Raw genomic sequence first — 72,089 nt, forward strand, 5'->3', positions numbered from 1 at the left:
GCTTGGATTGGAATAGATGTTTGATTTGTGGTTTATATTTTGTTGAATAATCTCTTGTGGGTATGTTGGCTTTCATGATATTGATGATTTTGAATGTATAGTTTTGATTAGGAAAAATTGACATTTGCTACCAGCGAAAACACCTTGTGTCACATTTGCTACCCGTTTAAAATAATATTTTACTTTACTACCACCAAAAATTCTCTAATTGTATTTTTCACTACCACTTAACTTTAGCCGTTACTGTTTCCGTCATTGGGGCCCATCTTAACGGCTAGTTCATACTTCTCCCCATATAATACGTTCATGAAGCTTTCCTCAAGTGTTTGCTCTGCTAAATCTTTCTCATCACAATTGCATCAAACAAAAACACAATTTCATTACAACAATCTACTGCAGATCCATTGAGTAAGTTAATTGGAAATAGGTGGACAAAAACACAATTTCATTACAACAATCTACTGCGGATCCATTGAGTAAGTTAATTGGAAATAGGTGGGTTGATTTGCGAAGGAATGTCAAGCTGGAGTAAGGTAATTGGAAATAGGTGGGTTGATTTGCGAAGGAATATCAAGCTGGAAAATGGTAAGTTCGTTGTTCAATTGGAACAAAATTCGAACCATTTATCAAAGTAATCTTCAATTAACGCTGTAACGAGTCTGAATTTAGTGTTTAATAATGATGTTTTCGCTAGAATCATATTTAAATTGGAGTAATTTGTACTTAATTCCAGTAAGGAGAATTTAGGGTTTGTTGGGAAAATTGTAATTGGATTTTTTTTGTTGGGTGTGGTAATCATGAAATTGATACTGTAGGGTGTTAATTAATGTACTAGGTACTATAATTTTTCATTAATTTGGTTGAAATGCGGGGAAGTAAGTACGTCTTTGATTATGAATTCACCCTCCAAATACAAGTAATGTGATTGTGGCATACCTATGGCAAGGCTGACCTCATGGACTAGAGAGAACCCTAGAAGAAATAAGTTAGAGAGAGTAAGAAATTGAGGAACTAAGAGAGAGAGAAAGAGATTCGTGGGTAAAAGGGGTTAAAAAATCTTCAATGAGGTCAATAATGGAGGATGAGAGTATTGAATGGGAGGAGATAGAGAGAGACAGGGATAGTTACGGGGAGAGAAGGTTGGTAGTTAATAAAGTGGTCCCCACTAACGGCACATTGACGGAAACCGTCAAGTGGTAGTGAAAATTACAGTTAGTGAATTTGGGTGGTAGTAAAGTAAAATATTATTTTAAACGGGTAGCAAATGTGACACAAGGTGCTTTCGCTGGTAGCAAATGTCAATTTTTCCTTTTGATTAATCATTATTGACTTAATTGTATGATTTAGTCTCTTATAAGAAGAATATTATTACAAATATTATGTGTTGCATGAAAGTCATTATATATGTTTTGACTTATTTTAATTTACTTATCATTATTAGTGTCCTTGAATATAGAGAAGGAACATGTAAGTAATTTTTTTTATTTTTTTTTTATTTTTTTATTTTTTTTTTTGTTTTACATTGTTGATAAAAGAAACTTGAATAGTGATACTTGTTAAAAAGCATGTAGAATGTTGACAATATATAATTTAAGTAACTTTAAATTTTAGGAATTAATTAAGTCACAAGTAAATATCTGTGGAACGATATTATTATGAATTCAGTTTTTGGCTAAAATAATTTGACTTAGTCAGCAATTGCTAGTGAATATTATGTATTTGGTTTGCATGGCATACTTGAGACTAAGGGCCTGTTCACATTTACTTAATTTCAGTTCAGTTCAGCTCCTCATTTCCCTTTCTTATAAAATATTCATTTCAGCTAAATTCAGTTCAGCTCAGTTCAGTTCAGCTCTAATCAGTTCAGTTTGGTTCAGTTCAGTAAATGTGAACAAGCCCTAATAAGTAATTAGGAAGCCATTAGTGAATACATAAAATAAATCTATTTGGTAAAGTTTTTATTATTTTGTTCATGAGTTCATAGTTGTATGGAATATAAATTATTGGAATGAGTGTGTAAGATTTAATTATTTCATATCGAAATATATTAATGTTAGCAATTATTTATTTCACAAAAAATTGATAAGCATTGACACTTATGTTGATATAGAGTACAAAAAATTAGAAAAGCTAATATCATTGCTTGGATTGGATCACATGTTTGAGCTTTGTCTTGCTTTGTGTTAAATATTTTTCGGTCAGGGGTTACTCGAGTTGTTGGGGTTACTCAAGTTACTTGGTCAGGGGTTACTTGACAGAGTAACCCTTGACTAAGTAACTCGAGTAACCCTTGACCGAATAACCTCTCAAGTAATCTTTTACCAAGTGAACCCCTTGATTAACCCCTGTTTGAACCCCTCAAGTAACCCTTGATCGACTGAACCCCTAGAGTAACCATTGTCCCAAACCCTCAAGTAACCCCTGACTGAATAACTCGGGTAACCCCTAACAAAAATGAAAACTCTGGTAACCTTTGCCACAGTCTGTTTCATAATAATTTAAACACTACTTTCTTTGGTAAAAGTCCACAATTATTTTTTTATTTCTATTTGATTAACCCAATGTACACTTTTTTATTATTATTATTATTTCTTAATCCTACGAACAAATAAATATATCCCACTAACTATACTTCTATTATAAAATCACAAATTTTTGTATGCAGCCTGTTATATCGTGCATCAAGGGTTACTCGAGTTTCTCAAAATGAGATTACTCCAAGTTATTTGGCTAGGGGTTACTTGAGTTAGTCCTTATCGAGTAACCCCTTAAGTAACCCTTGACCTAGTAACCTCTCGAGTAATCCATGACTGAACCCCTCGAGTAACCCTACCCCCTTAAGTAAACTTTGATTGAGTAACCCTTGATTAAACCCTCAAGTAACCCTTGACCAAACTCCTGAAATAACCCTTGACTAAGTAACCACTGACCGAGTTGCTCAAGTAACTCATGATCAAGAACCCTTGACTGAGTAACTCAAGTAACCCCTGACCTGGGAACCTCTCAAGTAACCCTTGACCAAGTGAACCCCTTGAGTAACCCCTGTCCGAACCCCTCAAATTACCCTTGATCGAGTAACCCCTCAAATAACCCTTGACCGACTGAACCCCTCTAGTAAACCTTGTCCCAAACCCTCAAGTAACCCCTGGCCGAGTAACTCGAGTAACTAACCCCTAACTGAATAACTCGGGTAAACCCAAACAAAATAACTTAAGTAACCCCTGCCACACACTACAAGAAAAGATCCTATTTTCGATGGCTTAAATCCATCGGAAATTGCTCAAAAACCGTCGGAAAACTGATTTCCGATGGCTTTCCATCGGAAAATGGTTATCGAAAATCCCTTCGTCGGAAATATGCGTTATTCCGATGGAAAAGCCATCGGAAATTAGTTTTCCGATGGTTTTTGATGGTCATCGAAAAAATTTTGGCTTTCGATGGCAAAAATTTCATCGGAAACTTCCGATGGCCAAACCGTCGGAATATTCCGATATTTAGATAAGCCGTCGGAAATAATTGCAGAAAAAATTAAAAAAAAAGGTCGCCCCTCCCCCTCCCCCTCCACCCTAAACCGCCCCTTCAATCGCCATAATCCAACCCCAAATTTGCAATCCACGACCCAAACCCGCCTAAACCCACACCGTAAAACACCACGTTAACCCTTAAAAAATTACATTAGAATTAACCATAGATAGGTTTTTAAAAAAACGCATAAAAAAAAAACAACCAGCCACCCACACCACCACCGCACTACCACAGAAACCCTTAACTGCCACCCTAATCACATAAACACTAACCCACCTTAAATCTAACCCCTTTCGCCCACCCTCACACATATTAAACCGACCAAACACAACAACCACCACAAATTCATTATCCACAACACAAAAAATTTCAAAAATAAAGGAAAAGGAATTCGAAAACAACATTAGAAAAAAGAAATTTACAAAAAATAAAAGCATACCTTTAAATCGACCATAGATTCATCCCCAAATTTACCTTAAATTAGGTCACACCTTCGAATTTAACCTCGAATTTAGTTTTATGAGGCCAAATTCGACCATGAAATCTCTAGATCTAGAGGTTTCATGGTCGAATTTGGCCTTAAAAACCTTGAATTTGTTATAATTCATAAAAATCGCTAGACCTTAATAATATGGACGTTGGACGGAAATTAACGAACCTACGGCAGTGCGAGGAACGATTAAGGTATGAAAGAGGATGAGAGAAGAGAATGAAAGAGGATGAGAGGAAGGAGAAGGAGGGGAAATGAGATGAAAAAAATACAGAGAGATTGAGAAGTAGAAAAGAATAGAGAAGAGGAAGAGAGAGAATAGAGAAGGGGAAATGAGAAACAAAATAAAGTGTTAGGAAACGGCTGGGATAAGGGGCATATAGGTTTAGGGTTTCTCCACCTTTTGTTTTTATAAAATTAATTTCCGATGGTTTATTTCATAAAGCCATCGGAAATTTCCAATGGCTTTTAAAACCATATATTTTTTTAGGCCATCGGAAATTTCCTATGGCTTTTAAATCCATCGAAAATTTCCTATGGCTTTTAAAACCATAGGAAATATTATATTTTCTGATGGTTTTAATAACCATCGGAAATTAAAGCCATCGGAAATACGATTTCCGATGCTTTTTAAAGCCATCGGAAATTTCCAATGGCTTGATCCATCGGAATTTTTTAGGACCCGTCGGAAATTTCCGACGGGTTCAAATACCATCGAAAATTATGTAATTTCCGACGGTTTTAGGTGGCCATCAGAATGAAACCATCGGAAATAGCGCGTTTTCTTGTAGTGACGGTCTGTTTCATAATAATTTCAACACTACTTTCTTTGGTAAGAGTCCACAAATATTTTATTATTTCTATCTGACCAACCCCATTTACACTTTTTTTTTTTTATTATTATATTTTATTCCTACGAACAAATAAATATATACCACTAACTTCAATTTATATTACAAAAACACAAATTTTTGTATGCAGCCTGTTGTACCGTGCAACAAGGGTTACTCGAGTTTCTCGGTATGGGATTACTCCAAGTTGTCGGGGTTACTCGAGTTTCTCGGTCAGGGGTTACTCGAGTTGCTAGGGTTACTCAAGTTATTTGGTCAGGGGTTACTTGAGTTAGTACTTATCGAGTAACCCCTTAAGTAACCCTTGACCCAGTAACCCCTCGAATAATTCTTGACTAAACCCCTCGAGCAACCCTTAACCGAGTAACCCTTCACCCTCAAATAATCCCTGATTGAGTAACCCTTGATTAAACCCTCAAGTAACCCTTAACCAAACTCCTAAAATAACCCTTGGCTGAGTAACCACTGACTTAGTTGGTCGAGTAACTCATGATCAAGTAACCCTTGATTGAGTAACTCGATTAACCCCTGACTGAGTAACCTGTCAAGTAACCCTTAACCAAGTGAACCCCTTGAGTAATTCTTTTCCCACAGTCAATTGATTTTTGTAACATAGTCAGCCTTAAAACATTTTATTCAACTGTTTTTGGGGTTCTAGGGACTTAAAGCTTGTGATGGGCCGGGGTTGAGTTTGAAAAATTGAAAGATCATCTAATGTGCTGGCCCTGAGATTCATACCTTTTTCACTTTGATTACATTATCTTCTCAATCCCTTCTCTATACCATGCATGTTGCTATAATTACGAAGTACAAGCAATACATATATCAACATACTGATATATTGCTTCATCCTCAATTACGAAGTACAAGAGCAATACATATACTGTATTTGATAAATACACAAAACAAAACATATAAAAGTAACACACCTAAAAACAAAGTCATAATATGGGTCCAAAAAAAAAAAAGTCATAATAATATGCCTTAACAAATCAAACTGAGCGCACATCCCACTGCTTAACACATCTAGCTCTATGTATCCATCAAACCATGTAGAATGGAATTTTCGATAAACACCCAAATTTTAATCAAGATATCGGCGAATTATAACCAATGATGCATATGTATAATTGAACAAGAAGCTGATGTTGAGTAATTATCTCCACCTGTGGTTCAGGAGATGGAGAAATCAAATTAAATATTGTTGTATTGAAAAGTTATTTCCATGCTATTTTGAAAAAGTGGCATGCTGGTCTGGTTATATAGATAAAGATAATGTCAAAAACAAATTGAATAGATTATACCGTGCTGAATTACTAACCTTGCAATATCAACGTGTGGAATGTGCTCAATTTTTGGCTGGTCCATGCTTAGTTCTTCACAACTTTGTTCGAGGTATGGGCAACCTGCTATATCAAGTCTCTGAAGGGACGTGAGGTTTCGCATCGAGTCAGGAAGTGATTTGAGGGATTCACAGTATTTGATGGACAGGGATTGAAGAGAAGATAAGCAACCTATCCATTTTGGTAAGGCTTTAAGGTTATCACACCAATAAAGTTGGAGGTTTTCGAGGGAGGTTAAGTACTGCATCCCATTTGGTAAGCTCGTCATACTTCCGATGGATTGATATGTAAGAGAACGAAGACTTTGATCAAGAGATTTCCAAGGCATTCCATCCTCATCATCTTTGTCTTCACAGATGCTCATTTGTTTGTTGCTGGATATTTGTAGTGACTCCAAACAAGTGAAATTCTCAATCCCGGAAAGTCTCCTGAGATTTTCGCATCCCTCAATAGTCAACCTTCGCAAGGAAGAGAATCTAGCATTGCCATTTTCTTCCTTATCTATCATGTTTACCATCATTTCCAACCATTCACTGCTACCGCGCAACTCTAACTTTTCTAGCCTTGGACAAGGAGGAAACGACATCAAATTATGGCACCACTCGATTTTCAGTGAAGAGAGACAAGGAAATATCGATTTCCTACACAAGTTACGATGATTATCATCACCAACGATCAACTCCTCCGCCCTCCACCATCCTTTGAAGCATCTAAGATGACTTATTTGAAGATATTTAAGTGAGGGGAAAAATGTTGTTAAATCTTCTTTGTCGTGGCTAGTGATGTTTCTTGTATCCTCCATATACTCCAACTTATCTAAACTGAAAAGTACCAGTGATCTAAGATAAGGCAGCTTGCTGAACGAAGGTATCCACTCCAAATTCGAACATACTGTAAGCTCAATCTTGACAAGACTTGGGAGGTAGATTGACCAATTATGCTCTGCTCTTGCCCACCATGGAATGGATGTACCCATATAGCCGCTCAGCTTTAACCCCTTGAGATTTGAATGCGGCTCAAGCACTTTCATCACAACTTCTGGCTCAAGAGATCCATGAAATATTCCCTCAAACTCAATTTCAATTTGTAAGAGATGCTTCGTGTTCATCAAATACTGTACTCCCTCATCACTAACACATTTCGGATTTATATAGTTGTCACCAAATTTGATATGGAGGCCGCCTTTTAAGTTCTCGAGGGTTTCTAAATCCTTCAACTCCCAATTAAATTGTTCCTCTCTTGGATATCTCTCTCCCTTTCCCACCACAAACAATGGAAGTATTGTAAGTCTAGTCAACTTATTCATGCCAAAAGGCATACCAGTTAACATGTTACAATATCTTAAATCTAAATGCCTAAGGTTTACAAGTTTGCTAAATTTTTTTGGCAACTCCCTTAAATTTTTGCACCCACCTAAAACTAATGTCTGCAGATTATATAGTTTTACAATTGAATCTGGAAGTACCTCAAATTCGTTTTCAAACAGATTAAGATACCTTAAATGCAGCAACAAGCCTAATGACTCAAGTGAACTTTCAACCCCTAAATGTTGCAACTCCAACACCCTTAAGCATCTCCAATTGACTTTTTTAACCACAAAATTACGATATTCATTGAGATGAATAAAAGAGCGCATTTTGGGTATAGCTAAAGAGTTCTCCATGTATTCCTCCCCAACAAAAGACACATGACGTGTTTTATCCCCGAAGTTGCTCTTAATAGAACTCGCCACAACACAAAATTCATTCCCTCCCACCTCTTGAGCGACATCATGCATCAAGTCGTGTATCTTCACTGACCGGACATGACCATACTGATCTTTTGCTAAATCTTGAAAAAAACATCTCCGCAACAAGATGAAGAAATGTTCTTCTGCAGCATCTTCTATACTTTGACCTCCATCTAATGGCATTATATACCCTTGTGCTAACCAGAGGCTAATCAATGTCACCTTATTTATCATAAAATCCTTGGGAAACACTGCACAGTAGCTAAAACAACTTTTCAATGAAGGACTGAGATTGTGGTAACTAAGCTTCAGAATAGACATGATTTCATTTTCACCATTTCTGATTTCACTTAATCCACTCTGTTCAAAAGAGTGCCACATACCAATATCTTGACCATATAACAGACTTCCGACCACTTTTATAGCAAGAGGAATGTTATGACATTTTTCGACAATCTTCTTCCCAATCTCAGCTAAATTTTGAAAATTTTCATGCTCACATCCTCCATTTAATGCAGACATCTCAAATAAGCGCCAAGAATTTTCGTGGGACAAGCCTTCTAACCTATAGACATGTTTATCCCCAATGACTGTAGCTGTCATCTCCGAACGTGTGGTGACCATAACCCTACTTCCTAGTTGCCCCAACGTCAAGAATTTTTTCAAATCAAGCCACTTGTTGCGGTTCTCGTTCCATACATCATCAAGCACAATAAAGTACTTCTGCCCTCTTAATCTCTCTTGAAATTGATTTTGAACGAATTCCATTGAAGAAGTAGCGTCAAATTTTTGACCAGTAACTAATTCTAATATCTTACATAAGATTGCTTTCACATCAAATTCCTCACCGTCTTGATCGGATACACAAACCCACAACCTCAAAGTCGGAAACTCTTTCTTAATCTTTTCATCATTATACACAAGTTGAGCGAGAGCTGTTTTTCCCAACCCTCCAACTCCCACTATCGTCAAGAAACAACATTCTTCATCATCATTTGTATGATCCAGTAAATTATCTATTATCGTTTTCTTATCATCATCCCTCCCAATAATATCCTTTGCATCAATATAAGAACATGTTTCCTCCCTTCTCCTACTAATAGGTTTGTAATCAACATTAAACCCGAACTTTTTATGGTCACTAGCAATAGCATCCAACCTTTTCTTAATCTCTTTGACCTGGCGAGACATCCTATACGCTTGACCCACATGGTTTTTAGACGAAAAGAAGGAACGTACCTTGTTAGAAAACTTGGCACCCTTGCTTTCTGGCCTAAGCAACTTGAGCTCCGCAAGAGTGCGAAACTCATCAAACAGATCATCAGCATCGTAAACAGCAGCCTTGAGGTCCTCAATATAAACTTGTGACACCTTAGATAGCTCGCGCTTGGACTCCGCATCAAGGAACACATTCTTAATGGTGGAGACAGTTCGATGGAGGTCTTCGAGTTGAGATTTGTAGCCCCAAATGTCACATATTTCTTGTATGATTTCACTCCCGATCACTTGAATGAGCTTCTCAACTGTTGAAATTCCTAGATCAGCCATTAAATTAGGTTTTAAGTTTTCAGAAAAGTGAATTATTCTTTGTGGTGACTTAACTAACAACAAAGTGTGCGTTTGGCCAACTCTGATTAATTCATGTACGATTAAGTTGCTCTAATTATGACAACCAACTAGTGTTGTTACTTTAATACTACTTCTATCGTTACAATTAAATAAATAGTAATTCATATGGTGGACCACTATATTACTTGCGTTCACGTTGAGTTAAGGTTACCAAGGAAAGTTCCTAACAGAGAATATACCTTGCCTAACAGAAACAAATAATGAAATAATGGAGTAAAGTTGACAAGGTCATAGTCATCGTATAACTATGTTTTTCTACGAATTTATTAACGTCATTGAAACAAAAAACCAAAATGTCAGCCAAACAATGGAACATGGTCACATGAGTGTTCTAAAGAAATTAAGTAAAGGCAACATAATAACCTTTATTACTACGTACGGGTCTGTTCTGATTTAGTGAACTGAGATGAATTGAATTATTTATGAGAAAAAGCAACATCGCAATAATACACCCCTATTAATAACCTTTTGAAAGCCACCAAGGCACCAAATCACCCCTACTCACAGAAATCTTTTTATTCTATTGATTGATTGTGCTTAATTTGGGAACTGTGTTGACTAATTGTTGAGTTTAAAGTGATTAATGGAAGTTTGCATGTGTGTGTTTAATTTAGGAGTGATCAACCTAGTTACTCACACTAGATTGCATAGTAAGTGCACATTGATACGGACAATTGATTTGTGGCTTGCATTTGTCGATTGAGTTGGTTTGTGAAGTTCCTAGCTAGAGTCTTTCGTAGTTGACGCTAGTTTGATCTCTAGGAGAATAGCTTGTTGACTCTTTTGATTGAGCTTGTCATTAGTCTTCACAACCATTGATTTACATGTATTTCCGAGTTGGTACAATTGTCATGATTACTTGTTGATCCCATTCCCTAGTACTCTATTTATTTGGTTTCTTCGTTTTAGTAGTTGTTAGTGTCACCTTCTATCCCTAGCTTAGGCACTAATTGAGAGCACTTGAACATAACCGTTCCTAGTGGTTCGACCCTTGACTTACCTCTATACTTGTATTTAGGTTTGTTGAGTGATACAAATTTTGTTTGGCTTAGGGAGGATTAGTCTAACGACCTAGTTCCACCCCTTGTCACCAATAACAGTGCCGTCATCCAAATACCAAGCCTGAAGACATGCATCAAACATTATTATTATTATTATTATTATTATTATTATTATTATTATTATTATTATTATTATTATTATTATTATTATTATTATTATTTTTTGAAGCATATTATTATTATTATTTATTATTATTATTATTATTATTATTATTATTATTATTATTATATCTCAAAAACATACAAAGTTATACAACCTACTAAAAATTAGTGGGAAGTCAAGATACAATATTGGCCCCTACTCCTCTAGCTATAGAAAAGTCGATCCTAGTAAAGATATGAGCTACAGCACGCGACCTAATATCCTGAGTCTTCGAGAAAATCTGGATCCGCTTCAGCAATGCAACAACCTCCTTTTCTAACTCCCCAAGAGAAGAGAAAGAGAAAGGAAGGAAGACATATCCAATTGCTAGACAACTGGATTCGTACTTGACCCGCTTTTGATTGGCCGCATCAGTCACTACCCGTCCAGGAACAAAGTCAGAAAGGCCAGATCGTGTCTAAGGAGAAGACCCTGTCAAGTCAACATAGACATCACGAGCATGATACCATGAATAAAGTAACACATCTGCAGGTCTGAGAGCCCCATCGTTCCTTCTAGAAAACCCATTGTCCACCTCCTTTCTAGCTGAAATCCTTAACCGATAGCAAACATCAACAAGGATATTCCGAACAACATTATGTCGATGTTTGATGCCCACAATACCAGCACAAGACACCGCGTGATCACCGATATTATTATTGTTATTGTTATTGTTATTGTTATTGTTATTGTTATTTTTATTGTTATTATTATTATTATTATTATTATTATTATTATTATTATTATTATTATTATATCCCATTTAGGTTGTAAGGAGGGACCTTTGACTAATTTTCGGCGATTGACTTCATTTTTCGACTTGTAAATATCACGTGATTTTAAAAAAAAACTTTTGTTTTGTCTTTTTCTCCCTTTTCCCTCCAATTCCAACTTACCCCCCCCCCCCCCCCCTAATTCTTTCCTCCTTATTTCCTCCTTCAACCCTCTAATTTGTTGATGTTATTAAGATACTTCGTGAAAACTAAGGCTCACTAATTAGAGAGAGAAAGGAGAAATGGGGGGGGGGGGAGAATTAGGTTTAGTTGGAATTGGAGAGAAAAGAGAAAAAAAATGGAGAAAAAGACAAAACAAGACCGAAAAATAAAAGGTCAATTGTCGGAATATCGATCAAAGGTCCCTCCTTACAACCGAAATGGAATTGAATACAAGGACTTTTTTTGCCACATTTTTTATTTATTTTCATTTTTTAGTTTTATAAAGACCTTTCTTACAAAGACAACCACTTAATAGGACCTTTCTCACAATTTTTTTAATTAAAATTTTTATCGGTTCAACAGGTAACAAGTCATATCGGACTGTTTGAGAAAGCATAGGTATAATTTTTACCGGTTCAACTGGTAACAAGTCATATCGGACTTTTTTGAAAAAGCATAGGTATAGTTGGGTCTGTCTAAAGTTAATTAATAGGTTGGCCATTTTAAAGAAGACCGGTAATAGTTGACGCCTTTCTTGTTAATTTTTCCTTTTATTATATTTGACATCTGTTTTTTTTTTTTTTTTTTTTTTTCAATAACGAAGTGATCTTTTTCAGCTGAACCCATACTAGATCCCCCGCGTCAATAGCCACTCACCGATTAATTATGGTTTAACCCCTATAACAATGATAAAGTAACTTTTATAACCATAACCGAGTAATCTCATATTATTGTGTGGCCAACTCATATATATCAAAGTTAGTGTTTAGTATTTAACAATTTTTTTTGTGTGAAAAAAATAGAAATAAAAGTCAGCGGGAGTATTAAACCAAAACAGTTAAATATTGATATGAGGTTTAGAATCTATTCTAAGTAGAATTGAAATCTGACGGGGTGCTTGTTTCCCGATGATACAATATGGTAATATTGAAATCTTAGCTGCATATGCATTTGAGAATATACATAAATTTTCTTGTCAATTAAATTCTTGTTATTAGCCCTATAAATTAAACCTGTGTATTTGTAGTAAGGTTCTTTGAGATGCAGCCAATTGAGAAGCACGGGCCATTTGGCTCTAATAGTCCACCAAATTGGAATGTAACTCTTGAAGAAAGGGCACGTATCAAAGAAATTATTATTCACTACGGTTTCATTGTTGATTCAATTGGGTTCTTACTTGAAGATAGTAATGGGATAACCACTGCTAAATTGTTTGGCGGCAGAGGCGGAGCCTGTTGCAAGGTAAGTACAATAATATACGCATGATACAGAATAATGAAATACTTTCTAACGTATATTAGTAATGGGATGATTTCCTTCAATTACTACACTATTAGTAATTAAACTTTGATTGGTAAGGAGAATAATTTTGTTGGATATCTAAATTTCTCGATTATGACAGGTAAATTAGTCTCAAGTTTTCATCAATTGACTTTGCTTAGCTTATATAAATCCATTCATTATTGTTATATGATGTGCAGATTACTCTGAAGCCTAATGAATATATAACACAAATAAGCGGCAGATGTGGGATTTATGTGCACAACCATGATCATGTAATCGCGTCGTTAAAAATACACACCAACTTATGTGAGGGTGGATATGGACCATACGGACAAGAACGAGATGTTAGACATAGTTGCAGTTTTTCAACTCCAGATTCCGGAGGGGACGATGCTACTATCGTTGAAATTTATGGAAGACATGATGGCCACTATCTTCAATCAATAGGTGTTTGTTATAAAAAGGTTGGACCATTTTCCAACTTCTTAAAGTAATCTTAGTTTGTCTTCTTTATTTGTATCACTTTTGTTATCATGGACTGCTAGACAATTTTTGGAGTAAAGAGAGTACAGATGGCAGTGGCTCTGGACCCGACCCGGATGCGTGTATTCAGATTCGTTTGGGTCTTCAAATTTAGGACTCGACGGATCCGGGTGCTGGTGGAAAAAAAAAATCCGGATTCGGGTTTGGCCCAAGACCCGGATCCAGATCCGTTTACCCATTATTTAATTTTCGTATAAAAAAAAAACTAAAATTATTTGTTATCTTTATTAAAAATGTTGATGAGTTTAGTAGTGATAAAGATAGCTCATTAGATGAAATTTAGATGCTCATATTGAATACATTATCGTTGTTTTTTCACTTGCTCATTTGTAACACTGTACTTTTTGTTGTTGTTGTTTATACTACCTCCGTTACATATTATTTTCAACGATTAGACATTTTTCCTCTCTACTTTATGTCAAATCGTTGCAAATAACATGTAACAGAGGTAGTAACTTTTATTTAGGTTGAACTTAATAACCCCCAACAGAAATTTGAAATGCATTTTTTAACCCAAACATTACATTTATTACAAAAAATCAAAAAGTATTGGACCCGGATCTATTGGACCCGTCGGATCTGGATCCAGGTGTCCATTTTCCAGACCCGACGGATCTGGGTCGGATTTGGATCTTAGATACATAAATGGATCTGGTTCTTGGTCTATTCAAATCCGGTCCAGATCCGATCCGTTGCCATCCTTAAAAGAGAGGTTATAAGAGAAAAAATAATGGGGCCAAGTGATAGGAGAGATTAGAATAATTTTTATTCCCTTTGTCCTCATTTTTTTGCCCTATTTGACTGTACACGATCTCCAGGACGCATCTTAAAACGTCTATAACTTCATTTTTATAAAAGTAAAAATTATAAAAAATATGATATTAATAAAATATACAATGAGACGAATTTAACAAGACCACTCATGACTATATAATCTTTTATAGATTAACGGTAACATATAAAAACTTTGACCCAAATTTTGGCTATATAGCAAAAATAAAGGGACGGAGGGAGTACTTACAAAGTTAAGTAATGCATCTAATTTAAAACTTTTTATTTAGGAAAGTAATGTAACTAAAAAAATTGGAGGAAGTAATAATCATGTATGGCTCTTGTATTGTCTTGGTAAGGGTTTGGTTTCATATTTCAAAGGTCATCTGATCAAATCCCATAGATATTTGACAGCAAAGATCCCTTTTATTTTTCTCCCGAGTAAAGCATAAATACAGTCCCTGAACTTTCGTATTAGTGTCGTTTTAGTCCCTCTTTAACTTTTTTAGCCATTTTAGTCCCTCAACCACCCACTTTAGTGTTTGTCAGCCAAAACTTTAGGGACTTTGCTGACTAAGCAATACTTTAGGGACCTTGTCTCATCAAGAAACTTTAGGGATGTTGAATCATCAATAGTTTAGGGGCTTGGTGTCAGATTTGTGTATTTTTATATTTATTTCAAGAAGCTTCTTATGCAAGCTTTATTTTTTTACCGAGTTGATGAAGGAAAGTTTAGGGATGAGTATTAGCCACGTGGCCCAATGGACGGGTTAATTATCAAAACGATGCATTTTGCACTGCAATCCTCAAGGGAATGTACAATCATTAGAAATCCCAGGATGGAAGTGGGATTGCATTTCAATGGACTTTGTGACCTGCCTTCCTAAATCCAAGAGCGGCAATGACACCATTTGGGTAGTGGTGGATAGACTAACAAAATCAGCAGTGTTTATACCAATGAAGGAAACTTGGAAAATGGAACAACTTGCGAAAGCTTACATCAAACACGTTGTGAGATTACATGGGGTTCCAAAAGATATCGTATCTAACAGAGACTACAGGTTCCTCTCAAAATTTTGGAAGAGTGTACAAGAAAATTTTGGTACAACACTTAAAATGAGTACAACATTTTACCCTGCCACAGATGGGCAAACTGAAAGAACCATTCAAACCTTGGAAGATATGTTGAGAGCCTGTGTTATAGACTTCCACGGAGGATGGGAGGATAGCTTGGATTTAATTGAATTCTCTTATAATAATAGTTACCATGCAAGCATTGGAATGACTCCATTTGAGGCCTTGTATGGGAGAAAGTGTCGTAGCCCAATTTGTTGGAACGACATTAGTGAAACTATGATCCTTGGGCCTCAAATGATTGAAGACACAGTCAAGCAAGTAAGGGAAATTCAAGCTAAAATCCAAGCAGCTCAAGATCGCCAAAAGAGTTATGCAGACTTAAAGCGAAGAGAAGAAGAATTTGAAATCGGCGATAAAGTGTTACTAAAAGTGTCACCAATGAAAGGAGTGATGAGATTTGGGAAGAAAGGAAAGCTCAGTCCAAAATACATCGGTCCATATGAAATACTGCAAAGAATAGGCAAAGTAGCTTATAAGTTAGCATTACCTATGGAGCTTAGTAAAGTACATGACGTATTTCATGTGTCCCAATTGAGAAGGTACATCCCCGATAAATCCCATGTGCTATCTACAACCCGAAACCATCGAGATAGATCAAAGTTTAACCTATGAAGAGAGACCTGTTAAAATTCTTGACAGTAAAGTGCGTAGTACACGCAACAAGAATGTTAAGATTGTAAAAGTACTTTGGTCTAACCAAGAATATGAGGAAGCCACTTGGGGGGCAGAAGATGAAATGAAAAAGAAATACCCAGAGTTGTTTCAGGTATGTAGAGTTACGGGGGCGTAACTCGTTTTCTTTAAGGGGGGTAGAATGCGGTAGAATTTCGCGCTTTTTCCCTAGATTTCAGTTATTTTTGTGCTCTTTGCATGAATTTAAACAAGTATTCCGAGTATTTATGCTCTCAAAGAGACATAAAACAGTAAAGGAGTGACAAAAAGTACAGCAATATTATACATAATAAGGAAAAATGTTTGAATTTCATTCCCCAAGTTTCGGGACGAAACTTTTTTTAAGGGGGGTAGACTGTAATACCCCGTATTTTTATACGTATTTTATTTAAAGTATGTATTTTATAAGGTATTCAAATAGTTATAATTATTTTAATTAAAGTATTTTAATTAATATTATTATAAAAGGAATGTTTATTTAATTATTTTATTTAAAAATTGGGGTTTTATTTTAAGAAAGTTTAATTTTTAACAAGTTTTATTAGGAAAGGGATTAGGAAAACTAAAAGAGGAAAGTTTAGGGTAAAGGGTTGGTAGAGAAGGGGTATAAATATCCCACTTATGAGGCAAATTAACTTTGCCCAGAGTGGAGAAAACCCAAGGTAAACTTCTCCCCTTTTCTCCTTACTTTTCTTTCTTTTTTTTCTTCCTCTTCCCCTTCCCCTATTCACGGCCGGCCACCACCACCACCACACACGTGGCCGGACTACCACCACACACCACCGCTCGCCACCAGCACACGGCCAGCAGCCGCGGCGGCAGGCGGCAGCAGCCCAGCCGTGCCGTGGTGGCTGCTGCTGCCGTTGGTGTTTCTCGAAAAAAAATAATTTAATCTTTCTTCTTCTAATTTAATCCATGCTTAGATCTAATTATAAATTATGAATTTTGGGATTAATTTTGATGTTTGAATGTTGTAATTATATTAATAAATTTTCAGATTTGGTTTTTAATTAAAAAGCCCCAATTTTTGAAACCCTAGGTTCTTGATTTATGAAATTATGAAAGTATATGATGCATTAATGTTTAGATCTTCAATTTAAGTGCTTTAAGACCAAATTACAGCAAGTTTTAATTAGAAATAAAGTGCAGGAATTTTATGTAGAACCCTAAATATTATGTTTTTTGAAGGAAATTTAAATTACCCATTAAGGGGGACTTAATTATGGTGTTTTAAATATAATTTCAGCTTATTCTAATTAATTTATGAGGGGTTTTAAAATAGTATATACATTGCTGGAAATTTGTTTAGAGTGGGTTTTAATACTCTATTATAATTTTAATGTGTAGGAGACTTTGAAGTGAGCAATTTTTACTAGTCGTGGCGATTTTAAGATCGTATTCAAGGTACGTTTGCGTACTTAGCATAGTTATGTTGATGTAGTAGCATGCTAAATGTGTTTGATTAATTAAAAATAGTATCATGCTAGGTTTGGAATGGAAATTTTTGATTTGGATGTTATTAGTGATTGAATTGAGAAGCATGATTTATTTGTGATGGATTATTGAACCACATATTTATTTATGGCATGATAGAGAGCATGTTTGATTAAACTAATTGTTTAATTTGGTTTGGAATGTTGAAAAGGAATATTATTATGGTTCATATAATTTTATTGATGCTTTAAGCATGAGGAAGGAGCTATATAAGTGTCTATGTACACAAGGAATAAATTGTATGTTGGTGCCTTTGTGCACTTAAGGTGTTTTTAACACCGAGGGATAGGATTTTTGGCGCTTTATGCGTTTAAGGTGTCTTTGACACTGAGGTAGAATTACAAAGGGTTCAACATTAAATATTATGTGGTCACTAAATATTCAAGAATTAAATTGGTATGTTTGATTGATTGAATTATTATTGATGATTGAATTGTTATGCATCACCAAGTCTAATAATATGTAAATAACTTAAAGTGAAAGAGATTACGCACCAAAACTCTTGGAACGTATATACCTTGAGTATGAACAATGGGGGGAGTTATGGGGTTTTATATTTAACCATAACTTCTAATGGAGTACAGGACGCTGTACATTCCTTGTTATTTATTACTAGTCGTTGGTGCACGCGCTACGCGCGTGCCCCCTCGACGGTTAGATGAGTAATACTCGCGAACCTGTATAGTCCATCTAATATTCGTTATTACGGTGCGGGTGTGTAATAAAATAGTTGAGACTATTATAGTGTATAATCTATAAATCGTTTATTAGAGTTAATTTCGTTTGTGATTTATAGACTTATTTGCGGGTTGATCGAACTACTTTTTAGTTAATTAAAAGTAGCATTGATGCTTATTTTCTGATTATGTAACTTTGCAATTGATACTACATCAAAAGCGTTGAATGTCATTAAATCAACAATGATAGAAGAAATTCTCCAATTTTCACAAATCTCAAATTTATTTAATCACGTATGCTACTCTAAAACGAAAATGCCAAATTAGACTACCGAAAGGAATGCATTTAGTAATGATTTTAAATAACTAAATCAAGAATCATTATTGAGCTGCAGATAAACATCGAATGTAATAACACTCCCTTTTAAAAGCTTTAGCACAGCGCCTTCATTAATTTGTACTTCATAATAATCAATCAATTTATCGACACCTTTTTTTATAAAACATTTCACGATCTTATCTTCAACAATTTGAACTTTCAACTCAGCCTCGAAATCTGTATCATAAAGACGCAGAAGAACCTTAGTCGTGTCTGTAAGGTTGTTAAAATGCTTTCGGGCGAAATCTACCGGGACATTCTGCATTTGGAAACAGGAAATCAAAATTTTTTTTTAAAAATACCAAACAAGTCAAAAAAAAAATATAATAGACAAATAATAAATCAATAGGAATACACATACTATGATTCCCTGCGAATGATAGGATTCAGAGAATACAAACTGAAAGTTACGCCTTTTTAATCTTGCCGAAACAGCATTTGCCCAAGTATTTGTTTCGATCATCATTGTCGAACAACCTTCAATCAATGGCTTTCGACCACGTTTCTTCCTAACAATGCTATCTATAGCTGCCATATGTATGAAATGAACTTATAAATTAAGAAAATGTTATTGCAAATGGTAATTTATAGGCAGCAACCTAACTATAAGTTACTAATTTTGCACCTAAGTCAAATTACACTTAATTACAATTACAAGTTTCACAATTATATTTGACCTAATTAATAGCTTAGATCATGAAACCTATACTAACCTATACTATACGTTCATAAGTTATACAAAGTTGGGAAATTCGGTCAATGACATTTATGTTGTAATTGGTCTTATTGGTTCTTGTTTTTTCACTGATCATCCTACAATGTAGCACAAAAATGCTTTATCAATCCTTATATAGTTATATTAGAGTTGGAACTTCTATTGCATTAAATTAGGATATAAAGTTAAAGAGTTTTTTTGTACGCTTAAATTGTTTTAAATATGATGCAAACTTGTACATCTAACATATGTACAGAAACTATTTCTCATATTTCATTAAGATGGCCAATTTGAATAGGCGTTTTTATGAAACGTTGTTTATGTAAACATTCCTGTAATTGCTTAGCTTAATTATTCTTGCTGTAATAATGCTGGTCATTTCTTAAATTTTTTTTTCCCTTATTAAGTTTAATTTTAGGGGTATTAGAAAGTATCACATGAGTTATTACTAAAATATGGGTCAAAGTAGTAGCAATTCTAATACAAATTTTGATAAGTAACTAAACCGTTACAGTCTTGAATTGCTCTCTGAATGTTACTAATATCATGGCCTTTGTTATTGTTAATATCTTTAACTTTAATAAAAAAGTTGTGTATTCTAGATTCAAGTGGATTAGAGAGAATCTATAATAGTTGAACTTGTGATGTGAATGATTTGTCTATGTAGTACTCATTTGATAGTATGACTTGTTAGGGAATCAAATATCTATGTTTATGCCTTAGCAATAGTCTTGTATTTTACCAAGTGTGCATTATTAAGCCTTGACTGTTATTACGAGTCCAGATTTGACTTTACATTGCACTCTGTATGAAGCAACCTTATGGGTATATCTGAAAATACGAAAAGATGCCTGCATCTATCTAGATATTTTGTTAAATCTTAATGACATAACACTTTTACAATGCTTTTGTTGAATCTTATTGCTACTGCACTTTTACAATGATTAAGAATCTTTAAGTCGATATAGTCTTAGTTTACTTGATGCATAGAAAAGTTCACATGAGCACAGTTGTTGTGGAATCTATATGTATTTTATAATGTAATATTGTATCTTAGTTTCTATATATAGTGGCCTATATCTATTGCAAAGTATAGTATGCATGGTTGTAGATATAGTTGCAGTTTAGATAATGGTATGTATAGTAGCCTAATTTACTATAAAGTATAGCATGCATGGTTGTAAAGTTAATAGTATGCAAGTTATTCAATTAATGCAGCAGGTATAATCTAAATAAAAGTATATTTATTTTGACAGGCTTATGAAAATTTTGTGATGAAATGGGTAATCAGGATTGAGGAAAAGCATCAGTCTTCTGCCGTATGTTATGTTCATTGTTGTTTATCTTACAAAGTCATTTTATTTAGATTTTTAAAATGTTTCTTTGTTAACTGTTTTTGTATCTATGTTCAGGAAATCCCCCCAAATTTCTACCATGTCTTAGCAAATCAATGTGGAGAATTCAGGGTTTTTCGGGGTGATGAAGGACTTTCATGGAATGTCACCATTAAGAAATCTTGTAATGTGAATGGTATTAGGCGTTTATATATTAAAGAAGGGTGGAAGAAATTTATATCAGATAATGATATTGAGGTTGGAGATACATTAGTAATGTATTTCAAAGGTAATGGCATATTTCATACGTGAATCTTTGCCTTTCATGGTGAAGAAAAGACTAATCTCAATGGCATAATACCAAGGGGTGCTGACTTAGACAGGAGACCTGCACTAACTAACCTAGAACTTGATATTCATCTATCAGTAATGCAGCAGAAGTGTTCTGCTCCTGCTTTCAGGCATATATTTCGGGCACCTTATATCAACGAAGGAACTCTTGTATGTTTGACTTTTTTGCTAGATAAATTGTATCATAGTTCTTTACTTTTCTTTGTTTTTTTGTTTCCTTTTGATTGTCATGAATGATTTTGTTTGTGAAAAGTTTTATAAAATGCTATTTTGTGCAGGTTATTCCTTCATTATTTGCTAGAACTTATCTGAATGAGATGAAGGCGTGTACTGTGGTGTTGATTCGACATAGGCTTAAACAATGGTGTGCTGAACTTCACATTGCTCGTGAAAGGAATGTAATAACTGCTTGCTCACTTAGAAATGGTGTTAATCTCTTCTATGAAGATCAGTCCATTATTGAAGGCTTTAGTGCTGTAGTAGTTTATCGACGAGGCTATCCTGTCTTATTTGAGTTCCTACTTGGACCAATGTAGGTGCCTCAGGATAGCTGTTTTTCTAGTTTCATGCTGTAGTATTTAAGTAGTAGGTGTGTAGGGCTTTGCTTTTGTAAGGACCAATCGTGAATGTAACTGTAGTTCAGGCTGTTTGTTTAGGGAATAAAGCAAAATCTTGGTTATGCAGTGGAATTCTATGTTGTATTCAGGTTTTGCTGTAGTTTGACAGTATCTAAATGGTACTAAGCGTGTGGTTGAAAACTGGAATAACAGCTTGGTTCTTTGTTTAAAGAATTCTGTGTGAGGAAATGTGTAAAGTTAGTAATTGAATTTAAATTGCATACTTAGGAGCAGCAAAGCATAGCTTGTTCTACAACATTACTAAGGGGTGCAGGAAAGAGTGCCGGGCTATGTATGTTTATTGCCTTCTGCTTACACCTAGCTGGAAATATACGTTCTAGGTCAGGATTCTACAGCATGTATTACATCTAATTGCTGGTGTCCTGTTGAAAAATGTGTATAATAATATAGATAAGTAGGAGTTATGCAGCTGATAATCAACTGATGCTGATGAATTTCCTACCCAGTTTCCTGCTATGTTTTAAACAGTGCTCTGTTGAGAAATATTTGGTGCGAGTGCGGATAATATCTATTGATATATAAATGTATTTTTCAGGTTTGGAATATAAATGTCAGATTCTGAGTTCTATTAGTTTTTTGATCTAAGTGAAGAAGGAATTGTAATGAATAAGTTGCACAGTCAAGTGAGTAAACAATCAGGAAAATTAAATTACTTTTTCTTATATTATAAATAGATATCCTAATTTAAGGATATTAATATATACAATACAGCCATATTATAATGTTCAACCTGATACCCTAAACAGCCACACTACAGCAGATACATACTAACTTAAAGTAGGATTCCCAAAAGCTTACACTTATTTCATAACATGTCTTACTACATTACTGCATTACTATATACACAAATGATGTTTATAGGGAACACAAGGTGAGCAAAATGTTCCTTCTAAACACCCTAAAGAAGCTGATTTGTTGTCTAACTTTGATACTTAAAATCTTCAACTTAATGGCAAAAGCTGCTGCATTTCCATGAACTATAATTTACTTTCATCATGCATCATTAAGGTTGCGGGTTGCAGAATCCTTGTTCTCGGCAGTATCTTTCCCAGCATTGTCCTTGAAAAGAGCTGTACGGAGTTTCTTTCTAGGAACAGGGTTTTCATCTTCCGTGTCCATGTCCGCATCTTCATTGAGTGTTTGTTGATTCTTTGCATTGCTTCGCGGGCGAGAGAGTTTGGCCCAGGTAGGTAGCTCAGCAACTGGTTCTGGTGATTCTGAAATGACAATGCCCTTGCTTGGTGGCTGATCTGGAATATCAAAGCAATCTGTATCAAATGCTTGTGAAGCCATTATGAGTTCTTGGAATTGCATTGCTTCAGCAAAAGCTTCATCAAATGATGCTGCACTGTTTGAGTTGAAATCAGCACTGAAATCTGATTCAGCCACCATGGGTGCTTTTCCATGAGCCTTAGCTGCAGCCGCATAAGATGAAGCATAGTGCTGCTCTGTGTTGGTAGTGCATGTCATGGGCACTACTGAAGTTGGGATCTGAGTATTTGATTCATCATCCCCTACATCAATAGTTTTCAGAGTCCAAAGCAATACGCTGTTCATGGCAAGCTCCTGAGTAGGAGTTACTTGGACGAAGAATGGTTTAGTGGAAAGCATTTTCTGCACCACTGTAAAAGCCTCCAAATTTCCCTGCAGTGATGAAAGTGTCACATTGGATAGGCAGTATATTAAAGAATTTGTAATGTACATGTTATTGAGATTGGATCCATGAATTAACTGTACACTATAACAGGGAAACCAAGATTTAGAAAGAAAACCATAGAAGGGAAAACTGAAGTAGAAGAGTTATATGTATAGTGTAGGCTACTACTGCGGTTTAAATAACATGGGATACATTTAATCGAAGTTCTTAAATTCAAAAGGATGTGGCATCAAGGCTGATTCTTACAGTGCTTTTAATATTCCAAATGTCATCTGCTTTTTTCCGGAAAAGCCTTTCTGTATCATCATTAAATGCTGTAAACGACATTGTGCCACTTTCAGCAGCAGCGTCGAACTTGAAAGTCACTTTGTACAAATATGCATATTAAGAGTTAGATTTCGTAGATAATTTTGTTGTACTAATAAAAGAGTGTGTATGAACTCTCTTAAAGCACCTGTAACCAGCAGTAGTGTCTCCTTTTTTGCAAGAGATGCAGGGAAAGGTAGTACCCACAGGAAAGTGAGTTCGCTTTCCACAACCTAGACAGCCAATGTATGCATTAACTTTCTGTAGGTCAGGGTCTGGTATTGTGACTCTAAGCCATGCTACTTCATCTGGGACTGCGTTGGATGCCTGCATTAATTTAGTCATACATGCTTTAGAAATGTTTATATGAAAGCATATGCATGAGCAGGAAGTTGTTTTCAGTGCTAGGTATTAAATAGAAGCACAAACCTTTTTGCTCCTCAGTTCAGCTATGGTCACAATATTTTTTCTCAGCACTTGGGTACCTAACATTCAAGATCCTTTCCTGTCTGTCCAGCAAGACATGATGATATAATTTGACCCTGCAGTTTAATATACATTCAATTAAGTACATGACATAAGCTAATGAACTATTTGCTGTTAAAAGGATACATGTAGTTATTACCATTCGCGAAGAATGTCTGCTCTCTCTCCTTTAGGGTTCATAATGATTCTAGTTGACATAGTAGTGTTTAAGCCAAATCCTGCATTAAAGTACAACAATTATTTCATTCAGGTTCTTTTAGTCACAATACAATTATTCAAGCACATGTACTGATGTTACCTCTTGTGTGGCGGGTTTTCAGTGCAGTAAAGCCAACAACATTAAATCTCTCAGTCCAGTTACTCAGTGCATCACAGGGTTTACCCGTGAGATCGTTCCATGCTGAAATTGTCATGGGATGGTCTTGGCTGATACATCAATGAACATATGTTGTTAGCTATTAGAATTAAGCAATGCATGCAAGCAAATATACATGTAAAAAAGATTTCATAGTGTATGATTACCTTGAGTCAGTAACAGCGATTTCACGAACAGGACTATCACGCCCACGAATATTAGATATCATTCGTGGTGCATCTTCAACAAACAAAACGACAGCGACAATATCTATTTAAGAAGGTAATTTCAAAAAAAAAAAGTTATATGATATCAAAAGAATATTAACTAACTTTAGGCAGAAAAGTGTTTGTGAATAAGTACCAAATCTGCTGTTGGGATCAGGTGATCTTGGAAGAGTTGACAGTGGTTGATATTTAGGCTCAATCGGACCAGCTTCCGGATTCAAACGCTGAATGATAGTTTGGTGTCCAATGGTCATCTGATATGGAAGTTCTTCAAGGTTAATCTTATACTGCTCATCCATATAAGTTATAGGAGCCTTTGAAATTTCATATTGGCCAGTTGGTTTTAGAACATCTTCATATGCATGTATCTGATCTCCAAAAAGAGCACATCTCATCTTGTTTTTCTGTTTATACATATACCATAAAAGTTAACAGGAATTCACTTTTATGAGTATGCTAGTAAAATCTAAGCAGAGCTTTGCTTCTAAATGCAGATGAGCTGACAACAATGCATAAAAAGTGTAACAAAAGTTTTTTTTTTTTTTTTTTTTTTTTTTTTTTTTTTTTTTTTTTTTTAAGTATGCTTGTAAAATCAAAGCAAAGCTTAACTTATAAATGCATGTGATCTAACAACAATGCCTAAAAAGTTTTAATATAAAGGGTAAAGCAATCTTAGAAGGTAAATCACAAACCAATATTCATCCATATAATTCTTTAGATCTACAAAGTCTCTTCTAGGTGAATTTATGTGTTGGTTAAGAATCAGTATTAAAATGATTTACTCTCTGTGATTAGCAGTAGTAAGTTGAAAATTAGCAGTAGTAAGGTAATTAGCAGTAGTAAAATTAGCTGTAAGTTGAAAATAAATGCATGAAAAAGTACAGGTTAAGCAGATTTACCTTCTCATCTTCTAAAATGATTGTCTGAAATATGACTCCAGGTTTTTTGGGTGACGGTTGAGGCCTCCCCTTTTCAGCCATAATTACCTTAACTTTGTAATCTTTACTTTGAGTGGTAAGTTCATCTAAGTAAACAGGTTCAAGCTTCATTTTCGTAGGTGTATTCATTGTCTGTATAGAATTGTTGAAAAAAGGCAAAGAATCAGTATAAATATAGTCAGCTAATGCAGAACTAAGTTGCACCATGCAAAATAGTAAGTATATCCATGCAAAGTATATTACAATGTAGGATAGGTAATTATATAGCAAATCTAAATGTGCTTAAATCAAGATTTAAATGTGGCTTAACATGCAAGTGCAGGGAAGAAAGACTAAGAAGCCAAACTTAGAAACATCTGTTGTTAGCAAAATGACAGAAATAATTAGATCTATTTCATTAAACTCTAATGTAGAAATAGCAAGCACAAATGCAAAAATAAATGATGGCAAACACATATATATACAATAAATATAAAGCTTTAATAACAACAACAAATAGCATCATAACAGATTATCAAATAAATCTAGAAAAATGTATGGAAAATAGAGTTAAGTCTCTTTAAAAATGTAAGATATATGTTTCTGAAATGAAAAGAAGTTGGCATGTAAAATAAATGTAACTGATGGTGTAATCATGGAAGGTAGATAATAGTCAATGAAGATATAATAGTATGCAATAATGAAATTAGAAAGTGAACATTTTGCTTTAGTAACTGTCAACTAAAAATTCTGTTCTAGACAAAAAGTTTAAATGAGCTGAAAAAAAGAGAGAATATACCTTGAAAGAGAATGGAATAATAGAAAATTAAAGAATGCAGTGAAGAATAAAGATGAAGGTGATTGAGTATTTATAGGTAGATTCTAGGCAACAAAGAAGACTTATTTTTTTTTCACCTGGGCACTGTAGCAAGCAGTAAAGCACTGTTCTTCACCTTTTTTTCGGATGTCTAGAAGCTTGTACGTAGGTACTAATGCTGAAAAGCTAATAATAATTTCTGCATTAATCTGAAATTACTTTTTACTTAAACAATAAGCAAGTAAAATTATATTTTTTTGTGGCCATAATTGCTGCTAAAGTACAGCATCTTAGCTGTCAAAGACTATGTGAATAAAGGTTTACCATGAATAGTATATTTGACTTGTACTTGCATTTTTCCTTTCTTAAGCAAAGCAATCTACCTTCTTATTTGCTATAACAATGGGAACTCTAAACAATAACACTTTTAATGTGGGCTACATTTTACATGGCCCATTATATAAATCCAAAGGAAACATAACCCAAATATTTAGACATAAAAATAAAGGCTAAGCCTCTAATGTTGATAAGTAAAAATACTTAATCAGTCACACACAAATTTATTTCTAAAAGTATCTCGGTGAAAATGACATGTTTGGAAAAAGGGGGGGGGGGGGAAAGGGAAATCGCTAAATCAAAAACGGAATCTAGATATATATTGTAGAAAGATATATCCTATATACATTAATTAGTATACTATTTACTAAGGCCATTTACATTTTTCCTAATATAGGAATCTTAAATATAATCTATGATGATGGAAAGGTTACTTGGATAACCAATTCATTTTCAAATATAGTTGGGAGACTTTACCCAAGAAATGGGCCCCTTCTTCCCTTCCCTAATCAAGTAGTCCACCGCCCGCCTTAGTAGTATCCTTTTGGAAGGCAGCGGCCTTTAAGTTTAAGTAAGGCTCGGGCGATGTACTGCCTCGGGATATAGACGGTGTTCTTTCTTATCACTCACGAAATAAACGCATATTGATCTTGAATTAGAAGCCAAAGAACAGTAATACAGCAACTAAAACTGATTGCTTAACTAGGCTAGATAATGACTGCAAATCATATGTAACCAAAGCACATAAGAAGGGCTGAGGGTCTGTGTAAAGCTGTGCCTTTGCATAATCGACCATACTTGTATCTTACCTCTGTAATTACGAAAAATAGGCTTCTGATTTTTTGTGTCCCTCATATGTTGTTAGCGGCATCAGCATCTTCCTTTACGCATGACCATTGACGATAAAAAAAAACACGTGAAGGATTCTAAGATAATGAAAACAGCTGTTGTTCATTCCATAACACTCTGATAATCAAACTGTCACTGATGCTGCATCAAAACAATAATAAATATATTTTAATGCTAACTTCAAAAGGCTAGTGGAGTAAAATCAAACACTAACAACAGATGCGATTCATTGCATACAGATTGTTAACCCTAGTATCATTATATGTAAGAACAGGCAATACACTATAACTCTATTGTGATGCAATTTTAAAACAAATAGTCCTTCAGTCTTCATAAAAACACACTGAAAGGTAATGCTGTAAATGCACTAAGTGATTGCACAGCATAAGATTCTTTCCTCATGATTGAAAGCAACATTCTAATGTCAATGGGAGACAAACTCATTCATTTTAAGCGTACAAGAAGAACACAATTCCAAAAATGGGAAGCAAGTTTCCAACATCTACAATCCTAAATTAGTATTTCCTGAATAAACTGTAGGAATGATCCCAAGAGTAATAAAGCACAACAAAAGCCCAAAAAAATAGCCAATAAACCCCCCCCCCCCTAAAAAAAAAAAAAAAAAAAAGAACACCTATCAGCACACATTATGACAGCTTAAGTGCAAATATATCTGTAGTCAATGTAATCCATAAAGAAACGCATACAGCATTACTCAAAAGTTGTATATTTTAATCTATTACAATAAGATCAAACCTGCACTTGAAAGATTGGTTTCCTTTGATTCCTGTCCTGCAGTAGCAACAATCTTGATAATAGGTTTAATACATATATAAAGTCAATTATCAGTTTTCATTAGTTGCATTCTAAGAAAATGGAAACAGAAACAGCTAAAAACAATAATTAGATTTCAATACATACATAATGCTATATATCAGGTGCAATTATTTGCAGTATAAAAATCGGAAAATCTACAACAGCTAAAGCGGTCAATTTCCGTATCATATACATAGACTCCAATATTGAGCAAGCCAGCACCTCTTATGGATTATCTATTCCTAGTCCAATTTTATGAACCATGTACATACAATAAAACAACAAAAGGCAAGGCAAAGGTAAACAAGGCGACTGCTGTAATCCAAAAGTTCAAGGCCTTCTGAAAATTAGATTACAGAGAAGATCAGCAAAACAACACCATGTGAACAGAATAAATACAGCTTAATCTCAAAATACCTATGTAGCTGTAATAAACACAACTGATATACATCTGCCTTAGCTCGCAGCATATCAACCAATTCTGAGAACTACGCTGTATCATTTTCAAGAATACCTGCTAAGTGTAAGAGTTCAAAAGACACAACATTGGTAACAGCAGATGAAGAACTCTTCTCTGTAGTTTTTTTTGTAAAAACGCAGACGTCTTTTTCTTTCTTAGCTCGGGATAGTGCTACATAAAGTTGTCCATGTGAAAAGCATGGACGCGGAAGATAGATTGATACTTGATTTAGAGTCTGTCCTTGGGACTTATTAATTGTCATTGCAAAGCTCAACTTGATAGGAAATTGTTTCCTTTCAAACTGAAACGGATAGTTGGCACCAGTAGAAGGCCTTAAATTGACTCTGTGTATGAATACATCTTCTCCTTTGTAGTGACCAACTGCTATAACACACTGAATCACATTTGGGTAGAATTTTTTGCAGATTAGTCTCGTGCCATTGCATAGACCCTCAGAAGGAAGCAAATTTCTTAGCAGTATAACCGGGCAATTCTCCTTTAATATCAGCTCATGAGGACTCATTCCACCTGGGCATAGTTTGTTAATGAATTCCGTTGGATAGATATTACATGTATCATTTAAAATGGCATCGAAGCTTTTGTATCTAATAGCTTGCCCTGGGAATTGCTCAATCATAGATGTATTAATAGAATCCACATCATCATTCATAGGTGCTAAAATCGCCTTTTTAGTAAACACTCGACTATCGATTTGTCCTTGAGCAACTTCTGGGAATGTTTGTCCTGTTACAGTAGAGAGTAATTCTGGTAGATTACTGGCGGAATGGATAATTTCTTGTGGTAATTCAACGAATGCATTTTCTGTCTGTTGTAACTTCCCATTGCCCAACTCTAGCAAAAAAGCAGAATAGACAGGATATTCTCTTGCTCTTATATTTTCGGTCAGTCTAAATTTGATAAATTTAGGCCACAAATAAGAAGTAACAATACTTGCCTCAACTGCTTCCTTCATAGTTTTCTGAGGGACCACTGGTAAAACCTGCCTAAAATCACCTCCAAAGACAACAACCTTGCCTCCAAATGTAAGCTTATTCCCACATATATCCTGTAATAGCAGATCCAGAGACTCAAGATTTTGTTTCTTAGCCATTGAAGCTTCATCCCATATTATAAGTGCAGTTTCTTTTAGTAGTGCTGCTAAACTGCCTTGTTTTGGAACGTCGCATGCTAAAGAAGCTTCACTATCAATTGGTATTTTAAATCTTGAATGAGCAGTTCTACCTGAAGGGATGTTTGCTGCAGCAATTCCTGATGTTGCTGTAGGTAAAACAATCTTGTTCATTAATCGTATTTCTGCATACAAAGCATTGTACAAAAAGGTCTTTCCTGTGCCTCCTCGGCCATCAATAAAAAAGGCTCCACCCTTTTGTTGCATAACATGATCCATAATACATAGAAAAGCAGCATTCTGTGCAGAGTTCAACCTAGAGCGGCAACTTAAGCATTCTTCTGGGATAGGAGCATCAAGGGCATCTAGAATGTCCTTTGTCCGTCTGAACTCATCGTTAACTTGGGAGTTCAGATAATCCAGACCAAAAAATGCAAGTGATTTTCCCATGGCTTCAAGGTGCTGTTCTATAGCCCTTATAGTAAGCTGCTGCACTTTTTGAAGCTGTTGCGGAAATTTGTGAGAGAAGTCTTTACCAAGAAAAGGATAATATTTTTCCCATAAAGCAGCAGGATCGCTTGGTTGACAAAATATAAGGATTGTTGCAAATAATCGGCGTAAGGCAGCAGGCATATGAGTCTCACAAGCTTCAGACAGAGTTAACTCAGCTGCATCATCATCTTCTATAATTCCAAGCTTTATAGCAGCTTCTTGAAAAGTAGGATAAAGATGGCCATTGATGGTCCGTAAATCCTCAAATGACTTAGGGCTTCTCACATGCAGCAATAAAAGTCTCAAGAAAAACCGTTCACCCTCTGCAGGATATACAAATGCTAATCTCCCAATTGATAGCCTATTATGAACCCGTTGTTTCCATTTCTTAGTACCTTGCTCCCATGTGTAATGCTCACAAAATTCACCATATAAGTATCCCAGCCCAGCTTCAGTGGCAGAATTCATAGCAAAAAACTCAGTCAATTGAGTTCTTGACCGTTTAGAATTCGAAACAACAGCCTGTAACCTTTCATGAGGATGAACACAAACGGTCTGCATATTTGGCAAATGAACCTGCAAAGGTAAAACCGGAGGGTGCATCTCAAATAAATCAAAACTAAAGATTCTCCATGCCGCTTCACAAGGAGATACCCATCTTCCCGATTGATACTGTTTAATCTCATCGACAACTTCATTATTAGAGGACACCACATTATAAGAAATTCTATCATGACCCTTATATACATACTTATATAGATACTTGACTGCTTTAATTGTCGAACACACCTCAACATTTAGATGACAATCAAACAATAAAGACAGATAAGGGTTATATGGAATGACCCACTGATTATCTAGCTCTGCATTTCTTATAACTACTTTTTCTCCAGTTTCTCTTCTCCGATAAATAGGATAGCCATCTTTATTATTAGTAGTTTCATTGCAAAACTTCTTCGGATACTTATTCTTGCAACTTAATTTTAGACCACGCGAACGCATACAGGCACATTCTGGGTTAAGTATGCCACAAGGGCCATGCATCATATGTGCCAGGACAATTCGCCTAAGGTGGCTATTAGTTTCAGAAGGTATTTCAGCACAAACAAACTTATCATAATCAGCAGGACATTTCATTTTATATTCAGGTTTTAGAATAATCAAAAAATGAGCATGTGGCAAACCTCTTTTCTGAAACTCAACCACATACACCATTGCAGCAACTTCTCCAAAAACCTTCCTTTCCATGATTTCTTTCTTCAGTGCAATCAATTTTGCTCTAAAAATTCTAGCAACCAAATCAGGTCTGTTCTGTGCCTTTTCACCAGCAGCTAGCTCGTCCTTGATCTCTGGCCAATTAGCATTACACGTAACTGTTACAAACAAATCTGGCTTGCCGAATCTCTGCACTAATGCCATGGCATTTAAATACCGCTTCTTCATATCCCTAGGACCCCCAATATAAGTCGGGGGTAATATCACCCTTCGGCCAACATTAGAAGCAATAGTTTCTCCACTGTCCAGTGAATCCAAAATACCTTTATACAGATCAGCTCTAATTGTTTCTTGATTGTTGCGAAAATAATCTAACCTTGTGTTTTCAATCTTTACATACATGTCGACTATATACTGCTGGAAACATCTCCCTGCTCGCAATAACATGTTATTAGGCCGAATCTGCAGCTTGTAGGCATAATATTCCCTAGGAGAAATAAACTTGTCTGCTCTAGTGTTCTTTCTATTTGCACCTGCATAGGAAAAACCCATGAATTATGTCACTTTTTTAAAAAAGTTATAGTGTATGGCTGGCATAGAATGCATAAATGTAAGGTTTAAACTGTGTACGTGATTCTTCTTAATTGAGTAAATCCTCAGCATCATGCACAGCACAAGACATAATGGGATCTGGAACTAAATCTGCTGCTCGTCTACTCGGATGAGATTTTTTTTTAAGACCCTGAGTCCAGCCACATTCTCCTCGAGGAAATAATAACGGATATTGAAGCGGATTGTAACAGCCATAATTATGATAGATTCGGTGAGTCCGATTTCCAGTCACCATAATACGAGGACTTGAACTTTGGCTTGATGAAGCATTCTCTGGCCAGATAACAGCTACATCATCAACAGAAGGAGCATTATAGACACGCTGATCAAGCACAGGATTCTGATTCAGAATAATTTTCGTGTCCTCAGTTACAACGCGTTCTCTTAGAGACCGGAAGAACATAGCATATGGATTCTGCTGGGACACATGCATTAGAATCTAGATCACATCTTCTCTTACTTCTGGAAATGAACCCAATCTATTTTTAACCTCATGCTGTCCATCATAAAAATATAGCTGCAGATATTTAGGACACTTTTCTTCAGGTAATAAATCTGGGACAAAATGATACATCTGCCCATGCATTTTGAATACATAAATTCCTTTTTTGCTCTTTGTATCAAAATGGCCTCCAAGAGAGTTGTATGCGAACAAATTGTTATACAATCTAGCATACTTTCGAAAATGAACAGCAATTTCATCTTTGGAGGTAAATAAGTAGATGAGCTCAGGAGGGTACTCATTTGCTGCTATCTCAATGTCTCCATCACAACAACAAAAGCGGAGGGGCTCAAACATAAATTTCTTTGCCCCACATTTAGAACAGTAAACAGGTGCAGATAGTTTCAACGGATTTGTTGGAAACTCTCGATTTGTAGCAGCACCAAGAACATCTGCCAAAGAGCACCAAAAGAACCACAATCATTGCCAATCATAATATCCACTGCTAAAATGTATAGCATTTCGTAAATGTATTAATTTCTTTAAGACGGTTGATAGAAGTCTGTGATGAGGAGGTAGCAATGCTCTCCTTCGTTGCACTGCACAAAAGGCTATTTCAGTTATATTAAAGATAGCACTCTAGTCTTGCAAGTATATTTCAGGCACCTAGGAATTCTAAGCCAACAGCAAAACAACAATCAGAATGCCATGAGCCTATATATTATGCAGAATGTAACAATATCACATCATCACACAACAGAAAGCAAAAAAGTAAAAGCAAACTCAATCAATTTCACTTAATACCCATTTCCTCGCGGGGCAGCCAGTGTCTGCATACATTTTCGTTTCTTTGTTGTTCGAACCGCACACAAACTTGCAGTCTGATACTGATTATCTAACACAGATGGGCTACAATGTAAATCACACACAGTTATAGACTTCCGAACAAGCAGTTCATTATATGAATGCAAATAAGGAAGGCAACAATTTTTACCATGCAAATGCTAATTGAGACGTTCTCTGTGTAGCCTGGTTTAAGCGTTTGCAGCTACTACGCGATAACTTTGGCAAGCCATAACGACAATCTAGCATTGAACACCTTAAAGGTTATTCCTAATCTTTAAAGTTGCATTATATAGATATATAAACCACAATACGGCAAACGCAATTTCAATTTCTATATTACCCATGGTTACAGATCACAGATAGCTTGAAATGCCTGTTGTAGGTGGACTGAAACGAATTCCTGAAGCGTAAATCAGATATGCTGCAGCTGAAAATGCTGCCCAAAAAAGGGACAACCAAACATTTTGATTTTTGTCTTGATCAGTAAAAAAAAAATGATGCAGTCTTAAACCTTTAAATTAAAGCACATTTAAAATAAAACAACAAAGCACCTATTTATAAGAGAATTATATAAATATCAAAACATCATATTCAAAGTGCTGAAAATACGAAAGTCATTACATCAACAGATACACCAAAACCTTTTTTAAAAAAGGTACAATCCGATCCTAAGACAACAACTACTAATAAGCAAAAGGCGCATACTAATACTATTATTCTAGCAAGGGACCCTAACAACTAAATACAAATCCTTATATCCAACATCCAAAACAAGCATGCTCTATGGCACATAGCTAATCAACCCTAGAACGCTTAAATACAGTCTCTACATCTGGCAGACCGGTAACAAGGCACTCTGAGGTCTCTACTTCCATAGCATTCTTAGAGTTTTCCTCCACAACAATTCTACGTTTAAGCGGAAGGCTTGGTGGAAGAGCAAGAACTGGTATTTGGGATTCTTCAGCAGTTGGTGTCACACAGCAATCAACCCCTACACAATTAGCAGGATCAGATTGTTTAGAACCCCTTTCCAAACATTCAACATGTCCTTTCAGAAGCAGATACTTTTCCCGCATCAAAGAACATTCAGCACTCAGCTTCGATGCAGTCCCATAGTTTGCATCAACTTTTTCCAAATGAAACTGAGAAGCAATGAAAAATGATGCTTTCTTCGCAACTCGCTGCTCAGCTATAGCCGCTTCAGCACAAGGGTCACTAAAAATGCACTCCATGGCAATAACGGTATGAGGACAGGTCACCATAAGCCAAGAAATATAACCATGTCCCTGTACCATAGTAGTCTCTATAGCAGTTGCAGTGACACCAGTCTTCCTTACCAAAACACCCAGAAATTGTACAAAATCAACTGAAACATGGATGTCATGAAATGCTGCATTCTCCCCTGAAATGCACTCTGATCGTATGCTGTTAAGGTCCTCTCTCTCCTGGACTAATTCAGCGCATCTATTTTTATACAGCTTCACACATAGACGATACATCTTAAGGCGTTCATGTGTAAAATCATCTACGCGAACATTAAACCGGGCTATCAGTCGTTTCACAGCCTTGTGAGCTGCTCGTTCACGAGACTCTTCTACCGAACTGGCATCTCCACCATAGAAAAGAAACCTTGACCGTGTATTTGGGCGGCCAACCCGAACAAAGGCATTGTTCTTAGTAGCATCTATGAATCCATAGGCTGGAGGTGGAAACTGAAGCCAAGCAACAATCTTTTCCAACAGAGGCTGAAAAGGAACACAGACCTTGTTTGATCGTCTAGCCATAACCTGTAATGGCAAAATCCAGGACACAATTCAGACCAGACAAACCGTGTTCCTTCCAAAAAACACCGGCATACCGTATCTACAAAGCCAACGAATTCCAGTACAAAACTCTAGGCACAAGGCAACCTAGTAAGACAAAAGATATATCTCTACAGCCTAATGACTTTACTCTAAGCAAGTTCATACACAACCCAATGACTCTACTCTAATCAAGTTCATACACAACCCAAACAAAAGGCTTGCAAACAACAGGACAAAACAAAGCAAACATTGGAACAAGGCTGAAAAACAAAGAATTCTAAAGCACATCATTTAAAGAACAAAGTACAAGGAATTACCTTAGAATACCCTGCACACTAAACAACACACAGTGGCTCTTAAACACACCAAAGCACCAAAAACATCGATCAAACCTGTAATCCCAAAAAAGGCACAACTTTAGACACATAAAATCAGCTACTAACAAACATTTCAAATAAACCACATCCTTTAAAGAGAATCTAGAAACTAATTCAATCGGCACAAACAAAGTAAAATATCACATCGCGGCAACAATCTAATATATATCTATATATATATTTATATAAAAACAACCATTTCAAATGAACCACACCCTTTAAAGAGAATCCATTAACCAGTCTATATCCGAAGATCAGAAACCAATTCAACAGGACACCCATATTGTTCATTCCAATTTGAATAGTGCCACAATTATGTATCTATATATATCAATATAATGTCAACATTCGATCTGTCAAAAGGCATCCAATTTGGCTAAAATAATTGCGGCACTATTCAAATTGATATAGCTGAAATATTAATTTCAATGAACAATCTGATACCAAATAAAACACTACACCGCAGCAATGTGAAAATTAAAATTTGTCAGGAAACGTTCAATACAGCTTTAATAATTGCCTTTTCGATAAACAAGCTAATACCATCCAGACCCAAGTAAGAACACTTAAGCGAATACCTTGACAGACCAATCACAATAAATCAGGAACTAACTCAACAGCACACAAAAAAGCAACCAGTACACAACGACAAAAACGGAAAAATAATATACATGTATAATGTTAGAATCCGATTTGTCAAGAAACGTCCAATTTGGCTGAAATAGTCACGGCACTATTTAAATTGATAGAGTATAAATTCTTGTTTTACTTTCAATAAACAATCTAATACCAGCTGGCACCAAGTAACAGCACCAAAGCAAATACCTTAACAAACCACTCTCAGAACACCATATCCAGAAATCCCAAAATAAATATATGAAACCCCAGCAATCCCTATCTCTATTTATAGGCTACTTAACCGACTGTACCCACAAGGGTAAACCTAAACCAATCACAATAGGCCCTTTCCATTCTTCCTAGAAACACAGTTGAGTAGCCCCCAAGGCTTTGTGTCGCCGTAACACACAAAGCTATCTACTAACCACGCAATTAACAGACCTAGATACATTCGTAACACACAAATCAAAAGCCAAGCAACAAACCAAACATGCAAGGCAATAAAACAACCCAAACAAACAATTCCACCAGCAAATTCAAGCCATATCTACAAATCAAAAGCAACAATGCAAAAAAGAAATTGAAACCATACCACCCAATCTCAGCCATAACAGCAACCAAACTGAATTCCCTTGCAAGCCTCATCAGCAACGGGAACAAAAAACCAAACCAAACCAAAATCGAGCCTCAATGACATGTCCTATAATGAAATACACGGAAACAATAACTTAGCTGGCAACCAAAACACAACACCTGTACTCTCCTAAACAGGTGGCAAAAAAAATCAGAGCAAAGGCAAAAAAAAGCAAAGCAAAGGCAGGAGGGGTAATATTGGCAAGTAATTGAATCTGGGGGTCTAAATGTAATAACCCCAAAAAACACTGTTACTAACTTCATACTTTTATTAAGGGTTATAGATTATGCGCAGGAATTCCGCCACCTTTGAGTGGTTTTGTCGCTGGCACGGTTAGCTCCCGTGTCAGTTAACCTCAATTTATTTGGGGGAGGTTTAGCAGGAAACCCGTTCGATGCGTAATCATCGCTAAATGAACTATTTAGTGTCTAGTTAAAGTGTCTTGTTTAATGTTGTGTGTGCTTGTAAACAGGTGCAATGAGGTAAGTGTGTGATGATTAGGAGAAAGCATGTTAGTTTGTTTCACTACGCCTATGTACTCAGCTTTGCTGATTATGTGTATGTTTGTGTTTGGCTATGTCTTTATCTTGGCCCTACGATGGTCCATTTTAATGGAGAGTAGTGGGGGCAAGTGGGGATACTCTTTTAAGGTATTGAAGCATGTTCATGACGGGGCTTGAGTGAAGAGAGAATCATGCTAGATCCTATTAGGATATGATGTGTTTTATGCATTGAATATTTGATGATGTTATTTTGTTGACTAACATAGAAGTTTGGTTGATTCGATTTTTGAATAAGGGCCTTGAATGGTTCCAAGTTGTAGTGGATTTCTATTTGACTTGGTTTTGTTGATTTTCAACTTTACTTTCATTGGTTGGTTTTTAAATTATGTTATCTAAATAGTTTTGGCTTTCAAGTCTTCCGCTGTGTATCTTTGATAGTTGCCTTAGTCGTTTTCATAGGGCGGTAATGTCTTAGATATTCCTAAAAACGTATTTTTAAAAAGGGTAAAGTGTATTATTAAAGGAAAAGAATTTCTAGAGTGTTACACTGATTTTGTTCGACACTTTACAAAGAGATATGACAAGAAAAAAAAAATGAAATATACTATGTACATTGGACTCTTTATAGGGAGTAAAAAAAAGATGGTATAGTAGGATAAGAGTACAAACGGTATAGTATTTTAGCCTATAATGGTAATCTACGATTTACAGAAAATATGATTTTTCAAATTATCAAATAATGTTGAGGAAAACATTGTGGAATTGATATTTGTGGTCGATTCTATTTATTGATTCTTTTAATTTGTGTAATACGGAGTGATCTATTAAAAGCTATAACTTTCAATCACTCTATATCCACAATCATCTAAAAAATACAATGCGGGGCATCGCCCGGGTCACTAACTAGTTTTTTTGTAAAATTTTGTATATATATGGACCTAAACAAGTAACCCTAATTAATAGTATTTGGATTAGGGATGGCAACAGGTCGGACTCGGAGCGGATTATGCTAAATTCGACTCTGACTCGACAGGAAGTCGGAGGTTAAATTCGACCTCTGACTCCGACTCCGACTTCACTATCCGACCTCCGACTCCGTTCTGACCCGACTCCGAGTTTTTTTTTTCATTATTCAATATACTTTGAGATGTTGGGCTATGTGGGCCTTTACAACCCACACCCAATGGCACCATGACCCACACAAAAATCCACTATCTATTGGAGTTGGAGTCGGATAAACCGTCAAAGTCGGACATTTGTAGGAGTCGGGTTTTTTCTCGGATTTTTTGTAGGATCCGACTCTGACCCTCCTCCGACTCGGAGTCGGATTATTTTAACGGAGTCGAACTCGGATTACTTTTTTCTCGGACTCGGAGCGGATTTTTTTACCTCAAATCGGGACGGAGTAGGGTCGGATCCGGACTGAATTGCCATCCCTAATTTGGATTAGGAAACCTCCAAACCCACTTCTTATTATACCCACCTAAAGTTTTTCCCTTGTATTTCTTAAAAAAAAGTTTTTCCCTTGTATTTTCTTAATAATAAAAAAACAAAAAAACAGTTTTCCCCTCATTTCCCCTCCAATCTCACGTAAACCTCACCCCTCTGGCCCCCTCACAAATTATATTGTTGCTTTGCCTCTTCTTCCTATTCAGTCATCAACTAACGAAAAAAAATAAATAAAAAAAAAAACGGTGCTGCCGCTGCTCAACCACCGGCGCCGACGCTGCTGTCCGACCACCGCGACTCTATTAGGCTTAGTATGTATGTGCAGTTGACGTTCTCCGTTGAATCCCATTGAAGCAGCTTCTGAGGTAAGTTGTTTGTTTTTGTTATCATCATATCAATTTCACAATCTAATTTAATTCTCAGTACATTAAGTGTAGGGTTCGAAAATCTGAATTATTGGTTCTAAGTTTTAAAATAACCAGAATAAATCATTAGCCTAATTTGATTATTGAACCAATTATCCCTTAATTTATTGTTGTCTTTGAACTGCCGACTAATAACGGTAGTTTTCGGCGATGCTCGAGCTCGATATTGTAATGGGTTAACTCGGGTTGTAATTTGTTGGTAGTAATGTCGAGGCCTTTGTAAAGTTGGATTTTGTCGGAGTTAATGATTTCGGAAGGGAAATAAGTTCCGAGTTTAATTGAAAGGCCTGATTTTCCTGAACAAGTGGGAACCATTATGATTACGTGTTTTTGGTCTTTTTCCTTTACTCGCCGCCGTCTATGGCGGCAGGCAGCGGAGGAGAAGGTGTTCATTTGGAGTGTTGTTGGTGGTGGTGGTAAAGGTGGTCTTTTTCCTCATAAATTGATGGTTTTGTTATGTCACTTTTTTTTTTTTTTTTTTGATATCGTACGATTCCTTATGACTATTCATGTTAGCCGACCCCAGTTCATTTTGCGACTAAGGCTTTGTTGTTGTTGGAAGTAGTGGTGAATATCAACTTCAATTATTAAGGGACATTCCCATGAATCCAATTTCTTAAGCCCCTGAAGTATTATACCATTTTGCTTTCACTGATTTCATTATTTCAAATAAATTGCCTCTATTAGGCTTAGTATGTATGTGCTTAAATTTGGAAGTTCATATACCATATTTATGATAATCTAACTCTGTACCACTTGATTAAGTTATGGTTCATAATTCAGATCAATGTAATCTGAAATCTAAGCTAACTTCTTCGTATAAAATTTAAATTTAAGGTAATAAGTTACTTCTTGTTAAAATTAACTAGTGTGTTAATATTTCTTTTTAGTCTTTTATGATTGTTAATGTTTCATTGCACCCTTTCCCTTCTTTTGATTAATTATCAAGTTACGTATGAAATTGGTAGACCTTTAACAATAATATATTTTGTTGTAATCTCTTTTTCTCTCTTCCTCCATTAATGAATCTTTATCTTTCTCAATTGTACAGTAATATTTTCAACATTGAGAAGAATTGGCAGCTTTTGGTCTAAACAACTAAATATTATCATTTGCACCCTCTTCTTGTGCGAAAACTATGGGTAAGTTCTTTACCTTTTAAAGTATAATTGCATTGTTTATAACTGAATTAAATTGAAGGGATGTTTAATTATCGTTTTGCTAAATTTGTTTGCGCATTATTTCAATATTTTAAATTTTCTTTCCTTTTTTCAAATTCATTCAGAAAAGATGGCTTCGCGTAAGGAGAAGCGAAAAGCTGCTAGACAAGAAAAGAAACAACATAAACATCAATCTCTGCTCAACCATCAGGTTCATACCTTTTTTTTTTTTTTTTTTTTTTTTTTTTTTTTTTTTTTAAGGGGGGGGGGGGGGGGGGTGGGGGTTCGGCTTAGTATTTCTAGGGTTTTTGGGACCTTTTATTTGTGTTTTCTGTAATTTTCTCTTATTTGACTTTCGTATTTATTGGATACCGTAGAAATTTAGCAAATCTAAAAAGAACTCAAACAATTTGAGGAATGGTAGTGTGAAAGAGGGTGTGGTTTCTTTGGTTGAGAATGCGAGTACAGAAGGAAAAAAAAGGAAGTTATCTATGATGGAGAGTGATAGTGACGACGGTAATGCTAAGCCTGCTGTTAAGAGTAGGATGCCCAAGAAATATCAAAAGGTCGGTAGAAAGAGGACAAGGTTTGAGGAGTTTTTGGAAATGGATATGAAGTCAGGGCCGTCGATGGAGGAGGACTTAGAAATGGAACGGAAGTTGGCTAAAAGACTGAAATTGAAAAATGGTAAATTGGATGACGGTGGTGATGGACTTGATTTTTTATTTGAAGGTATCCCGTCTTTTCATGATTCATCCGAAAAAGTATACGATAAACAAGATGACAGTGAAACAGAAAGTTTACTAGAAGATGATGATAGGAACAAAAAGAAAAAGAGAAAGAAAGTGAAAAAATCGGGGCGAGAATTTGGTGTTGACAAAGATGATTCTCATGATATGCAAGCTAAAGAGAGCAATTTATTTGCATCTGCTGAAGAGGATGAGGCAAATGACAGCAGCGAAACAGAAATTGTTGAAAGGACTGAAAAGAAAAAAAGCAAGAAGAGAAAGAAGAAGAGAAGAAACGCGGAGCAAGAAAGTGGTTCTGATGATGGTGATGATGCTACTAATAAGAAACAAGCCGAAAACATGTCACTTGATTTAGATGAAGAGGGTGAGGAATCTACAGTGTTAGAAACGGATACTGGTTTACAGAGCATTGGCAAGTATGTTGCACCTCATTTGAGATCTAGATCTGGTGATGATTTGCAAGAGTATGTACAAATTCGAAGACGAGTACGAGGTAATAATTAATGATTTCTCCAGTGATTCTTTTCTTTCCATTCTTTACGACGCTGAATTTTCTCCCCTTTGCTTTAGGTCTGCTGAACAGGATGTCTGAGTCTAATGTGGAGTCTATTACTGGAGAAATTTTCTCAATATTTCAGGTATACCAGTTTTGTTTAAACAAATTGCTGCTGAAATCTTGTTTTATTTATTTATCTTTTCCAATACTCTATAATATGATTAATATCTAATGTTGTGTAGGCTCATGTGTGTCAAATGGCCTGACCTAGTGCTATACATACTTCATTTTGCCGGCTGCTTAACATTAGAACTTCTGTGGGAAAACACTTGATAATTTACCCCTTATTTTATGTCTATCCTCCCCATGCTTCACTGCTATTTGTGCCTTAGGTATCTTAGATATATTCTTTATGATTCTGTTGGTGTCGAACAATTTTCTATCCCAAAATATCTGTCTGGTTCTTTCTTAAAAAAAAACAAGGTCTGGTTATCATTTGCCTTTAGTTCAACTTACTGTTTTTTTTTTTTTTTTTTTTTTTTTTTAAAATAATTTATTATTTCTATAGTCTGTCAGTCGTGCTATTGCATCACAAATTGTCAGTGAAGAGGTTTTGGCTTCATGTGCTGGAGGTCCACGAGGAAATGAACAGTAAGACTCTGACATTTTTTTAATAAAAATTTTGATTCTAACATTGATGTCACTTGTATGCTGTTATTCTGTGAGAATGTTTTCCTTAAGATTACAGGGGATGTAGGCAATTGTCATAATCGTATTTATCTTTTAGATAATCAGTCTCTACCAATGTCCTCTTCCATCTCATCATCATCATCTTTCTCATCCGATTGCCATGACTCTACGACACTATGAGATGTTTGGGGAGCATTTAGCACCATTGTCATTCATTTATCACACTAGGTTGAGCCGTTTAGGTGACGATTTGGGGGCATTGGGCATTTGGGCTTCCCTAATCTCTCATTATTCTGATGCTAAGTTGCTTAGCCTCAGTTCTCTACCAAGTTCCAAGCTACCAACGCTCCATGTGAATTTCTACTCTCAAACACAAACTCATCATTTTCATCATCACAAAAATTATCTAATGATGTGAACACACCATCATTTCTTGTTGGCTGTATGGCTATGCTTAAGGAGCCTTTGTGTCCACTATTAGGTTCATTTCATAGAACTGAACTAAATGATAATCTTGCAAAATTACTATGTATGGGAGAGGTCATATAATAAGATAGAGAAAGGGATTTAGGAAACACAAGCTATTAGGTTGCCACTCATAAGACAAATCCAGCCTTCTGCTTTCTTTTCCTGCCCTCAGAAGGTTGGAACTCAAATCTCTAGGTCCTTTTCTCTTTAATTGGTGGGTGGCCAGGTGGGTGAATTAGTGATGCTGGATTTCTATCCCTTCACCTGTCCAGTCTTTCTCTGTTCTTTGCATATGATGGTCATACCTTTTAATCTTGTATTCTTCCAGAGATCTTAGTTCTGTTGCTTTGTGTTCACATAGAAGCTTTAATGTTCCCTTGGGCTTATTTTTGTTGTCACTCTTATTGTGCTCTGTCAGATGAAATATGCTTTTTTTTTTTTTTTTTATATTTAAAAATAGGTATTTCAGTTTGAAATTTTGTTTTGGCGGTATGTTATCTATGTTTTTGAGCTTGGAGTTTGCCAATAGATAAATATTTGTTTTTTTTTTTTTCTTTTTTTAAACTATTTTATAGTATAGGCAAATAGGGTTAAGGCTTGGGTTTTATGGTGTTTCTTCCTTGCATTGTACCTCCAAGCTACAGTATTGTTTAAAGTATATTGCTTAGTTGCTCTTGTTATTTAGCATTTGAAGTTTGTTTTTATATCACATGAACACAAAGGGGATAAAGTTGTTTAGTATGTTGTTAAGTCAACTTTGCTTCTTTAGACTCTTAAATATAGTTGCATGTATGCCAAGATTTGACTCAGTGTTGTCTACTTCTTGTCCAAATCATATTTAATTGTCCTTTGTTATTTATGTTTGAGTTGATCGCTCATGCATACAACTGATTCAAGAATTACATATATGACATGAAGGTATGCAGCAGTATTTGCAGCATTTCTAGCAGGTATGTCATCCATGATTGGAATAGACTTTGGTGCGAGGTTCATGGCATCCCTTGCAAAATCATTTGAGGTACTAGCTTTGTATCTTTGCTTTGGAAAATCAGAATTTTATTAAGTATCTAGTTTTTACTCCCACCGTTTCTTTTATATATTCAGTAAGGTATGAGTAAAATTTCTAATTATTTAATATTTGAAAATGTGTTTCAAGTCAAATCTATCAAGATCCCACATTATATCATTTTGATGTTTATATAGGCAAAGTTTTTAAAAGTTTGCCATAACCGTCAAAACTCAAAGAATTTAAAGGAATGGAGGGAGTAGTTGTTTACAAATTTGGTTTAGTATCATGGATTAATATTGGTCAATGTGCCTAAATCTTGTTTGGACTGCAATTTTCTGCCGCATGCTGACTATATTAAGTCTGATTATTGTCTTCATATTAGGATGAATACTCCAAGGAAGATAATCTATCCCTCAGAAATTTGTCACTTCTCCTTTCCTACCTGTGCATATTTGGAGTGTGCTCTAGGTAAGATTTATGCTACTAATTTTTGTGTGTTCATCCAGCTTGTGTGTTGGTTTAAGGAATCAAATGATTTTGTGTTTATATTGCAAAACTTCTGTAGCTGTGTATTAGTTGGGTAGTTGCTTGTCAATTATAAACTCATTGATGTTGTCAATCTGTGTTGCATGGATAGTTGGATACTATGGGTGCCAGGTGAAAAACATTTGATTGAGGGTAGCATTATTAAAGCATTTTTATTTGACTGAATTCAATAAATGTACCTGTAGTTTTTCTTACTGTCATACTGTTCTTATGCTCTAAATTCAATAAATTTGTTTCATTTTACAATTTTGTTCACAATTGCAAGAATGGTTATGGTGCCTTGGGAATGGATACGCTGACCATGTTGTGGTTGTAGCACACTTTTGATTTAAAAGTCTTTTTAGGATATTGTATTGAATGTACAAGTTGACTATTATAGGCATAGAACCAAAACTGGGGATACATGGGGGATATTTTACTATGTCTTTGAATAGCCAGTAACTTTTGAGTGAAATACAGACATTTAATTCAGGGTGATTTAGGGTAGGAACATTTGTTTGGATGTCTCGGGTTTTTGAAACACCCCGTACTAAACTGGATATTTCCTATCGGTCAAACCTTGTACAATACAGCCTAACTGAAAAATTAAACAATACAGCTATTTTGTACCATTCTTGGAGCACTTGCTGATCCATTATTTGTTGTGATTGGGAAGCAAAGGGAGTGTATATTACCATGCCAGTTAATTCGGTGCCGTGTTGGGAAGAAATGATGGAATTTTACAAGAAGATAGTCTTATGGTTTACAATTTGTGTGGCTTACGTATCAAAATTATATAGTGTAGCTTGCATTTGATGTTGTCTCATTAGGTCCTTACAAACGCTCATGATCCCATCTTAATTTAGCTTTGTTTTTTGTTCTATTTAATGATTTTCCTTTCTATCTTATATAAGAAATTCTGCTTTGTATGCTCTGCTTCTGTCAGGCTTTAGCTTTGCACTTGTGTCTTTCCTACAAACTTTTAGCGTGAGGTTCTCTAATTTTTGGTATATAGTTTGGCTAGTCAATGAAGAGTAGATCACTTTGAATGTCCTCCTAACTGTTGAGGACATTGGTCATTACTTGAATTGCTCATATGTTATCTACTTGGAGCTGTTATACTATGCTATTATGATACTAGTATTGCTTTTGTCAACTAACTCTGACTTTTGCATCCACCTTGCAGTGACTTGATTTATGATTTTCTGATCAAGCTAAGCAAACAGCTGGCAGAGATAGATGTTTCTATTGTATTAACGATTTTACAATGTAAGGACTTCCTTTCCTTTCATGATTATTCAAAGTGATGCATAAATTGAAGCAACTCTCTCTCTTCTAGTCTATTAGTTCCTCCTGCAGTTACTCCAGTTAGTGGAGATTGATATATACTTCATTTTTTTTTTAAGATGAAGCACTTAGAAATTTACACTATTCACACATTATATAATCTCTCTCTCTCTTCTTTTTTTTTTTTTTTGGTGATTTTTAGTTCAGTAAAAAAAAAAAAAAAAGTCATGTGGGGGGTCTTGTTAGATTTGTCTTAATTCTTAATATTAATTGTTTATAATATTATTTTATAATCTTTATTTATTGATGATTAAAGATATTAATGGCTGAATATGCATTGGTAATAGTAAAAATGAAGTGTTTCTTTCAAATAAAACGGAGAAAGTAGTGGCTTATATTTTTATTAGATCTCTTTTGACTTCCAATTCATACTTTTCTTGCTGTTTCTCACTTGTCATTCTTTATAATGTATGTAAACTGCTGCCAATATCTGTTCAAATTGTTGTTCTCATTAGAACATATCATAAAGCTGACAAAACTAATCATACTTGGGTTTACTTAACAGGTTGTGGAATGAAGTTGCGGGGGGATGATCCTACTTCCATGAAAGACTTCATCTCAAGTGTCCAAAGTAGAGTGAATGAGTTAAAGGCTACATCAGGAGATGCGGAGATGGTTACATATAGCAAGAGGGTATGATTTTGTGACATTCTGAGATTATTCATGGATCTCTTTTTTGTTTTTTTTCTTCCCCTTGCAATTGTTCATGGCATCATGTGATAAAACAAGTTATATGTTGCAGATGGAATTTATGCTTGAGACTATATGTGACATCAAGAACAACAAGAAGCGTGCTAAGGAGGATTCTTCACCACACACGCGCATCAAAAAATGGCTGCAAAAGGTGTTTTCCCTGTCAATTTTACAGTTTCAATCTAATTTTTTTTTTTCATTTGTTATACTTAAGGTTATTTATTGCATATGAACTAGTACTATATGCACACAATGTGTGTGTGCCATACCTTTTATATACACCTGGGTGCACATAGAGATAGGTGCATCCAAGGGTGATGTTTGCTCATTTAATATTTTTCTTCTCAATTTAAGATTTTAAAATGAGCAAAAAATATTAAGGGTGTATATAATTTTTTTACGTGCGTGAAGATTTGAAAGCAGTGTATTTTTTTTCCCCTCCAAAGAGATCTAAGCAATATTGTCAATAATAATATCATCAATAATATTAGGAAAGGAATATTATTTGACTTTGGGGTATTATGGGTAGTTCTCGGACACTAACTTTTTATTCCTTCCTCTTCCCCTTGCTTATATGATAAAGATGTTAGATTTATTTTCATGGATTTTTTGTTTTTATTCGGACCTTCCGCAACTCTAATCTATTTCTTCTGGTAAGCATATTAGTAATCTAACCTTATTTTTCTTGGAGCTAACTAGTGGTGAGAAAAGTCAAAGGCATGTTTACTTGGCAAAACTAATCATTTTACACAATTAAAAGTTATTTGCTACAAAATGAGAAAAAAAAAACCAATTAAGCTTGAGTTATTCATTACGCTTTTGAAATTAGACAATCAACTATATTGGAGGATATGTGATTTGTTAGAGAAATTTTATAAAGCAATTTATAGTTGATATTGTAGTCTGGAAAGCCTTGATATTGTATGAGAGTGGAAAGTAGAATTCTTTCTGCTAAGCACTTTTTCCAAAAGAAAGTGGTAGGAACTTTGCCTGGTTCTCATCATTTGCTTGATATTCAATATTAAATTATTAAGATGTGCTCCAGTTATGGTGATCTTTAGGTAAAAGTGAATACTGATATTAATGCTTAATTAATTAATTCTAGTTTTTCGGCAATGAATGTAGCCAAGAGGTCACATAATTGGGGTGGTCTTTTGGATCTCATAAAGGTGCAACATCAGGACCCTCCCAAAATGGATAGCAAAGGGTAGTTCCATCACCACCCCATCTAGGGGCAGGTCCTAAATGGACCGGGAAATAGGGGTGGTTGAAATAGGTATTGACAAACTCGGATTTGCATTCGAGGATCCCTTCCGCCGCTATTCCGGCTCATATTAAGAAGCCGATCTTCACTCCACCCAACCCATGGGATTCCCACTAGGCCTCTCTTCAACTTATACTAGATGATCCCCTTTGTGGAGGGAGGTGCAAATATTTCTCCTTCTCACGCCCCTCGTTCCCTCTTCTATGCATGGTGCTAATTTGTTTGATTTTGCTCTTCAATTCCAACTTGACTTGATAGCTAGAGCCTAAGCTTCAGCTTTTAGTTATCAAGAAATAGTTGATAGCTCTAATAATTGAATAATCAAATCTATGATATGCATATGTTCGTCATTGTAACATCAAGCCATATGTTAACTATCCCTATTTCTTGGTGGAACAAGGATTTGTTTGTCCCTAGGTTAGGGTGGTGATGGCAGCACCCCTTGCAATTCATACTGGGAGGATCCCAATTTTGGTCCTTCAATCTCACGACTATAGGAGGCCGGGGGTTGTGGGTATGCTTATGACCGTACCAATCTTCACCCTAAACTTTTGGGTAGTGGGGCCTTTCGGGTAAGCCAGTTCTTGATGGTTGGTCTCACATCTGTGAGGGAAAGATGGTAAATAAGAGACTCGAAGAGGAAATATTTAGGATGATAGAAATAGAATAGCTTATGACCCTGCCTATCTTACCCTTATCCTCCTGTTAAGCCTTGTCAATTGTTGGTTTTCTCCCCTCCTTCCCCATGTGTATTTCTGTAAATTTAGCTTGGGAGGGGGGGGGGGGGGGGATTGAGGGGGTAGCTTGGAAGAAAGAATTAAGGGTTTGTGCTTTATTGTTGTCTAGCTCTCTACCCTTATTGCTTTATTTTTGTCTAGCTCTCTACATTTTTCTAAATAAATAAATAAATAAAAGAGATAGAGAAAGAAGAAGAAAAGTTTGAAAGTATTAGACTCCATTATTTTTCATTGCTTCAAATGCTCATCTATCGATAATGTTAACTTTTGCATCTGATTTTTGTGTGGGACATGTGTGGCAAAGTATTTAGGACAAAATTTGTTTTTCATCACCATGAACTACAGTCTTATTTGTTTGTTAAAAATTATCTCTATTATTTGCAGCTTAGAGTCGATGACATTACACTCAGGGGGGTCAAATGGAGTAAGCTGCTTGATCCCAACAAGAAAGGGCAGTGGTGGTTTTCTGGGGACCTATCTTCTCAAACAGTAGATGTTCGTAAAGTTGCTGGTAAGATGGACAAAGAGGTTAATGAGGCCCAAAAAATGCTGAACCTTGCTGCCAAACAAAGAATGAATACAGATACCAGAAGGGCAATTTTTCTTGTTATAATGAGTGGAGAAGATTATATTGATGCATTTGAGCAATTATTGAGCTTGAATCTGCAAGGAAAGCAGGTCTGTGCTTTGATTTCTGCCTGCACCACAGATACATTTGAAGTTGATTTGTCAATCGTTATTTTTGTTCTTGGCATCAGTATTGAACTTCAGCTCTTTTACATGTTGCAGGACAGAGAGATCATGCGAGTTCTTGTTGAGTGCTGTTTGCAGGAGAAGTCCTTTAACAAGTATTATACAGCTCTTGCTTCTAAGCTTTGCAGTCATGACAAAAACCACAAGTTCACTCTTCAGGTTTGACTTCAAAAAATTTTCTTGTAATAAGTATGTCTTATATGCCAACTATATAGCTTGGGGCTTGGGCAGATGGGTTAACAGCAAGTAAATATAGCCTGGTGACATATATTTACATATTGTTATTTTGATTTCCATCTGTCCAGCCACCTTCAAAAAGTTTTCCCTCCCATTTCTGGCTCCCCCATGTGTCTTGCTATAGCCAAAAAGTCCAAAGATTCATCACAATTTGACAGATTTACAGCTAGGGCTGTACAGAGTGCGGTTTAGACCGCATTTTGCGGTTTGGTGCGGTTTGCGGTTTACAAATTGCGGTCCGGTTTTTGAAAATGACCAGACCGCAGTTTGCGGTTTGGTGCTGTTTCCAAAAATATTGAGACCAAACCGCACCGCAAACCACACTTTAATGCGGTTTGCAATTTTTATACTATATTTTCATTAAAATTATATAAAAGAAATAAAATATATGAACTAATCTTTGACTATTAGTTTTTTTATTTGAGAGAATTTGACTATTAGTTAATTAAAGGTTAATAAAAAGAGTTTAATTTTTGAATTATAAACTAATAATTATAAAATAAAATAAAAGTATTGTTTTTAAAAGAATAATTACAATTTTAATAAAACATGGTTAATCCACAAACCGCATTTTGCGGTGCGGTTTGGTGCGGTTTTTTTAAAAGTTCGGTTTGGTGCGGTTTGAAAAATTTCAAACCGCACTTTTGCGGTTTGGTGCGGTTTATGATCCAAACCGCACCGCGAACACCCCTATTTACGGCAACATGTCATTGGCAAGTTAGGGTGGAGGTCAGGTTGAATTAAACAATTGGAGGTCTGAAGGAAGAGTTTGATTTCTAATATGAATATTAATTAGTTTATAATGTACTAAATTATATAATTTCTTGCATGGATTAATAAAGATGAGTGAATCCTTTTAATTATTGACAGGAACCCGATACAACACAGCCTGTTTGACCGTCCTAATGTTACCTTATTTTAAGAAAAAAAATATTCTATACAGTTTGTAGAGGACACCATAAAGCTTATATCAAATCAGTGGTGCAAGTTATGGTGAAAGCTACTGGTATAAGACTTGGGTATCTAAACGGATACGCCCTCCGTTTTTTTTTTTTTTTGCTTCACTTCCCATAATAGGCCTATTTGTTTATTTATTCATTTATTTATTTTAAGTGCATCACCTCCCATAATCGGCCTTTTTTTAGTGCCTCGATTCACTTCCCTATTTGGAAATCTTCTATATCATTTTAATTTGATCTATGCCTCCCTCCTCTAATGGTCCAGACTTACTTTTAACAATAAATAAAAAGGTGTGAAACAAAGAACATAAGTATGTCTTAACCTTTTTTTTTGCTAAAATTATGCAGTACTGCATTTGGGACCATTTGAAAGAGCTGGAGTCCATGCCTTTGATGAGATCAATGCACCTAGCTAAGTTTGAGGCCGAAATGTTTGCAAGCTTCACTCTTTCCCTTGCTGCTTTGAAAGTTGTCGATCTGATTGATGCCACCCAGCTTACAGCAAAGAGGATAATGCATTTCCGGATGCTCTTTGAGGCACTTTTCGAGTACCCAGATAATGTTGTGTGGAATGTTTTTACACGTGTCACCATTACCCCTGAGCTGGAAGAACTCCGAAATGGCCTGGAGTTATTTATCAGAGAGTATGTTGTAAGCACAAATAAAACTGCTGCTAAAAAATTCAAGCTTATTAAGAAAGCGCTTAACAACGCCGAAGGTGTTCTGATGTAGATCTAATTACAGGCCGCAAGTTAAGATAGGAAATGACAGTTAACTTGCTAGCTAACCCAACGGGTTAAAGTTTTGGTCATTTGAGATTTTGAGTAGTGGCAGTTTAAAGAATTTCACTGTTAAATTTAGATAGGAAGAACTTTTAGAATGAAATTTTGTTTCTGTATTTATCACTTGTTAAATTATCCAATAAAATAATTTTTGTGATGATTTAATTGTCATTTCATGGCTTTGTAAATTTTTTCCAGAGCATCTATGATTCACCTGACGTTACCTTGTAGTTTGTACACCTAATGCTGATATACCTGCTCATTTGGACAACTCCAAATTAGGGATGTCAATGGGGCGGGGCGGATGTTGGCCTTCCCATCCCCATCCCCACTTAAAATTTTCATCTCCATCCCCATCCCCATCCCCGCGGCGGGTCTAATATTCATCCCCATCCCCGCCCCAGCGGGTACAACTCCAAAACCATCCCCGCCCCACCCCCACTTGGATATCTATCCCCGCCAAATCCCCACCAAATACCCGCCTAATCCCCACCCAAGACCCACCAAATTTCCGTGTCTCAAATACACAATCCTACATAATTAATACGGATTATAATATTAAAAAAAAAATTCTTAATATTACACACATTTTTGTTTATAATATAAGTGTAGTAGAAAACATTATAATTAATATTTATTTCACGTAACTATTTTATAAAATAATATAAAAGTATATAGATGTGGGTATGAGGTGAGGATGGGGCGGGTGGGGCGGGGCGGGGATGGGGCGGGTACAACTTAAAATCCACCCCCGCCCCATCGCCCATGGCGGGTATCGTTTTCATCCCCATCCCCGCCCCACCATCTCAATTTCTGATATAATTAACCTATTTTCTGATATATATTAACCAACCATCTCTCTTTCCTCTCTTTCTCTCTCCTCAACAACCCACCATCTCTCTCATCTTTCTCTGCAACTCACATTAGTGCAGAAATCATGTAATTTGAATTGATTACTGTAGTATTTTGTTGATTAGAAAAAGCAAAGAAGGAAGGTGTTTGAGTATCAAAGCTTTTGGTTGATGCTGTTAATGGCGGAGTTCAAGAATCATTTCTCCATCAAAAGCAAATCGAGCTCAAAATTCGAGCTTTTACTCAATGGTTTTACTCATCAATGGCGGAGTTCAATGGTGGAGTTCAATGGCGGTGTTCGAAATTCGAGCTATTAATGGCGGAGTTTGATGTTTTACTCATCAGTGGTTTTACTCGAAATTCGAGCTTTTACTCATCAATGGCTTGCTTCTTCAATTGATGAGTACGTATAACGGTTGATTACTCATCAACAGCAAGCCATGGGGGTCGATTGATTACTCATCAATGGCTTGCTGCTTTTCAATCTGTTAATATTGCAATTAAGGTATGGGTTTGGGATCTTTTAAGTCGGTGGTGGTGGTGGACTCACGTGAAACGAACTCACACAAAACATTCTATTAAAAATAATTTGAGGCTACAACAATTCTTCTATCTTGTTAGTAGTATTAGAGACTGTCTAGAGGTGTCAAAATCTAATAAAACGACTCATTTCGAAACCAACTCGAAATATATTCTATTTAAATTTGTTTGCATGGACACAATAGATTGAAATTAAATCCGACTTGACGTCACTGAACTGTCTGAACCTGACCCGAAAACTAGAATTGACACCTCTAGTTAATATGTTTATGATATAATACGTACATAATCTTCAGGTTGCATATAAACCCTAAATTCACGTTATAAATTGACACTCTGCAAAAGTTTCAATTTTAAAACAAAATCACTCATCAATCAGTATAATTATTTAATATTTAGTAATTCTTAATCATTTCTTTTTAAACTTATTATTATTATTATTATTATTATTATTATTATTATTATTATTATTATTATTATTATTATTATTTTTATTATTATTATTATTATTATTATTATTATCACCTTTTGCAATCGATGATAATAATTATGTTATATTTATTTAAACAGGTGGCATTAGTAGAGAAGTTTCACCATTAAATCCATTAATCCATACAATAACGAGTGGGGAAGATCAAACGTGCCCAAACATTTGCGTATCAATGGGAGATACTTGTATACAAGAAGCTTGCAACAGTCAATGCCCTGGTTGCCCTAATGGCGGACACTGTATTGATAGACAGTGTTGTTGTTATCCAAATTAAATCTCAACTAAAAACATTTAAATTTAATTCATCAGCCATATAAAAGATCATGTCATGATTCTCAATTTCAATCTTATTCGATCGATCTTATGTTTTTCATTTTACACCCATCTCTTTATAAATCGCTTTTTATTTTATATTATTTACTACTTCCGCTTTATATATATTATTTGCAACGACTTGTGTAAGAATTGTAGAGAGAAGGAGAGAAAATTCTGTTATTGCAGGAATAATGTGTGTAATGAATGTCAATGTACAGAATAATACAAGTGTACAATATTTATACAAGAGTTAGTTACACCTAACTAACTTAATTTATAAAATAATATGTATAAATCTAATACACCCCCTTCAAGCTGGACATTGATCCAATAGTCCAAGCTTGGAAACAAGAAACCAATGCTGTGTCGAAGGCAATGGTTTGGTGAGAACATCAGCTAACTGTTCTTCAGAAGAAACATGAACATTCTGCAAGAAACCATCTTCAACCAATTCTCTTACATAATGCATATCCCTCTTCAAATGCTTCGTTTTCTCATGAAACATGGGGTTTTTGGCTAGTTGCTCAGCTGAAATATTGTCACAGTAAAGAGTGACAGGTAGTTGAACCTTCACATTAAGATCTTCAAGCAATCCACACACCCATTCAAGTTCACTACCAGCAACAGACATGCTTCTATATTCTGACTCTGCAGAAGATTTACTAACAGATCTTTGCTTCTTGGTTTTCCAAGATACCAAGTTTGAACCAAGAAAAACTGCATATGCACTCAGATCTACTGCTAAACTGACAAGCACTCCAGTCTGCATCACTGTATGCTTTAAGAGAAAGATCAGAATCAGCAGTATACCACAATCCTGCACCCATAGTTCCTTTCAAATACTTCAATATGTGAAGAGCTGCTCTCAGATGAGAAACTCTAGGTGTATGCATGAATTGACTGAGGTGTTGCACTGAATAAGAGACATCAGGCCTAGTGATACCCAAATACAACAATCTCCCAACTATCTTCCTGTAAACATCAGGAGTATCCAAAAGCTCTCCAACATCAGTAGATAACTTCAGACCAGTAGATAAAGGAGCAGAAACAGGAACACAGTCTTCCATACCAGCATCTGAAATAATGTCTTTGATATACTTCCTTTGAGATAATAAAGTACCTTTGGAATATGTTGTAATTTCTATCCCAAGAAAATATTTCAAATCACCTAAGTCTTTGATTGTGAAAGCATCATCAAGAGAATTCTTAACTTCACTAATCTGAGACTGTGAAGTTCCAGTTAACATCATATCATCCACATAGACTAGAAGCACAAGAAATTCACCATTCTTCTGTCTAGTAAACAAAGAATAATCTTGAGTAGATTGTATAAAACCAAGAGATTTCAGAAATCTACTCAATTCCTTGTTCCATTGTCTGGAAGCTTGCTTCAGACCATAAATAGATCGATTGAGCTTACAAACCTGCCCTGTCTTAGCCTTGTCATAACCAGCAGGAGGAAGCATATAAACTTCTTCATCCAAGAAACCATGCAAAAATGCATTGTTTACATCCAATTGACACAAGGGCCAATTGTTTACAGTAGCCAAAGCTATGATAACTCTCACAGTAGCCAACTTAGCTACAGGTGAAAAAGTTTGGTTGAAATCTTCACCTTCTATCTGCTGATAACCAATAGCAACCAATCTAGCTTTGTGCCTTTCTATAGTACCATCAAGATTCAACTTCACCTTATAAACCCATTTAGATCCTATAGCCTTTTTACCTTTAGGTAAAAACACCAAATCCCAAGTATTATTTGCTTCCAGAGCTGCCAGTTCTTTCTCCATAGCAACCACCCAATTCTGATCTGTCTTTGCCTGATTGTAACTTTTAGGCTCATTCACTTTACAAGAATTGACATTAAAATATTCTGACTCTTCTGAATATATGTCCCTATGAGGCAAATATTTTGTCTCAAAACCATCAAACTTCTTTGATGGTTTAATTGGCCTAGTAGATCTTCTGGGAAAATTTTGAGGAATGAAATGAGGATGAGAATTTAAAGAAACTGATTCAGAAGAAGTAGAATTATCTTCTGCTGAATCAGGAATAGAACTGTATATGATAGGAGAATGATTATCACTAATCTCTAGATCAGCATGAAAAGAATTTTGTGACACTTGAGATGTGACAGAAGGCAAAATCACACTCTCAGAACCAAAATCAACAATATGAACAGGAACAGGACACATAGAAATATCTTGTTTTTCAGACTTATAGGGAAAAATATTCTCAAAGAAGATGACATCTCTAGATACAAATGTTGTATGAGAATTCAAATCATACAACTTGAAAGCTTTCTGACCAAAGGGATATCCTAGGAAAATACATTTCCTAGTTCTAGAATCAAATTTATCTCTATTAGGAGAAAAATTATATGCATTGCAAAGACAACCAACAACTCTAAGCTCACTATAATCAGGTGGTTTTCTGAAAAGTATTTCATAAGGAGACTTCCAACCTAAAGCCTTAGTTGGAAGTTTATTGATCAAGTGAGTAGCAGACAACAAGCAATCTCCCCAAAACTTCTTAGGCAAATCAGCTTGAAATCTAAGAGCTCTAGAAATTTCAAGTAAATACCCATGTTTTCTCTCAACTCTTCCATTTTGTTGAGGAACCTTAGCAACACTTTTCTGATGTAAAATTCCTTTAGCAGAAAATAACTCCAAACAAGATTCCTTAACCAACTCAGTGCCATTATCAGACCTGATCACCTTAACCTTCTTCTGAAACTGAGTTTCTACCATGGCTAAAAAACCAGCAACAGTTTTCTGAACTTGCATCTTGTTATGTAACAGAGAAGTCCATGTTACCCTACTATGATCATCAAGTATAGTAAGAAAATAAGATGCCCCATTAAGAGCTTTAACTCTATAAGGCCCCCACAAATCAATATGAACCAAGTCAAACACCCCAGCAGCTCTACTATCACTTACAGAAAAAGGCAACTTATGATGCTTAGAATGTAAACAGACATCACAATTGTATTCACTTATTCCAGGATAATCAAAACCAATAACATGTTTCATTTTGGACAAAGAAACATGCCCCAATCTGGCATGAAAAAAATCAACACTAACACCAGTTCTTCCTTTATTACAGACACTAGTACTAGTCTTATCAGGCAATACAGAACTCTGACCTGTATCAGTATTATTCTCAGCAACACAACTGACAGGCTAAAGTCGTATCACCTAATCAAAAGTATTACCTAAATCCTCTAACTAAAGTAGATAGGGAAGTAGGGTCGAAACCACAGGGAAACTGGTCTCTCTACTCCTAATTAATTAATATAGTCTAAATTATTAAAGTAACCAATTTGTTGTAAATAATGTGAAACTATTCTACGGAGATCAAGTTCAGGGAGAAAATCAATAATAAGAAGGCCTAGGGTCATAGGTTCACCAATAATTAATATTCCAGGGTAAAACTCAATAATCAATCATCAATGCATTAATCAATCAGATCATAAAGGGCTTTCGCTACGTATTACAATCACAGAATTAATTTACCGGTATTAAATCTCATCTCTCGAATCTCGACCTAACCATTTATAAATTAATCTGCCTATTGAAACTAAGCCTAAACATCAATTCTCATCTCTCGAATCTCGAATCAATATTGCTGAACTCATACAATTAAACCTGGCCAAATCTAATTGCATAGCATTTAAACAATCAATAGGAAATCAATTAAGCATTAATAATCAACAACCATAAATTACCCCTTCATATTATTTATTAGATCCCCATAAACCCTAGAAGGAAAACTACTCAGACATAATTAAAACTAAGCAAAACATAATAATTAAACAAGACATGAAGGAAATAGAATGAATAAAATAATGAGATTAATTAAGAGAGAAATCGTACCAAGACGGCGGAATTACAATAGAGTTGAGGAACAAGAAAGAAAATAAAAGTCAAGAGAGAGAAAGTTGAGTAGAGAGAAGGAAGAGAATAAAAACTAGAGTAAGTAATAATGAAGAAGTAGTGTCTAATCTCCCCCTTAAAATTACATTAATACTAAGCTTTATTTGCTAAAACAAACTAATCGGAATTAAGCTTCCCTAATAACTACACGCGCCCGGTCGGGCAAGGGGCCGCCCGACCGGGCCCGCCTTTTTCTTCAGAATTGGTTTCTCGCGCCCGTCCGGGCGCGTCTTCGGGCGCTCCTTCTGCTTCGCCCCGCCCGGCCGGGCGCGCCTTCGGGCGGAGCCTTGTGGCTTGGGCGAGGCTTTTTAGCCTCGGGCTTCTACCTTTGGACCTCCGAACTTGGCCCAAATGCCATCGAACTGAGCCCTTAGTCACCGATTTGATACCTCTAATCGGCCTTGGGCTATCGAACTGGGTCGCGGTCTTCCAATACTTGTAGATGCTCCTCGAAAAACCCGGGAAATTGCTCCAAGTACGCAAATTCCTACAAAACTCAAGCAAGACTACCAAAGCACTGGAAAACACAAATTAGTAATAAAAGTGGCTCGTAGGAGCCAAAAACACTACTAACTACGACCAAGGGACGGGGATAAATATATATATATATATAATGAACACATCAAACTCCCCCAAGACAAACCTTTGCTTGTCCCTAAGCAAAGAGCTCCTCAATGAACAATAAAAACATGCCTCACCCCAATATAAAAATCAAGCACAAACGATTCAAGGCAAATCAAGTGAACATGCTTCAAAATCAACCAATCCTATCCATCTAATCACCCTTCCTCTCCAACAATTGTCAAGTAGAGCAAACCACAAGAGCATATAGAATTCAAGACTAGTGCTCACACACTCAACTCTCATTTATGTGGCGAGTAAAAGATGTACTCGATCGCTCTCCATCCCAACCCCTTATATGTGAACAATGCCCTCCCAAACTCACAACACTCGTGTGTTTAAAAAGACATACACTCAACCTAATAGTCGACTCGGAATATGTCAAGTCATAACTTGCATTGATAAACAACACTTTCACATTTACACAACTCTATGCACAAGGTCAAAAGGTCTTTTAAAGCTTGTAATGTAAGGCCAGGGTGAAAGGGTAGGATAAATTTGGGAATATGTGAGAGAAAAGCCTTGCTAAAAGGGAGCCATATCCTAATAAACCCATGACCAAAAATAATGATCATAATCATCTCCAACAAAACTAACTCCAACACAAATCCACCAAATATACTCCAATCATAAATCAATCCCAAAACTTACAAAATTCACTCATAAAAATATGATAATAAGAGTGAATATCAAACTTTGAACTCAAACTCAAATATTTACAATGAAACTCAATTTTTTTCTTTCTTTTGATAAACCTTCACTTAGATAATTTGAACATGAAACTTTTTTTTCTTTTTTCTTTCTTTTTTTTTTTCTAGAAGTTCACTTTTTTTTTTTATATATTCTCACTTTTTTCTTGAACTTCTTTTTTTTTTTCCTTTTCCATCACACTTTTATTTTTTTCTCAAATAATATATACACTATAAAACTCATCAAAACAAAAATATGATCAAAAACAAATAACTTCTCAAACCCACCCAAATTGTGCAAATAATGTGCACACTACAAACTCCCTTACCTCACTCACTAATAGCTCCCCCAAGCCAAGCTTGGGACTAGTAACCAATGGGGCAAACATGGCTTGTAATGTGGCTAAAAACAATAAAAGGGCACAAGCAACAACATGGGTAGCAAGAAGGGAACAAATGTATCTAAATAAATCTGAAGGCTACCTAAAGAACAAATGCCTTTGTCCTCCACATGTGCATAATATTGAGTCATGAAACACTACTCATAGTTGCAAATCAATACTCAAATTCATTGACATACCAGGAACTAATCACACATTCCTAACCAAATCAACTAGTCAAGCACTATATTCACAAGCAGTTGGGCAAAATTGACGCATGTTTAGGAATCCAAGTAACTAAACTTCAAATCATGATCAACAAATCCACAATGCTCAAAATCAAATACCAAGAATCAAAACAATTTTTCTCAAGTATGGGGCACAGGGAAGCATGATTTACAGTTCATTGGTTCGTATTTTTTTATTTTTTTTTATTTTTCAATTTTTTTGTATTTTTCATATAAGGAAAGCAATAAACTAATCTAAAAAGCAATAAATCTAAACTAACAAAACACACCAAAAATAAACAAAAATAAAGAAAAAGGAAGAAGAAAAATATATACCAAATCCAAAAATCTCCCCCAAGCCAAGATCGGACAATGTCCTCATTGGCTCGAAAGTAGCCCAGCTGGCTACTCATCCTCATCCTGGTCCATCCGAGAGGACCCACCTGCTCCACCACTGGAACCTGCACCATCTGCACCAAAGGAGCTACCACCAAAATAGTTAGCATGAAAAGTCCCCCCCGGCGGTCCCCCAAAAGGTATGTCATGGCCGTACCCATGGAACGAAGAATAGTCTATGTAAATACCATGGGTAGTGGGATCCCTATCGTATCCCTGAGGTGGGGGCTGGAACCAGTCTGGGTAAACAGCATCGTCGGAATGTTGCCCCGACGAGCGTAATCATCATAAATAGGGTAGAGCCCCCTACCCTGGTTCCTCTCTAGGTAGCCTAGCCTATGGTCGACAGAACCAATCATCTGTCTGAACTCGGTCTGGGTCTGCTCTATGCGACCTATGGCCTGGCCAATACTCTGCAAGTCCCAAACTGGGTCAGAGTCACCGTGAGGGACGGAATAGGACTGTCGGGGTGGTGATGGTGGCTGTGGAATGGGCTGAACTACAGGATGTGGCTGGGCGTGCTGTGGATCCTCACCCCTAGCATGGGCAACTAACAGGGCATAAGTGTAGGACTCTTGCCCTGGGGGAAAGGCGGTCAGGTCTGGGTTGGGCAAAGGAAAAATGGGCAAGGGTTGTTCAGTCCCTGTTCTAATGCACCAATGGGTGACCTGGTTCTCGTCTACCCGCAACCACCCAAGCTCCTCAAGTTACCTAGAGGTAATGTAGGTGTCGGGTCCCATGTTAGTCATCCGGTGGGGTCCACTCTCTACAAAACCGGCCTTCTTGATGGCTATCCTAGTGATAATGCCACCAAGACGGATGGGGGTAGTGTGGTGGTTGCTGGCCGTAGCATGCCTACCAAGGTGGTGGATGATATACCGGGCTATGTTCAATTTCTCATACCCAAACATGTAATGGCCAATTACAGCTAGTTCATTGGTCTGACAGTTATGGGGTTCATTCCTACCTAGGAAACATACACCGACAAATCGTTGCCACATTTTAGGGACGGGGTGGTGAATAGGCCTAGCACTAGCATGTTGTGCAGAAACATGAGAAATGCCAGTCAAAGCTAAATACACATCCTCCATTTTAAACTCAGCATTCCATTGCCTATTTAATTCAGGTTCCAGTTCAAACAATTTACAAAATTCCACAAAAGAGAGAGTGATGTTTTTATTGTTAAGCCTAAAAATTAATTTTGGACCACTTTTATGGTTTTGAATGACAAGAGAAGACAAGAATTCACAGGTTAATTCACGGTATGTTGAATAATGCATATCTACAAATTTACGCATACCAATATCATTCAAAAATCTCCTAACAAAACCATAAATGCCTAAAGCTTCTAAAGTAGGGCGGTGTAACCACCGTGAAGGGATTACCTCGCGTCCGTATAGCACCTCGAGTTTCTCCCGTTGTTCCGCCGTCGCGATCTTGATCGTCGGCCATTGGGGAAGTTGGAGCGCTGGGTCGTATTGCTGGGATGAACTGGAGCTACCCCCGAGCAGACTTCGAGCCCTTTTAGCCGCCATTAGAAGAGTGGTCGAAAATTAAATTTTGTGGAAAGTGAAAATTTTTGATGTAGGAGTGTAGAGGATGAAGAGAGGAGTAAGAATATGTAAAAATTTCTGAATTTGGGTGAGAAATGGAGGAGAAGTTAGAGAATATATGAGTTTTAGAGAGATAAAATGGAGGAAAGTGAAAAAGGAATGAAGAAAGAAAGAAGAAAGAAGGAAGAAGAAAGAAAAAGAAAGGGGAGACGGGGGGGGGGGGGGGGGGGGAGGTTTGCCGCGCCCGGCCGGGCGGTGTCTGGCCCGGTCGGGCGATCTGATTTGTTTCTTCGGAGTTGTGCTCGCGCCTCATACCGCCTGATCGGGCGATCTCCTTCAATAAATCCACCCCTTTCTCGCGCCCGGTTGGGCGACGCGCCGCCCGGTCGGGCCATCTTTTTGCAATTTGTGATCTTCTTCTCGCGCCCGATCGGGCGTTATCCCGCCCGGTCGGGCCAATTTAAAGTCCGTATACGTCAACTCTCGCGCCCGGCCGGGCGTACTTTTGCTCGGTCGGGCTAATTTCAAGCTTTTCCAACCCTTACTCTCGCGCCCGGTCGGGCGACGCTCCGCCCTACCGGGCCCGAGAGCAAAGTTAGTCGACCTAACTTTCTTCAAATTTCCACTAACTCTTTTCCTGTAATCTGTACCAAAAACTCATAAAACTCATTAGATTCCCTCATCTCTCCTCTCATAAGAAAAAGAAGAAAAACAAAAAATAAAAACAAGTAAAATACGGGTTGCCTCCCGCAAAGCGCTGGTTTATCTAGGTCCCGCACGACCTTCTTACCATAGTATTCTCAAGGTGAGCTGGAACTAGTCAGGTGTAGTAGTTCAACTGCACCAATCGTAGCCCCGTCATGATAAATCTTAAGCCTCTGACCATTTACCTTGAACTCATTACCATGCTCATCAAACAACTCTACAGAACCGAACTTGTTGGCCCTTTTTACAGTGAAAGGACCCGACCACCTCGACTTCAACTTTCCTGGGAACAATTTAAGCCTAGAGTTGAACAACAACACCTTATCACCCTCTTTGAATTCTCTCGGAAGGATCATCTTGTCGTGCCATCTCCTAGTCTTCTCCTTGTAGACTCGCGCACTATCATAGGCCATCAACCTAAACTCATCAAGTTGGTTAAGTTGTAGAAGCCTCTTTTCTCCCGCTAGCTTAGCATCCAAATTGAGCTCCTTAATAGCCCAATATGCCTTGTACTCTAACTCCACCGGAAGATGACATGCTTTACCATACACAAGTCTATAGGGAGTGGTACCTATAGGGGTCTTAAATGCGGTTCTATATGCCCAAAGGGTGTCATCCAACTTATCGCTCCAATCTTTCCTAGATTTTGCTACCACCTTCTCTAAGATGACCTTAATCTCGCGATTAGACACTTCGACTTGGCCACTAGTTTGGGGATGGTAGGCTAGCCCTGTCCTATGGTAAACACCATACTTCTTTAGGAGGGTATCTAACTTCCGCTCATGAAAGTGGGATCCTCCGTCACTGATTATGGCTCTAGGCACTCCAAATCTAAGAAAAATAGTTTTCTTGAAAAGCCTATTGACCACCTTGGCATCATTGGTAGGAGTGGCAATGGCTTCTACCCACTTGGATACATAATCTACGGCGACTAGTATATAACGGTTCCTTCTAGAAGAAGGGAACGGTCCCATGTAATCAACACCCCAAACATCAAAAATTTCAACTTCCAAAATCCCAGTTTGAGGCAACTCATGCCGCCGCGAGATGTTGCCAGTCCTCTGGCAAGAGTCACAAGCCTGCACAAAAATGTTAGCATCCTTGAACATGGTGGACCAATAGAATCCTGACTCGTTTATCTTGGCCACTGTTTTAGAGGGACCATGATGTCCTCCATAAGGTGAAGTGTGGCAGCTAGTGAGAATACCATGTACCTCCCATTCGGGGACACACCTGCGAAATAATCCATCTGCACACTCACGAAACAAAAAAGGATCATCCCAAAAATAATGTTTAACATCATACATGAATTTCTTTTTTTGTTGGTAGGACAAGTCAAGAGGTAGAGTACCACCCACTAAATAATTTGCAAAATCGGCGTACTAGGGGTGTTGCTCTACAACTGCATACAGGTTGTCATCAGGGAATGAATCATCTATAGGGAGAAAATCCTTACCCTCATCATACCTGATTCGTGACAAGTGATCTGCCACTACGTTCTCTACACCCTTTTTATCCCTTATTTCAATGTTGAAATCCTGGAGCAAGAGAACCCACCGAAGTAGCCTAGGCTTTGATTCAGCTTTGGCTATCAAGTACTTTAAAGCTGCATGGTCAGTAAAAACAATAACTTTAGAACCAACTAGATATGATCTAAACTTTTCTAAAGCATAAATGACATCTAAAAACTCCTTCTCGGTGGTGGCATAATTGACTTGAGCCTCATCCAAAGTTTTACTAGCATAGTAGATAGCATGTAAAACTTTGTCCTTCCTTTGTCCAAGCACGGCTCCTAGAGCAAAATCGCTTGCATCACACATGATCTCGAAAGGAAGATTCCAATTTGGAGCACATATGATGGGTGCCGTTATCAAAGCCTGCTTAATCCTGTTGAAAGACTCAAGACACTCGTCAGTAAAAACAAAAAGGGGCATCCTTAAGCAAAAGCTGAGTCAGTGGTTTAGCAATTTTAGAAAAATCTTTGATAAAACGGCGATAAAACCCCGCATGACCCAAGAAACTCCTAACTCCCTTAACATTTACTGGGGGAGGTAATTGCTCAATCACTGAAATCTTAGCTTTGTCTACCTGTATGCCCTTATCAGATACAATGTGACCCAGGACTACTCCCTCTGTCACCATAAAGTGACATTTCTCCCAATTTAAAACCAAGTTGCATTCTTCACATCTTTTCAGGATTTTAGCTAAGTTAATTAGACATGAATCGAATGAAGAACCATAGACACTAAAATCATCCATAAAGACTTCCATGATAGACTCTATGAAATCAGAAAATATTCTCATCATGCAACGTTGAAAAGTAGCAGGTGCATTACATAAACCAAAAGGCATTCTACGATATGCAAAAGTGCCATAAGGGCATGTAAATGTAGTCTTTTCCTGATCTTCAAGGTGGATCGGAATTTGGAAAAATCCCGAATACCCATCCAAATAGCAAAAGAACTTATGGTTAGCTAACCTCTCAAGCATTTGATCAATAAAGGGGAGAGGGAAATGGTCCTTTTTAGTGGCGACATTTAATCTACGATAATCAATGCACATACGCCACCCTGTAACAGTTCTAGTGGGGATTAATTCATTTTTATCATTTTTAATCACAGTCATCCCACCCTTCTTAGGAACCACCTGTACAGGACTTACCCATTTGGAGTCAGAAATAGGATAGATAATACCTGCATCAAGTAATTTCATAACCTCTTTCTTGACCACCTCTTGCATATTGGGATTCAACCTCCTCTGGGGTTGAATGCAGGGCTTGTAGTTGTCCTCTAAGTGTATCCTGTGCATACAAAAATCTGGGCTTATACCCTTGAGATCATCAATACTGTACCCTATTGCCCTTTTATGGGTTCGGAGAACCTCTAGAAGTTGGGAAGTTTGTAGGTCATCAAGTGCAGTACTAATGATCACATGGTGCATTTCCTGCTCATCAAGAAAAACATATTTTAAATGAGAAGGGAGAGGTTTTAGTTCAGGTTTCTTTACCTCTGCAGGTTTCGATTCCTGAACTAATTTTACTACCTTCTTATTCTCTTTGTCATCAAGTTCTTCTATGGCAAGAGCTTTCTCAATAATATCCACCTCCTTGCTCCAGACACTCGCATCACCTGCAGACAAATTACCACAAAGTATTTCTTCTAAGGGATCCCTTGCAAGAATCTGTGTCAAGCTATCATCACAAATATCATCCATTATATCAATAACATCAATCAAACAACAGTTTTCCTCAAGCATAGGACCTTTTAAAACCTTCCCTAAATTAAAAGTAATATTATCATCACCAACAGATAGGGTTAGTTTACTATTTTTAACATCTATAATGGCTCCTGCAGTATGGAGAAAAGGCCTACCTAATATAATGGGTATTTGTGTATCCTCAGCCATGTCTAAAACAACAAAATCAACAGGGATGAAAAATCTACCAACTCTAACAGGGACGTCCTCTAAAATACCTAGGGGATATTTAACAGAATGGTCTGCCATTTGCAAAGTAATATTAGTAATTTTTAATTCACCCATATTCAATTTAGAACAAATAGACGATGGCATTACACTAACAGAAGCACCCAAATCACATAATGCTTTATCTATGAAGACATTACCAATATGACAAGGGATAGAAAAACTACCAGGATCCTTTAATTTAGGGGGAGATTTATTTTGTAACAATGCACTACACTCCTCAGTAAAAGCTACAGTTTCTACCTCATTAAAGGCCCTCTTCCTAGTCAAAATATCTTTCATAAATTTAGCATATGCAGGAACCTGTGTAATAAGTTCAGTAAAAGGAACCGTTACCTGCAAATTTTTAACAACCTCCAGAAACTTAGCAAACTGCTTGTCCAACTTAGTCTTTAGTTGGCGATTAGGGAATGGTAATTTGATAACTGGTGGTGCTTCCCTACTCTTCCCCTGGGGTGCATCCTTCCCTGAGGTTGTACCCTGCAATGAATCATCAAAAATATTAGCATCAGGAATTTTACCCTGCAGCCCTGCAGGGGAAATTGGTACAACGGAATCAGGATTAGCAATATTAGTTAATTCAGGTTCATCCTCTTTGGGCATCTGGGGCCCATCGTAGTGTGAACCACTCCTTAGGGTGATTGCATTAGCATGATCCGTAGGTTGAATTCCCTGTGCTAGTAAAGCTCCCTGCTGACGAGATTGAAGGGTAGAGGACAATTGGGCAATTTGGGTGTCCATGACTTTATTATGGGCTATAATAGAGTCAATCTGTTGGTCTCTACTCTCCATATGTTTTTGCATACTGGTCAGCATTGCCCTAATTTCTGATAAAGCAGGGTCAGAAGATGTAGTAGGGGGCTGTGATGGGGGTTTCTGGTTAGCATGAGGATGGTAATATTTCTGCTGTGGAGGGGGTGCTTGTTGTGGTTGTTGTGGAGGTGGAAGATTTTGAACATTGGTGCTACGGTAAGATAGGTAGGGATGGTTCCGGTAGCCAGGATTGTAGGAATTGGAGTATGGGTTATTTTGCTTGTAGGTTTAAAAACCTTAACTTGCTCCATTGAACTCCTACAATCTTGTTCATAATGACCTACACTTCCACAATTTTCACAGAAAGCATCATTAGCATTATTAGAAACAGCAGAAACATTAGCAACAGAATTAGGATTGGTAGTAGTAAGGTTATCTAGTTTCTGACAAATAGAAGTAAGCTGGGCTTGCAATAAAGTTACTGAATCAACATGATGCTTGCCCTTGTTAGCGTAACCTCTAGCATTCCCATACTGGGAATTATGGATTGCCATATCTTCAATAACCTGACCTTCATCATCAACATTTAAATTCATAAATCTACCGCTAGCTGCGGAATCTAAAATTGTCCTAGATGCATTTCCTAAGCCATTGTAAAAAGCTTGAATTAACTACCACTTCGCCAAATTGTGGTGGGGACACTCCCTCTGCAGATCCTTGAATCTTTCCCAAGCTTCATATAATGCTTCATTTGTCTCTTGGGCAAAATTCTGGATAGCGCTTCTCAATAAAGTTGTTTTATCTACAGGGTAATATTTATTATAAAAATTCAACGCAAGAGTCTCCCAGTTAGTCATACCAAGTGCAGCTCTATTCAAACCATTAAACCATAATTTAGCTTTTCCACATAAAGAAAAAGGAAAAAGAATCTCCCTGATTTGATCCTGCGTTACCCCATTCTGCCTAATAGTATTGCAGTATTGACAGAAGTCTGCAATGTGAAGATTAGGATCTTCACCCTTTGCTCCACTGAATTGCTTTCTTTCCATCATCGTTATGAACTGGGGCTTGATCTCGAACTGGACTCCCTCGAGATTGGGCGTAGGAGAAAGATGTGGAAAATCCGTCAGGGATGGTTGCGAATAATCGCTAAGCTTGCGAGGTGGAGGTGTTGGTGGTGTACCCATCTCTAATTCTGAATCAGAAGAATGCTCCGAATCACTAGAAGTAGGTAATGGATTTCTAGGAATATTATTACTCCCAGAACCTGCTAGGATCTGCCTATAAAAATTCTTCTGTCTATGAAATGAGCGTTCGATCTCAGGATCGAATGGAATGTAACCTGATCTGGAACACCTGGGCATAAACAAAGAAATAAAAAGACAGATATTAGAACTACCTCAAAGAACTAATGTCCTTTGAGGCAAAAGGGAAAAAATAATCTAAACTACAAAAACAATTAGAAATAAAAATAAAACCGTTTCCCCGGCAACGGCGCCAAATTTTGACAGGCTAAAGTCGTATCACCTAATCAAAAGTATTACCTAAATCCTCTAACTAAAGTAGATAGGGAAGTAGGGTCGAATCCACAGGGAAACTGGTCTCTCTACTCCTAATTAATTAATATAGTCTAAATTATTAAAGTAACCAATTTGTTGTAAATAATGTGAAACTATTCTACGGAGATCAAGTTAAGGGAGAAAATCAATAATAAGAAGGCCTAGGGTCATAGGTTCACCAATAATTAATATTCCAGGGTAAAACTCAATAATCAATCATCAATGCATTAATCAATCAGATCATAAAGGGCTTTCGCTACGTATTACAATCACAGAATTAATTTACCGGTATTAAATCTCATCTCTCGAATCTCGACCTAACCATTTATAAATTAATCTGCCTATTGAAACTAAGCCTAAACATCAATTCTCATCTCTCGAATCTCGAATCAATATTGCTAAACTCATACAATTAAACCTGGCCAAATCTAATTGCATAGCATTTAAACAATCAATAGGAAATCAATTAAGCATTAATAATCAACAACCATAAATTACCCCTTCATATTATTTATTAGATCCCCATAAACCCTAGAAGGAAAACTACTCAGACATAATTAAAACTAAGCAAAACATAATAATTAAACAAGACATGAAGGAAATAGAATGAATAAAATACTGAGATTAATTAAGAGAGAAATCGTACCAAGACGGCGGAATTACAATAGAGTTGAGGAACAAGAAAGAAAATAAAAGTCAAGAGAGAGAAAGTTGAGTAGAGAGAAGGAAGAGAATAAAAACTAGAGTAAGTAATAATGAAGAAGTAGTGTCTAATCTCCCCCTTAAAATTACATTAATACTAAGCTTTATTCGCTAAAACAAACTAATCGGAATTAAGCTTCCCTAATAACTACACGCGCCCGGTCGGGCAAGGGGCCGCCCGACCGGGCCCGCCTTTTTCTTCAGAATTGGTTTCTCGCGCCCGTCCGGGCGCGTCTTCGGGCGCTCCTTCTGCTTCGCCCCGCCCGGCCGGGCGCGCCTTCGGGCGGAGCCTTGTGGCTTGGGCGAGGCTTTTTAGCCTCGGGCTTCTACCTTTGGACCTCCGAACTTGGCCCAAATGCCATCGAACTGAGCCCTTAGTCACCGATTTGATACCTCTAATCGGCCTTGGGCTATCGAACTGGGTCGCGGTCTTCCAATACTTGTAGATGCTCCTCGAAAAACCCGGGAAATTGCTCCAAGTACGCAAATTCCTACAAAACTCAAGCAAGACTACCAAAGCACTGGAAAACACAAATTAGTAATAAAAGTGGCTCGTAGGAGCCAAAAACACTACTAACTACGACCAAGGGACGGGGATAAATATATATATAAAATGAACACATCAACAACACCCTACATTATTACTAGTAGAAACACCAGATATTACCTCAGGATTGGAGAAGTAATACAATCCACCTTGCCTCAGTCCATATCCAATCACATCTTCACTAGAAAGGTCCTGAAAATAGCAACCATTTCTAGTAAAGAACACCTTAACACCAGTCTGTTCTATCAATCTTCCAATTGACAACAAATTATGTTTAAACCCTTCAACCAACATAACATCATCCAAAATAATCCTGTCATTCAATCTGACAGATCCAACCAGAACAACATTTTTAAAAGAACCATCAGGTAAACAAACCCTAATTGGTGTTGTAAGTTGCTTCTTATCGATAAACAAGGACTCATCAAAGACCATGTGATCACAAGCACCAGAATCTATAATCCATACACACTTCACTCCAGAATCATTCATAGAACAATTAAAGGAGTAAGTGTCAATACCTGCAAAGTTTGCAAATGACAAGCCAGAACCACCAGGAACATGCTTCTCTTTCATAGTCTTCATGACCTCTTGACAGATCATACTCAGCATACAGAATCAATACTTCTGGCAGCAGAATTGTCAACAGACAAAGGATCTTCCTGAACTTGATCAGAATTAACATTAGCAACAATCTTCTGTCCACTGTGAGAATTCTTTGCAGCCTTAAGAGCATTATACCAGTCTGGATAACCATGTAATTCAAAGCATGAATCTACAGTATGACCTTTCCCTTTACAATAGTCACACTTCTTGTCAAACTTCTCTTTCTTCCAGTCCCTTTTCACAACATTCTGATTGTTGTTACTTCTCTGAAACTTCTGAGTATAATTCTTCTGGAACCTCTGAGCAGCCATAGCACTACTTTCAGCAATCTGCTCAATACTACCACTCACCTCTTTGTGCTTCTCAACTTGTTGAGCAATAGAAAATGCCCTATTCAAACTAGGAAGAGGATCCATAGACAAAATGTTTGTGATAGTAGAATCAAATCCACTATTCAATCCTAACATAAACTGCATCAACTTATCATCAGCTTCAAGATCAGCAAGTTTCTTCAAGAATTGACAAGTACAAGAAGCTAATGCACCACATGTACACACAGGAAATTCCTTCAAACTCTGCAATTCATCCCATAACTTCTTGATTTTGCCATAATAAGCAATAATTGACATATTTTCTTGCTTTAAAGCATCAATATCTTTCTTTAACTGGTAAATCAAAGGACCATTAGATTGACCAAAACGCTCTTGCAATTCACTCCACAATTCAACAGCAGAATCAATATAAGCAAAATCATCAGCAATTTCAGCAGTCATAGAACTCAAGATCCAACTAACAACCATATAATCAGCTCTCTTCCATCTAGGATAATCCTTATGAGTTTCAACAGGCTTCTTCAATGAACCAGTAATGAAACCATCCTTATTCTTAGCAATCAAAGCACGTTTAACACTACGACTCCATCTAATGAAGTTCTGACTAGAAAATGGAACAGCAACAAGAGAAGCAGTAGGATTATCTGAATTCGCAATAAAGAGAGGATCAAGATTACCTCCAGCGGAATTCAAGTAAACATCGCCATTACTAGCATCACCAATACCAACATCACCATTATCAGTAGCAGCCGCCATTAAAACAGCTCAGAAATTCTTCAAGATTCCGAAAAAAATCGCAATCGAAGAATCACAAAGTTGATTACAAGAGAAATGTAATTGCAATCAAAGGAACAATCAATTGATTAATTGCAAGAAAATTTCGCAATCACATGCAAAATGCAATCACAAGAAATTTTCGCAATCAAACCAAACAAATCAGTAAGAAAACAGAGATGATTGAAAAATTCAATCAAAAGAAAAACGAAGAACCCTAATCTCGAGTGAGATATCGCTCTGATAACATGTAAGAATTGTAGAGAGAAGGAGAGAAAATTCTGTTATTGCAGGAAAAATGTGTGTAATGAATGTCAATGTACAGAATAATACAAGTGTACAGTATTTATACAAGAGTTAGTTACACCTAACTAACTTAATTAATAAAATAATATGTATAAATCTAATAACTTGACATAAAGTGTGAGAAAAAAATGTCTAATCGTTGCAAATAATATAAAACACCAGTATAAATATATTGAATTCTACCCCCAATGTAAATTGTAAGTTTGATATAATTATGCATGTGAATTAATTATTAACAAATAATAAAAGTGAGGTTATTTTCTTTTTAATATGAAATCAATAAATTGTGTCAATGATATTATCTACACGCTACCAATTGGTGGTTCGTGTAATGGTGATTGGGGGGCTACACTCAGTGGCGATTCTAGTATGGGTTCAGTGGGTTCAGCTGAACTCATACGGGATTTGGGGAAAATTCATAATTCAGAGGGAAAGAAAAACAAAGTTAAATAATAAAAAATAAAATAAAATAAAAAATAAAATAGAATAAAAAAAATAAAATAAAAAAATAGCTGCTTATAATATTATGCCTATCCGTGGTTCAGCGATCAAGCATATCTCATGCAAGACTTCTCACTTATTGGTGACGCTGGATCATATCCCTTGCCAAACCTTTTTGTCTATTTTTGTTGAAGTATTTTCAATGCACGTTTTGTTTAGTATTGTTTTACTTATATTTTAAACCTCTTTTACTGTGCAACTTTCCCCCACAATCATAATTTTTGTTTATCTATTTTTTTTTCTTGACATTTAACACAAAAAACTTGTTAATTTGTATTATATTTTTTTTGTTGCTTCATTGATTAATTTAATGTGTATTATTTTTCGCCTTTTCAATAAAATCAAACCATTATATATTATTTTACACTGTCATACTCTAAGTTAATAGAAGTATTATATTTTTTTTATTTCATTTTTATTATTGTATATTACTTTTTTCCTTTCATTAAAATCAAAGAATATATACATGTATTATTTCACA

General features: G+C 36.4%; 6 protein-coding genes across 6 annotated transcripts; 2 read left to right on the top strand and 4 right to left on the bottom strand.

The window, feature by feature from the left end:
• Positions 1 to 5,666: 5,666 nt before the first annotated feature.
• On the bottom strand, positions 5,667 to 9,486 carry LOC145596819 (disease resistance protein RGA2-like). Its single transcript, XM_081653014.1, has 2 exons — positions 6,171 to 9,486; positions 5,667 to 5,749 (listed from the first exon to the last, which is right to left on the bottom strand). Exons 1-2 carry the CDS (start codon positions 9,484 to 9,486, stop codon positions 5,667 to 5,669), a joined length of 3,399 nt encoding a protein of 1,132 aa, XP_081509140.1.
• A 3,260-nt stretch (positions 9,487 to 12,746) lies between these two features.
• LOC145596822 (jacalin-related lectin Calsepa-like) lies at positions 12,747 to 13,483 on the top strand. Its single transcript, XM_081653015.1, has 2 exons — positions 12,747 to 12,947; positions 13,187 to 13,483. The coding sequence occupies exons 1-2, from the start codon at positions 12,747 to 12,749 to the stop codon at positions 13,481 to 13,483; spliced, it is 498 nt and encodes a 165-aa protein (XP_081509141.1).
• Positions 13,484 to 23,570: 10,087 nt separating this feature from the next.
• LOC145596823 (replication protein A 70 kDa DNA-binding subunit B-like) lies at positions 23,571 to 27,597 on the bottom strand. The gene is made up of 9 exons (XM_081653016.1): positions 27,481 to 27,597; positions 25,631 to 25,801; positions 24,868 to 25,135; positions 24,672 to 24,774; positions 24,448 to 24,575; positions 24,289 to 24,367; positions 24,154 to 24,205; positions 23,867 to 23,990; positions 23,571 to 23,722 (listed from the first exon to the last, which is right to left on the bottom strand). Exons 1-9 carry the CDS (start codon positions 27,595 to 27,597, stop codon positions 23,571 to 23,573), a joined length of 1,194 nt encoding a protein of 397 aa, XP_081509142.1.
• A 1,357-nt stretch (positions 27,598 to 28,954) lies between these two features.
• LOC145596824 (uncharacterized) lies at positions 28,955 to 32,314 on the bottom strand. The gene has a single exon (XM_081653017.1). It carries the CDS (start codon positions 32,312 to 32,314, stop codon positions 28,955 to 28,957), a length of 3,360 nt encoding a protein of 1,119 aa, XP_081509143.1.
• Positions 32,315 to 39,169: 6,855 nt separating this feature from the next.
• Positions 39,170 to 51,502, top strand: LOC145598230 (uncharacterized). The gene is made up of 14 exons (XM_081654563.1): positions 39,170 to 39,413; positions 40,525 to 40,615; positions 40,759 to 40,844; positions 41,011 to 41,875; positions 41,953 to 42,020; positions 42,447 to 42,529; positions 43,955 to 44,054; positions 44,428 to 44,513; positions 45,757 to 45,839; positions 46,423 to 46,550; positions 46,660 to 46,761; positions 48,996 to 49,289; positions 49,401 to 49,523; positions 50,909 to 51,502. The coding sequence occupies exons 2-14, from the start codon at positions 40,612 to 40,614 to the stop codon at positions 51,290 to 51,292; spliced, it is 2,406 nt and encodes an 801-aa protein (XP_081510689.1). The 5' UTR covers positions 39,170 to 39,413; positions 40,525 to 40,611; the 3' UTR covers positions 51,293 to 51,502.
• Positions 51,503 to 69,694: 18,192 nt separating this feature from the next.
• LOC145596825 (uncharacterized) lies at positions 69,695 to 70,783 on the bottom strand. The gene has a single exon (XM_081653018.1). It carries the CDS (start codon positions 70,781 to 70,783, stop codon positions 69,695 to 69,697), a length of 1,089 nt encoding a protein of 362 aa, XP_081509144.1.
• Between the last annotated feature and the right edge of the window lie 1,306 nt (positions 70,784 to 72,089).

The sequence above is a fragment of the Chenopodium album genome, chromosome 20 (genome assembly GCF_948465745.1).
Source record: "Chenopodium album chromosome 20, dcCheAlbu1.1, whole genome shotgun sequence".
Taxonomy (NCBI): Eukaryota; Viridiplantae; Streptophyta; class Magnoliopsida; order Caryophyllales; family Amaranthaceae; genus Chenopodium; species Chenopodium album.

What these genes read in the sequence shown, in the direction of transcription:
- LOC145596825 (XM_081653018.1), bottom strand. Translation starts at nt 70,783, where the DNA reads ATGGCGGCTGCTACTGATAATGGTGATGTTGGTATTGGTGATGCTAGT.
- LOC145596824 (XM_081653017.1), bottom strand. Translation starts at nt 32,314, where the DNA reads ATGGGTTTTTCCTATGCAGGTGCAAATAGAAAGAACACTAGAGCAGAC.
- LOC145596819 (XM_081653014.1), bottom strand. Translation starts at nt 9,486, where the DNA reads ATGGCTGATCTAGGAATTTCAACAGTTGAGAAGCTCATTCAAGTGATC. An exon ending in AAGGTTAGTAATTCAGCACG is followed by an intron (nt 5,750 to 6,170) that starts GTATAATCTATT and finishes TATCAAATACAG; the next exon opens with TATATGTATTGCTCTTGTAC.
- LOC145598230 (XM_081654563.1), top strand. An exon ending in AATCTCTGCTCAACCATCAG is followed by an intron (nt 40,845 to 41,010) that starts GTTCATACCTTT and finishes TGGATACCGTAG; the next exon opens with AAATTTAGCAAATCTAAAAA. An exon ending in ATATTTGGAGTGTGCTCTAG is followed by an intron (nt 44,514 to 45,756) that starts GTAAGATTTATG and finishes TCCACCTTGCAG; the next exon opens with TGACTTGATTTATGATTTTC.
- LOC145596823 (XM_081653016.1), bottom strand. Translation starts at nt 27,597, where the DNA reads ATGGTCGATTATGCAAAGGCACAGCTTTACACAGACCCTCAGCCCTTC. An exon ending in GAAAACCCGCCACACAAGAG is followed by an intron (nt 24,368 to 24,447) that starts GTAACATCAGTA and finishes ACTTTAATGCAG; the next exon opens with GATTTGGCTTAAACACTACT. An exon ending in GCGAACTCACTTTCCTGTGG is followed by an intron (nt 23,723 to 23,866) that starts GTACTACCTTTC and finishes ATTTGTACAAAG; the next exon opens with TGACTTTCAAGTTCGACGCT.
- LOC145596822 (XM_081653015.1), top strand. Translation starts at nt 12,747, where the DNA reads ATGCAGCCAATTGAGAAGCACGGGCCATTTGGCTCTAATAGTCCACCA. An exon ending in GAGGCGGAGCCTGTTGCAAG is followed by an intron (nt 12,948 to 13,186) that starts GTAAGTACAATA and finishes TATGATGTGCAG; the next exon opens with ATTACTCTGAAGCCTAATGA.